This window comes from Cervus canadensis, chromosome 15 (assembly GCF_019320065.1).
Source record: "Cervus canadensis isolate Bull #8, Minnesota chromosome 15, ASM1932006v1, whole genome shotgun sequence".
NCBI lineage: Eukaryota > Metazoa > Chordata > Mammalia > Artiodactyla > Cervidae > Cervus > Cervus canadensis.
In genome coordinates this window covers 16,775,145-16,847,233 of record NC_057400.1, presented here as the reverse complement: position 1 = coordinate 16,847,233, position 72,089 = coordinate 16,775,145, and the positions used below count along the sequence as shown (strand labels likewise).

Sequence of the window (72,089 nt, the reverse complement as noted above, 5' to 3'; positions counted from 1 at the left end):
CAAACAGTGGACCCACTAGGAGGCCTGGTGACATACAGTCTTCTGTCACCCCACAGCATTGAGCACCGTGCAGAGCTCCTGGAAGGCATTGACTATTCACCTGGTGAATCATTGAGGTGGGGAAACGAGGGCTCAAGAAGGAGAAAAGGCATGAAGATGTCCAAGAAAGGAGAAGAGATCCAGAAGGCCACCATGTTTGTCAGTTCCTGAACACCAATGACAATGATGACAAGGATTCTAACAACGACCATTCACTAGCTTGCTTTGCCTCCCAGGTACTGGCTGAGCTCTGAGGATGCCATACTTTATTCACTCTTCACAAGAAGCTGGTGGAATGCTACTACCCAGGACCTGTGAAGGTTGAGGAACTCAGCCAAGGTCATTCAGCTAGCCAGCATTCAAACCCAAGCAATCAGGCTTTAGACTCCCTGCTCTTAACCACTCTAGTCCACTCCTCCTCTTGAGAAAGGGAATAGAAAGTCCTCAGAATGTTAGCTTTCTGACTCTGCAGTAATGAGTAGGTGTTTAATCAATTTGTTGAAAGACTGAATGAGAGGGTAATGGAGGATCACTCTAGTTTGCCCAGAGGCTGAAGACTGAAGCAGAAATTTACTGAAGCAGAGCAGGTCTGGTCCAGAGAAACATGCTGGCACAAGATAAACCTTCTTTCAAAGGGGGAGCTGATGCCCCTGGAATGCAATTGTCAGAACTTCTCAGCCGTCCTTCCACCCCCAAGTTGTCATCCATCATGCCCGCCACTGCCGACAGAACTGAAGGGAGTAACCACGCCCTCAGTCTAGTGATACAGTTTATAACGCTAGGGTATGGGTTTATAACCCAGAGGAGAAGTCTGTTAGGTCTAATCCCTAAATCAACACTCCTCCAAAATTCCTGTTTAAGAAAAAAAAAATTAAAGTGAGTTTGAGCTGTGGAAGAGAAAATTAACTCAGCTTTTCATCAGCTTGGACTCCTGGGGTTGTCAAAGGCAGAGTGTCAAGTTAAAACATACAACTAAAATAAAGAAGAAAAAGGAAAGAAAAGCCTGTCTTTGGAAGAGAGCCTTTTCTTTCTATTCTTCACTGTCAAGGAGGCAAAGCTGGTTTGGTTATGCTGCTTTGCTCCCCTGGAGAAATTCTCAATATGATTGGCAAGAAGTCAGGAATAACAAGATAGAGTGGTGATGTAAATGCCTGTGGAAACAGTAGATCCTTTGTGCTGACTTTGTCTAAGTCTCAAAGTGGGAAGAAAAGCTGGGATTTAGACTTTGATGCAGAGCCTTTGCATGTAAAATTTACAGTATCCTTCCTATCGGAAATGCTTAAATACTTTCAGGTATTTACAATCTGTCTCAACATTTGGCTGACTCCTGGCAATTTTCTGCTTTCATTCACATTAACTACTTAGAGGAAAACTCCAGGGCAGCATTTTGAGTAGCACATTGAATTAAAACAAAGGATAAATCACCAAAGAAACATTGGAGGGTCTGGAATACAGTCATCACCTAAGAAAAAAAAAATCATTATTCTTCACAAATACAAAACAATGGCAAGACATTGACAAGGACCCAGAAAGCTGAGAAAACAAGTCCAGACAAAACCTCGTTTGAAACCACAATGTTCTCCTCAAGAAAACATCCAAAGCTCTGACATTCCATTGTCCTGTTGTGTTTCCAATTTAGAATCTTTTTCATGATCACAATAGACACAGTCCTTCCTTGTGTCTAACTTAATCCCTCCAACTGCCGTTTAAATTGAGTTGTCTTATGTCTTGCATCCAACAGAGAGAGAAACTGTATACTTTCGTCACAAAATATCTCAAGCTCCTAGGATCTTTGCCTGGAAAAAGTCTCAAGACTCCTGTTTATTTATGAATTTTATACCCTATAACAATATTATCCATGTTTGTCTTCATATGAAAATGCTATCTAAGCTGTTATCAAGTTAACAAACCCACTAGGAAAATGCACTGTGTTTTCCAGTTTCTAGGCATATTCCCAGCTCACTGGCATAAACCCCCTTTAAAAAGCCCAGCTTCTGGCCTATATAACCCATTAAAAAGTCCATTCTCTATCCAGTAGAATGCTTTTGGCTGCAAGTAAAAACATATCCAATTAAAAGTAGCCTAGGCACTTCTCTGATGGTGCAGTGACTAAGACTCCATGCTCCCAATGCAGGGAGTCTGAGCTCAATCCCTGGTCAGGGAACTAGATCCCACAAAACTGCAACTAAGAGTTTGCATGCTACAACGAAAGATCTCACATGCCACAACAAAGACCCACCACAGTCAAATAAATAATTTTTTTTAATGGTGACCAAAAAATGTATTACTGCGTATAGAAAATTCCAAAGATAAATGGTACAAGATTGCTTAAGTGCTTCAAAAATGTCATCAAGGACCCAGGCTCCTGGCAACCTTCCACTTTACAAGAACTTTCAGTTTGTCCTCTCAGACACAAGATGAGTGTCATGGTTCAGGCATTCAGACAGAATACATTAACATCTAATTGAAGAAAATGAATGCTTTCTCTCATGAACCATGCTTTATTAAGGAAGAAAATCTTTTCCCAAAGCCACCCCGCCCAAGGAAACTTTCCCTCAAGCTCCACTGGCCATGATTGAACCATATGCCTGCTATAGATTGAATGTCTGTATTTTCCCCAAATTCTAACCCCCATATCATGGTACTAGGAGGTGGAGCCCTTCAGAAGATGATTAAGTCATGCAGGCAGAACCCTCGTGTTTGGGATCATTACTCTTATGAAAGAGGCCTGAGAAAGTCCCCTAGCCCCATCCACCATAGGAGGACATAGCGAGAGGGTGCTGTCCGTGAGGAAGGAGGTCCTTGTTACCAGATCTGTGCCCCCAGCGCAGAAAGCCAAACTCTGATAGTGGGTGCTGGCAGCAAAGTAAGGATTTATCTTCAGGGCACCAAATAAGGAGAATGGGCAGCTCATGCACAAAAAGACCTGAACTCTTGATGGATTTCAGGCAAGGGTTTTTAAATACCATCATAGGAGAGAGGGTCATAGGATGCCAGATCAGTTCCTGAGCCTTCTTCTGATTGGTTGGTGGTGAGGTAACAGGGTAATATTTCAGAAATCTCAACTTTCTGGTTCCAGCTAGTCTGGGGTGTACGTGCTTGTGGTCATAACACAGTCACTAACCTCCACTTGAATGGGGGTCTCACATTTTACAGAAAAACTCAAAGATGTGCATCAGATTGTTACCTACAGCCTTCAGGAGGAACTAGGAATCCTGTAACTCTATTGCCGTAATCGTTAACTGCTTGAGACTGCTTTTTGGAACACGAGGAAGGTCTAGGAGACCAAAGCCTGTCTTCTTATAAACAAGAAATGAGGAACAGAGAAAGCCTATTGTACCTGAAAGGCCCCACAGAATCCTGCTCAGTTTCAATCCCCCCTTTTCTTTACTACTCCTCAATCCTGAGGGGAATGAGGGTGGGACAAGAAAGGAAATGGAGTTTTGAATAGAGAGCCTAAACATAAAGTAAGTAAGGGAACGCGGTTTTAGGGGGACTTGGTTTCACAATCACCAAACATCAAATCTACCAGTACCATGATCATGGACTTCCCAGCCTTCAGAACTGTGAGAAATAAGTGTTTGGTTTTATATGCCACATAGTTTCTGGCATTCTGTTATAGTAGCCCAAACAAGCTATTAATAATACAGTGCCCAAGCCTTAGTTGTAGCGAAGACTGGAAAATGGAAAATCTGACATTTTCAGCTTCTGTAGTAGAAGGTAAGTTCTTCAAAGAAGGAAGTAGATAAGTGGGGGTCTCATAGCCCTCCCACCGGACAGGTACGGGAAGGATCTGCCACAAAGCCATCAGTCTCATTGGCTCAGCCCTCAGGGCAAAGCTAGATACAACACTTTGAATGAACAAGATTCTCAAAGGATTTGAGCAAGTAGCCCTAGGAACAGTGGTTTCTTCATTTTGCAACATTTCTTCACCCTCTTTCAGAGGCTTCCCTGATAGCTCAATTGGGAAAGAATCTGCCTGTAATATAGGAGACCCTGGTTAATTTCCTGGGTTGAGAATATCTGCTGGGTAGGGATAGGCTACCCACTCCAGTATTCTTGGGCTTCCCTTGTGGCTCAGCTGGTAAAGAATCCACCTGCAATGCAGGAGACTTGGGTTTGATTCCTGGGTTGGGAAGATCCCCTGGAGAAGGAAAAGGCTACCCACTCCAGTATTCTGGCCTGGAGAATTCCATGGACTGTATAGTCCATGGGCTTGCAAAGAGTCAGACATGACTGAGCAACTTTTACTACACTCTCTTTTAGTCCCTTCTGACCCATGACTTCTGTCTCCCTGTGTCCCTTCTCTACCTGCCACCATGGTCACGGCTCATGGCACAATTAGGGTCCCTCTTCTGCCAAGGGACCAAGACTTAGCTTCATTGGTTCAGCCCTTGTTTCAAACCAAGTTCACAAATTCAATACCTCCGGGTGCCTATTTCTATATGCATATAATAAACTTCCCTACCAGAGAGAAACCAAAGAACAGTTCAAGAACAAATAACAAATGACACTTAATCTGTTGGGGATTAACAAGAAATGGTGAGGAATATAGCAAACTGAAAAATCACCCCTGCTTCTAATGGGAAGAGTGAAGTATTAACATATCATAATACACACACAGGACTGTCTGATAATCCTACTTTTCTACAAAAGTCAGAAATCAAGGTGGTGGTGTTTTTTTTTAAGAAACTTTGTAAATGTTGTCTCAGCCTTTTTAAAAAAGAATATGCAAGCCAAACACAAGATGCATATCTCAGCTCAAGAGCTTGCCCTCCAAGCCCCCATCAAAGCACATCCCTCTTGCTGTGGACTTGCAGGTCTAGCAAGGCCATGTCCTCACTTCATGGCTTTTCTTGACTACTGACCCTCCTCATGGCACAGTTCTTCATTCTTGGACAAATGCAGTCCACATTGTTTCTGGGCGCCCAAGGATTCTCCAGACTGTAACACCCCTATTGACAACACATCAGACCTCTTGACCCTGCTGTCCCTGCATCAGGGCCTTATTTCACATTAGTATTTCTGGGCTGCTTCCCTGATGAGTGCCCAGCTGAGGCCTCTCCCTCTTGACAGCATCCTTCCACTCCAGCATGGTGTCAGCTCTGCACCATCACCGAGACCTCTCTGGACTCAACCCTTCTGCCTTCCCCTTGTGCAGCTGTCGACAGTACAGACCAGGGGAGCAAACTGTTCCCTGTCTCCCTAATCATCTACTAGGTCTGAAGGCCAGGAATTAGGCCAGACCCCGCCCCAGATCCCCCTCACCTTGTTCTGGTTCTCTACTTCTGGTCCCAGGGCTGGGGACATTACTGGACATCACCGGGCTTCATGAGCTTGGTCCACTCTTGGTCCATTCTGTTTCACTTCCACTGAGTCCTTGAGGCCTCTTACTACTACTATCCCACAGTGGCTCCTCCACACACTGGTCCCTCTCCTCAAGTACTAGGCCACCCGAAGTCCCCACTGTCAGCAGACAATGAGGATGAAGATGGCAATGATATGCAGTGGGCGGTCTGTTGAGGGCCTACATGTTTTGGGCACTCTGCAGTATTTCATTGAGTCAGCGCTCCCAATTAGATATCATCCCATATAAATATGCGGTAACTGACATATCGTTGGATATACATGGAGTGCTCAAGATCAGATGGCTAGTGTCCCAGACAGGGAATACTTCTATGCCTACTTGGCTCCAAAGCTTCACCTTCTACCCTCTAACCCACTGAACCAGTTCTGCCAGTCTCCTTTCCTTTCCCTGGCTTCTACCTCAGGCCCTCTTGCTTTCTCCCGTCCTCTGTATCTCAAGAGAAACAATCCCTCCTTTCTGGGGCTAACAGCCTAATAACCACACTATGCCTATCATGGCCTCCTCTGTACTCCCTTCCCATCTTCTCGTGGTTCTTGATTCTTTTTCAATTTCTCCCTCCCTACTCAACACTTCCCTGAGTCTCTCCCTACTATCTGCTTCCCCTAACTCCCTGTCCTGAAAAATCCGTCAGTTTATTTCCATAACCCTCTCCCCTGTTGTGTTTCTCCTTCTTTGTCATCATCAATCTAGCTAGTCCCTAAACCAATTCAAGCTAATGTGTTAATGGATGATATGCCCTCTAAAGACTATATTTATTAATGCAAGCCCTGGAAGTTTACCCACAGAAAGAACAATGTTAAGAAAGTTTCAGGGACATGAATTTGAACTGAGAGATGCTAGATTAAATGAGCGGGGCCTTGATGCTTCTTGTAATTATGGAAGAAAGAGGGAAACTCTCTGCTGGACTACTCATGATCCCTGGTTCATCCAGATCTTGATCTCACAACAGCCCATTGAAGGGAAGTATTAAGGGATCTGCTTTTCTGCTTGGGAACCTAAGGCTCAGAGAGGTTAAGAGATTGCCCAAAGACACACAGCTAGATAGTAATATAGCTTCAATTTAAAGCTGAATCACCTGACCCAACAGCCCCTGAACTTTTCATAAAGCAAAACAGTTTCATTGAGAAGGTTAAGGTTGTACTACTGCAAAAGCTAAAACAGGCACATAGCACAGAGCACACCCACCCCCTTCTCTCTCTTCTGCATTCCTCCTCCCCAGACCACCTCAGAGGACAAATGATTGCCATTTAAGCACAAGACTGGAGTTTGTATTCTTCTTCAGATTTCTATCTCCTCCTTTCCAGATACAAACTCTTCCAAGAGGTACACAGTTCTTCAAATACCCGAAACTGGAAAGATTCCAGGGCAGGGGCCTTAGAAAATGTGGCTGGTACGACTCAATCTGAGAGGAGACAGAGGCCTTATGGAGTGAGTGAACTCTAAAGGCCCAGGTGAAATATTCATTCAGAGGCAGTATTTAGACACATTTTAACTAGGCCTAACTCTTAAACTCCTACTTACTAAAAGGCTGACCAATGACCCCAGGGTTCATTTAGCCCATGTGATAGCTAAAACTACCAGGCCTAGTCAAGGATACTCTGAGAGCTTTTTTAATGCCCAGGTAGGAATTTAGCAGAATCTGTTTCCACACAGCCTGAAAAACAGAAAGTCAAAAATGTTCCGAGCTGTCAGTACATGTGTTTCAATACTAGAAGCAGAAGCAGATCAGACAAGGAGCTGGAGCAATGTTCCTATTTCAAATTCATCTGATAACATCTTCAGATAAGACTGAGGTAAGAAACCCAGGATGCAATCACTGAAATAATTGCTGCTGAGAACCCTGGGGCTACTAAAAGAAGAAGAAGAACGAAGACTTGCAATTGTACCAGCAGACTTTCAGGGCTGCTGCTGCCTGGTCTTGCAGCTCAGCTCCGGAGCCTTTGTATGAAGCTCATTGTTAAACAGGGTAAACACCCCAGCAAAGGATTCACTGTCCAGAATTCCAGGTTCCACTGAAAGATTATCAGCAGCTAGTGTGTTTCTCCATGTGCAGTGTGTGGGGGAGCAAACAGTCCTCACCTTTATGGCATCAATTCATTATAAGGCAGGGCCTCTTTCCCCGGGCTCCGGAATGATTTGCCATTTATGATATGTCCTCTCTTCAAACTGCACAATGACCAAATTAAGCATTTGAAGTTCCTGACCCCTTTTTCCTCTCCATGTTCCCAGCTATCCCTCTCTCACAATCTACTTAACTGCCCGGCTGGAAAAACCCCTGTGAACCAAGCAGCAGAAGCCTCAGGCTTCCCAATCTCCCTCTTCCTCCCCCACCAACTCAGCCTGTTAGAAACAACCCAAAGCTCTTCTCTTGGCTCCCCACCCCCCACCCCTCCCTGCCCACTCCTGTCCCATTCCCTTATTAAGGAAACAATGAAGCGAACACACCAGGATCTTCTGGTACAGACAGTGATCTCCAGCAATAAATTACTTCCTCACTTGGTGACTTTTATGGGTCAGAGAAACCATATGGCCCATGCAGCCAGCTCTAGGTCAACTCTAGCAAATTCGATGCTCATACTTCCCTTCCTGATCATATTAAAAGACTGTGGGATGCCCAATTCTAAAGTGTTTCATCACCCCAATTTCCCAGATGCATGCAATTCACTCTCAGTAATCATGCTGCCTTCCTCCTCGGCTCTCTGGTCCCCTCTCCTCCATCCATTGACTCCTGTGCCTGGTTTGTGGTGTCTGGGTTTCTCTTTGCTAGCAACTTTCTGGGACAGTCTAGTGGGGGAGGGACATTCCTTAGGAATGTATTGCCCAAGTGATGTACTTTTCTACATCTTTATCCTGACTTTTATCTTGGTGATCAAATTCCACGGTAAAGGCTGTTTCTAGCACAAATGAACCAAATTAGGCAGGGAAAGGCTGACCTGAGTCCGCTCACCCCTGTTTCCACCCACTGCTGTGGGTGTCTTGGGGGAGCGCTCCTCTGTGACACAGCATCGAGAAGGACATCACTTCCATGCCCACTGGCACTCAGAGTGCTCTCTGCGGTTGTGCTTCTCAAACTGGGGGCACAGATCCCCGCCCTGGGTGGTAGTGACTGGTGTATAGGAATGGGATAAGGGGTGCATATGAAGCCACAAGATAAACCAGTTGTTTTCTACTGACATATCAGGAAGCAACTTAACTAGTAGGTAAGTCAAAACATCTTCATGTTAAAATAGGCCTGAATTGATCACACACTGCAATGCAAAAAAACTTTATAAATTTAGACAAACTGATTTCTCATTTGCAGGAGGCCATATTGGGTCATGACCCTCCCAGACTCCCACCCTCAGGATCATTTTCCTCCCTCTGTTCCCAGAAGAATTTTGGTGAAAAGTATGAGAAGTGTACTAGGTAGTGATTCTGAATGTTATTTATAAAAATAATAATAGTTATTATTATTATTTTCCCTGAGATAATTTTTCTAAGCAATGTTTTCATTATATTTCTGTGGATGGATTAATAATGATAATAATTAACTATCCACTATGTGGCTTCTCAAGGAAGGTATTATTCCACTTTATATTTTACAGATGAGTAAATCAAAACTCTAAGAAATTTGCCCAAAGTCTTTTGGCTAGTTACTGGTAAAAGCAGGATATGAACCATTTCTTTCCCTTCAATCTTTCCTAGCATCAGTGTTTTTTCCAATGAGTCAGTTCTTTGCATTAGGTGCCCAAAATATTGGAGCTTCAGCTTTAACACTGAAGCTGAAGGCAGGAGGAGAAGGGGACGACAGAGGATGAGATGGTTGGATGGCATCACCGACTCAATGGACATGAGTTTGAGTAGGCTCTAGGAGTTGGTGATGGACAGAGAAGCCTGGTGTGCTGCAGTCCACAGGGTCACAGAGTCATACATGACTGAGCGACTGAACTGAACTGAAACATTTCTATCTGACCCCCAAAACTACTTCTCATTGCAGTAGAAAATAAAACAAACTTAAGAGAGAGAAAAGGACCCTTGAATATTCAAAAAGTTTGGTACTAGAAACTACAACCTAGAGACTTCCCTGGTGGTCCAGTAGCTAAAACTCCATGCTTCCAATGAAAGGGATCTAGGGTTCTATCCCCAAATAAGGAACTAGATCCCACAGGCCACAACTAACAGTTGGCATGCTGCAACTAAAGATCCCACACACCGCAAGGAAGATGGAAGATCCCGTGTGCTGCAACCAAGACCTGGTGCTGCCAAGCAAATAAATAAACTTAAAAAAAATTACAGTCTACCATTCATTGGGCATTGGCCTTGCCAATTCTAATGATATTATAATGATATCAATTCAAATAATATTCTAAGCATTTTACATATCTCATCACAAGAACCTTGGGAAGTATGGACAAGCATTATATCCATAGTACAGATGAGGAAACTGAAGCAGAGTGTTACGTTTCATGAGGAAAAGAACTGTATCTGTCTTGGTCCCTCTTTTATCATAGCATTATCCTAGCATATATTAGGCACTAGTTGGATGAATTATTTGAATGTTTAGTCACAAAATACCTAACACATACTATCTGTCTTGTTCATAATAAGATCCCTACCTAGTATCTAGCATAGTTTTGGCATATAGTATACATTCATTGATTAAATAAACTAAATCTTATATTCATATACTATTTAATTTTCTATTAATATATTCAATATGTGGTGTCAATCTGTTTTGCATCCTGTGCATATATAAGGAGATATAGTAATCAGGACTTTGGGTTGCAAATGACAGAAACTGAGCACAAACTAGCTCAAGATAAGAAGAAAAAGAAGGGTAAAGTCAGGACAGAAGGAAGAAAGCAATGCATGTAACTATAAAGTTCTAATGTGGACTTCAGGTAGGGCTACATCCAGGACCTCAGTCAATAGCATCAAGACCATTTAAATGCATTTATCATTTAAATTCTCCTTTCATAGACTCTTCCACATGGTTACAAGATGCTCTAGGTTATACCATTCTTACAACTAATACTCACAGAGAAAAGTCTCTCTTTCTGTTTAGTTATAGTAGAAGGACCAGGAAGAACTCAGACTATACCAGCTGGAATCACAAGTCCATCCCTGAACTAATAATGAAGCTAAGGGAATCAGTGCTCTGATTAGAGGAATCTGGTTATATGCCCTTCTCTGAAAGTAAGATCACTTTTCTTCCCAGATAACATGAAATAAGTTCTCTCCGAAAAACAAGTTTTGATTGTTTGATGAAGCAGAGAGGGGAAGCCATGTTAGGCAAAATCTCTGGCTGCCACATTCACTAGCAAGAAAAGGTCCAATTCCTTTCATGGGATCTGAGGCCTCAGGAGTCAGACTCCTATATCTACAGATTTCTTCCTATCACCCTCCTTCAGTCGGGGTCCTGGGGATGCAACCCTGAGAACCAAAATACCTTCAGGCAAGCCCCTTTCCAGGCCCTTTCCAGTCCTAGCCCTGCCTCCACAGACTTCCAAATGGGGCTCTTCTCTTGGTGTGCAATGCAGCTGTATAACACAGTTGTACAGTGGGAGAGAGATACCATTCTTCCAGCCCCTGGAGACAAGGCCCTCCAACTCCTGAGCTCATCGGCCCTACTCAGTATGTCTGCACTCCATTTCCCTGGCTTCCTGCTCTAGGTACATATTGTCCCCTACCCCAGTGCCATTTTCCAGCCCTCTATCATGGACATTCCCATACTACATGACCGGGATAACCCAAAGAGTGCAAGCACATCAATCATGGTCTGGCAATGGGGATGAAAGATGAACTCAGCTCTCACTCATCATCACAAAATCAGTAATGTGTGCAGAGAAGTCAGGTCCATTTATGGGGGGCTATGAACCGAGAACTTCCAGATGTTCAAGTGGTTTTAGAAAAGGCAGAGGAACCAGAGATCAAATTGCCAATATCCGCTGGATCATCGAAAAAGCAAGAGAGTTCCAGAAAAACATCTATTTCTGCTTTATCGACTACGTTAAAGCCTTCGACTGTGTGGATCACAATAAACTGTGGAAAATTCTGAAAGAGATGGGAATATAAGACCACCTGACCTGCCTCTTGAAAAACCTGTATGCAGGTCAGGAAGCAACAGTTAGAACTGGACATGGAACAACAGACTGGTGCCAAATAGGAAAAGGAGTACATCAAGGCTGTATATTGTCACCCTGTTTATTTAACTTATATGCAGAGTACATCATGAGAAACGCTGGGCTGGAAGAAGCACAAGCTGGAATCAAGATTGCTGGGAGAAATATCAATAACCTCAGATATGCAGATGACACCACCCTTATGGCAGAAAGTGAAGAGGAACTAAAAAGCCTCTTGATGAGAGTGAAAGAGGAGAGTGAAAAAGTTGGCTTAAAGCTCAACATTCAGAAAAGTAAGATCATGGCATCTGATCCCATCACCTCATGGGAAATAGATGGGAGACAGTGGAAACAGTGTCAGACTTTATTTTTTTGGGCTCCAAAATCACTGCAGATGGTGACTGCAGCCATGAAATTAAAAGACACTTACTCCTTGGAAGGAAAGTTATGACCAACCTAGATAGCATCTTAAAAAGCAGAGACATTACTTTGTCAACAAAGGTCCATCTAGTCAAAGCTATGGTTTTTCCAGTGGTCATGTATGGATGTGAGAGTTGGACTGTGAAGAAAGCTGAGTGCCGAAAAATTGATGCTTTTGAACTATAGTGCTGGAGAAGACTCTTGAGAGTTCCTTGGACTGCAAGGAGATGCAACCAGTCCATCCTAAAGGAGATCAGTCCTGGGTGTTCATTGGAAGGACTGATGCTGAAGCTGAAACTTCAATACTTTGGCCACCTCATGCGAAGAGTTGACTCTTTGGAAAAGACCCTGATGCTGGGAGGGATTGGGGCCAGGAGAAGGGGACGACAGAGGATGAGATGGCTGGATGGCATCACCAACTTGATGGCCATGAGTTTGAGCAAACTCCAGGAGTTTGTGATGGACAGGGAGGCCTGGCGTGCTGCGATCCATGGGATCGCAAAGAGTCGGACACGACTGAGCAACTGAACTGACTGACTGACTGATGCTCTGTAACAGACTAAATGACACATTTGCAATCACTCCCACATGGCTGCCAAGAGGATAGCAGAGCCATTTGAGTCCCCATCAGGACTAGATTTTCTTCCCCATGCATGGATTCTGACAACCACACTAACACTTAGTACCTCAATTGCACAACTTCTAAATGAGGCAAAGTAGAGCTTAATTTTACATTCAGTGGTGCAAGAAACTTCAAAGTTACTTCAAATCTCTGATGCAATCTCTTGACAAAGAAACTGCTTATCAGGGTGTACAGTCCTGGCCCAGAGTGTTCAAAAGGATGGTAGAAAGCATTCTATCCAGTAGCTGTAAACTGGCAGCCTCTCAGCTGATTATGATTCACAAACATGTTCTGTTGGGTTCTGGTAATGCTTACAAATAAGGAAATTTCAGCTTTTAAAAATCCAGAGTCCTCACTTATCTTGAAATTCAAAAGATCAGACAAATTAAGTGCATAATCCATCATGGTAGCTGTCAGCTGAGACAGAAGTTGGAGCTCCTCCATTCAGGTGGGTGGAAACTCACTAGTTCTCCACACTCCCCACCACTCCCTATTTGTATCCATTTACATTATCCATCCTCCCCCTCATAGGAATTGGCACCTGCAGCTCCTGTCTAGGCCTTTCATTTCGCATCAGAGTCTAAGGAGGCTCAAAATTGTAGAATGACTGGATCAATTCAGACTGGAACTCTGCTTTTGTTATTGTTTTTCAACAATATGTTAACTTTTCTTTCTTATTTTAAATTATCATACAGCAAAATTGACTTTTTTGTACAGTTCCATAAATTTTAATGCATATATATATCATGTGGTAGTGAGTTTCTCAGTCATGTCTGACTCTTTGCAACCCCATGGACTGTAGCCTGCCAGACTCCTCTGTCCATGGAATTCACAAGACAAGAATACTGGAGTGGGTTGCCATTTCCTCCTCTAGAGGAAACTTCCAGACCCAGGGATCGAACCCGGGTCTGCTACATTGCAGAGATTCTTTACCATCTGAGCCACTAACGAAGCACATATATAGATTCATGTAACCTTTACCACATCAGGACATAGAATGGTTCCATCATCCCCCAAATCTGGCTCAAGTCACCCCTTTACTGTCACTCCCTCCTGCCACCCCTAACCCTGGAAACCACTGATCTATTCTCCATCACGACAGTTTTATCTTTCAAGTCTATAAGAAAAGTGGAGTCACACATGATGTAACCTTTAAAACAGGCTTCTTAGAAGTAGCATAGAGGCTGAAACAATCACTTGAGACTTTGGTGTATTGGTAGTTCATTCCTATTTATTCCTGAATGGTTTTCCTCTCTGTGGGTGTACTACAGTTTGTTTGTAGACTGAAGTTTTTTACTCAAAGTTCGGAGGGGTTTTTGAGACGTCAGGCGGTGGGGTGCTGGCTCAAACTGGATCATGAAAGTTGAGTGCTAATGTTTCAGAAATGATGCCAGCCAATTGTTGAACAAGCTATTTAAAAAGTTAAATCAAAAGTAAAGGTAATAAATACTCAAAGCTTGTCACATTCTAATTAAGCTAGTTCAGTTTACTATCCTCTAAGCTGTGAAATTGCTGTGTCTATCATATCTATGTGGTGGGAAAACTGCACAATGATGTACAATGTCCCTACTTAGTGTTCAGTGACATCATATTGATGTCATTAAATCCATTTACTAGGACACCATGGCTCTAATCTCTAAGAACCATGACTCCCCTACAGAAAATCCTCACCCATTTCCTCACCCACTTTTCTTAGCTGCCCCAGACCCCCACCCTAGCCTTTTTTATGGAATCAATTTGGGTAAAGAAAGTCCCCCTGGGGAAAAGACGGGGGGTGCAGAGCTAGACAGCAGAATCCTGACATACTACACTTGGCCTGAAAGCAGCACCAAGACAGTGCATCGGGAAGTGCCTCGAGCTGGAGGGAAGATGCCCGGGGATTGCTCTCCCCAGACAGGGGTATGGTGCAGTTCTTTGTTTCCTGTCTCCCCGCCTTTTCCTGCAGCACAAATCCCAGTTGGGAAGATCTTCTGCCCAACCTCACTCCTCGTCCAACTCCTCCCTGTACTGGATCTCTTCAGTAAAAGGAAGCAGCTGGTGAGTCAGAGCTTTCAAATGGCCACCTGCAGGTCCCCTGCTTCAAAGGCGCACCTCCCAGGGATCACCAGGATGAGCAGGCAAAGATGAAGTGATGGGACGGGGAGCCCTGGACCCCCCACTTCCTACTTCAACTGAAGCCCCTTCGCTTTAATACTACACTTTAATGTTTTATAAATGAAAGACCAACACAAGATTTCCTTTGAAAATGGTTTCTGCTGATAAAAGGAAACCAAAATTTTTTGAACATTAACCCTGAAGCATCTTTAATCTGAGCTATAGCAAAAGTCTCCTAAGTGGTCTCCCATTTTCTACTCTTGCCACCTCCCTTCCCCCCACTCCCCCTTCCCGTTCCCCTCCTCTCCCAACACACACACACACACACATACACACACACACACACACACAGCAGAAGAAACAGCAGCCACAGTGATCCTGTTAAAATGCAAATCAAATCATGCTGCTTTTCTCCTCAAAACTCTGACAGCTTCCCTTAGTGGTCAGGATGAAGTCTGAAGTTTTTAACAAGCTCCACAAGATTCCACAGGTTCTGGCCCCAAGCTCTTACTCTGAAGTCATTGTCTCTCACCCTCTACACTTATCACACACCTGGCCTCCATCCTGCTCCTCAGAGGCACCAAGCATGTTCAAGCACATGGACCTTTGCACATCTTTCTGGAATGCTCTTCCTCTGAGTATCCACATTGTTACCCCCTCAAACATATGGCCAATGTCACCATCAGTGAAGCTGTCTCAAGTCCTCCTATCAAAACTGGTTCTTTTCACTATAATTTTCTCTCTCCTCAACCTAAAATATATGTTTCATAATTTAAAAACTAAGCCATGTTCATTTCAGAGACTGCAGAAAATATGAAAAAGTACAAATAAGACAATAAAAAAATCCATTACTATAAACCCAGAGATAGTTAACTTTCTGCTGTATTTCTTTCTAGTATTCTTCTTTTCCTTTTTTTTGGTCTTATTCTTTTTCACTGTTAATTGTGCACAGAATGAAATAATCAACAAGATCTACAAAGCTTACTGTGAAGAGCAAGTTTCCTACCCTTCCACAGTCCCTACCCAAGCCCACCACCGCCAACAACTTTAACAACTGCCTACAAATCTATTTTTAAAAATTAACAAATTGGACTTAATTAAACTTATTAATAAAAATCTTTTCACAGTAAAGGAAAATAACAACAAAATGAAAAGGCAACCTACAGAATGGGAGAAAATATTTGCAAACAATGCATATATTAACTGACACAGGGTTAATATCCAAAAATACATAAACAGCTTATACAACTCAATATTTAAAAAATTCAATCAAAAAATGGGCAGAAGATCCAAACAGACAGTTTTCCAAAGAAGACATACAGATGACTAAAAGGAACCTGAAAAGATGTTCAACGTTATTAGTCATAATTAGAAAAATGCAAATCAAAACCACAATGAAGTACCTCACACTGGTCAATGACTGTCCTCAAAAAGTATATAAACAATAAATGTCGGAAAGGACATAGAGAAAAAGGAACCCTTGTACACTGTTGGTAGGAATGAAAATTGGTACAGACATTATAGAAAACAGCATGAAAATGCCTTAAAAAACTAAAGGTACGGTCTAGCAGTTTCACTCCCAGGTACATATCTGGAAAAAAATGAAAACTCTAATTCAAAAAGATACATACATCCAATGTTCAATGTTCATTGCAGCACTGTTTACAATAGACTAGACATGGAAGCAACCTAATCTCCATCAACAGATGAATGGATTAAAAAGATATAGTCCATATATACAATGGAATACTACTCAGTCAAAAAAAAGAATGAAGTATTGCCATTTGCAACAATGTGGATGGCTCTAAGAGAATATTATACTTAGTTAAATGTCAGAAAAAGGTAAATACTATATGATATTGCTTACATGTAGAATCTAAAAAATTATATAAATGAATGTCTATAGCAAAACAGAAACAGACTCACAGACATAGAAAACAAATTTATGGATACCAAAGGGGAGAGGCAGAAGGGGAAGGACAAATTAGTAGTACAAGATTAACATACACAAACTACTGCACATAAAATAGATTAGCAACAAGGATCTACTGTACAGCACAGGGAATTGTACCCAGTGTCTTGTAAAATCTATAATGGAATATATCTATAAAAAAACTGAATCACTGTGTTGTACACCTGAAACTAAAAAAAATATTCAGTTCAGTTCAGTTCAGTTGCTCAATCGTGTCTGACTCTTTGAGACCCCATGGACCACAGCACGCCAGGCTTCCCTGTCCATCATCAACTCCCAGAGTCTACTCAAACTCATCTCCATTGAGTCAGTGATGCCATCCAACCATCTCATCCTCTATCGTCCCCTTCTCCTCCCACCTTCAATCTTTCCCAGCATCAGGGTCTTTTCCAATGAGTCAGGTCTTCGCATCAGGTGGCCAAAGTATTGGAGTTTCAGTTTCAACATCAGTCCTTCCAATGAACACTCAGGACTGATTTTCTTTAGGATGGACTGGTTGGATCTCCTTGCAGTCCGAGGGACTCTCAAGAGTCTTCTCCAACACCACAGTTCAAAAGCATCAATTATTCAGTGCTCAGCATTCTTTGTAGTCCAACTCTCACATCCATACAGGACTACTGGAAAAACCATAGCCTTAACTAGATACACCTTTGTTGGCAAAGCAATGTCTCTGCTTTTTAATATGCTGTCTAGATTGGTCATAACTTTCCTTCCAAGGAGCAAGCGTCTTTTAGTTTCATGGCTGCAGTCACCATCTGCAGTGATTTTGGAGCCCAAAAAGATAAAGTCTGACACTGTTTCCACTGTCTCCCCATCTATTTCCCATGAGGTAATGGGACCAGATGCCATGATCTTACTTTTCTGAATGTTAAGCTTTAAGCCAACTTTTTCACTCTCCTCTTTCACTTTGATCAAGAGGCTCTTTAGTTCCTCTTCACTTTCTGCCATAAGGGTGGTGTCATCTGCATATCTGAGGTTATTGATATTTCTCCCAGCAATCTTGATTCCAGCTTGTGCTTCTTCCAGCCCAGCGTTTCTCATGATGTACTTTGCATATAAGTTAAATAAGCAGGGGGACAATATACAGCCTTGACGTACTCCTTTTCCTATTTGGAACCAGTCTGTTGTTCCATGTCCAGTTCTAACTGTTGCTTCCTGACCTGCATACAGGTTTCTCAAGAGGCAGGTCAGGTGGTCTGGTATTCCCATCTCTTTCAGAAAACATTACAAATCAATTAAACATCAATGTTTAAAAGTAATACAAAAAATAAATTAATTAGAAAACACGTTTCAGCTTGTCTATTGATTTCCACTATGGAAGGCGAGGGCTTCTCTGGTGGCTCAGCTGGTAAAGAATCCACCTACAATGCGGGAGATCTGAGTTCGATCCCTGGGTTGGGAAGATCTCCTGGAGAAAGGAACAACTACCCACTCCAGTATTCTGGCCTGGAGAATTTCATCGACTGTATAGTCCATGGGGTCACAAAGAGCCAGACACGACTGAGCAACTTTCACTTCACTTCACTTCACTTCATGGAAGGTGAGGAATTAGCTTCTCTCTTTCCACTTCCCTTACCACACAGCCACATACTTTCTGTCTCTTTCCCCCTAATATATACTACTTTGGGATAGGTCAACAGTGAGTTATATAATTATAACTATGCAAATGCTTGAATCATATGTGAGTACGCTCCAGTTATGTCCAACTCTGTGCGACCCTGTGGACTATGGACCACCAGGCTCCTCTATCCATGGGGATTCTCCAGACAAGAATACTGGAGTGGGTTGCCATTTCCTCCTCCTCTGGGGGATCTTCCCGACCCATGGATCAAACTCACTTCTCTTGCATATCCAGCACTGGCAGGTGGATTCTTTACCACTAGCACCACTAGGAAGCCTTGAACCATACACTGTTATAGTATTACTTTTTCTTTCCAATTATCTCTGTTTTTCCTGGAGATACTACCTGTATAGTTTCCTGTTTTATTGTTTCTTTTGTTCTGTTTGCATCAACAATCAAACATCAAACATTGCATAACAGTCAAACATCACGAATTGCCTATTTCTTGAAGTACTTTCCTCCCTTCGTCTTGTGACATGGTCTAGTCTAAATGGTTTCCCTGTGTATCTGCAACACAGCTGACTTCTTGGAATTTCTCTTCACCATCATTCTAGTCATATTCTCTTTCCTGACCCTGATATCTTTATTTTTCTTGGTTTATTCTGTTGTTTTGGTAGAGAACATGCTGCAAATGCTTCCTAAGAAAGGCTGCATGAAAGACACATTATTTTTAAGAATCTGTAATCTGAAAATGCTTCTGTTCTAGCCTCACAACTCAGATAATTTGTCTGGAAGTAGAATTTTAGCTCAGAAATCATTTTTCTTCAGAATTCTGAAGGCATTGCACCACTGTCTTTCAGTTCCCAAAGTTTTCTCAATAGAAACCACACTGATTAATGATCCTTTGTAAGTGATGTATTTTTGCTGTCTGGGAGCTTCAAGCTCCTTCTCTGGCTTAGTGTTCTGAAAGTTCATGACAATATAAGTGTAGGACTTTTTTCATCCATTTTATAATTGTGATGGGCACTTGGTGGCCTTTTCAATCTGGAAACTCGTATTTTTTTAATTCTAGCAATGTCTATTGAATTCTTTCTTTGACAATCCCCCTCTCTCTTGTGTCTTTTTTTCTCTCTTTCTGAAATCCCTATTATATGGACCTCCTAGGCTACTTTTCTAATTTTTTTCATCTTTTCTATCCTATATATCCACCTCTTTGTCTTTTTACTCTAGTTCCTAAGAGGTTTCTTCAAGTCTCCTATTATTCTACTGTGGTTTTCATTTTTGCCATCACATTTTCAATTTCCAACAGCTCTTTTTTTCTCTGAATATTACTTTTTATACAGCATTCTGTTCTTTTCTCAGGGTTGCAGTATCTTTTATCTCTCTGAATATTCATTGAGAATTTTCTCCCTCTCTCTGCCCCTGTCTTACAGATTTTCTTCTCCCTGAACAGTCTGTTTCCTCCAAGTTGTTTTTTTTTCTGCACATTTGGCTTTTGTTTGGTCTTTCTTATTAGAACCTTTCCTCAGATGTCTGGTAATCCTTGGCCATCTGCTCCTCTGAGGATCAGGGAACTAAAGTGCTGATTGGAAGCTCTGTGTGCACAGGTGGGACTTGCTGACTATAAAGAGTTTCACTACATACTGCGATCAGACTGCACACTTTGATTGGAAAACTCCAATACCACTGTCTTCAGGTCTTTCTTGAGATAGTCAGACTCTCCAGAGAAAACTTCTCCAAACCCCTGCTGGAGCACATAGGCCTAGCTGCCCTACTCACAAGGAGAGAGGGCCTCAGCGTGCAGTACATATGTACTCACTTAATCCCCTATTTGAGTCCGGTCAGCTTGCCATCCTCTGCTGGTCAGGCAGTCTGCTCCAGGGACTAGAGCCCCAGTCTTCTGCCAGAGGTACCCGGCTCTCCTCTGTGGAGAAAAGGAGATGCTCTGAACTGATCCTCTTTATTTGATCTTCTGTCTTCTACATACACACACACCATTCCAGATTCCCCAACACACCCATTACCCACACTTTGGGAGGTGACTAGTGTAAACCAAGTTGGTTCTCAGCTTTCTCCTCTACCCACTGAGGACGCGACTTTCTCAGGTTTGCCTCCCAGCTCCCATGCTTAGTCCTATAACCTCCTCTCCTTATTTCCTCATCCATGAATATCTAAGCCTTTAAAAAATGCCTTGCACTTCCGGGCCACTCAGTGGTTAAGACTCCGTGCTTCTACCGCAGGGGGCACAGGTTCAATCACTTCATTGGGAAACTAACATCCCACGTGCCACATGGCATGGCCTCAAAAATAAATAAATAAAAAGGGGATTTATTTCATTCTGTGACGTCTCAGAAAGGAGTAAAAGGAGATATGTGTTTTCAATCTGACATTTGTGTTTATCTGCTTATTTGCTTACTGTCTATTTGCTCTCACTAGAATATACGCTCCGTGATGGCAAAGACTGGAATGCTTTGGTCACCCCTCTATCTTCAGACACTCCCAGAAGAGTGTCTGGCACATACTAAATAAGTGTTGACCAATAAATGAATAAATGTAAGAAGGAAGGAATATTCCTCTGGCTCTATTTCTATTTTGTAAGTTTTTACTCCTTTTCCCAAGTTTATTCTAACTTTCCTTCTCTTCAACTACGTCCCTTTTCCCCAAAAGTCTTCCCACTTCACTGCTTACCAAACTTTATTCTTCCCTTGCAATTTTTCCTCTTTCCTGACTCACTCCCAACTTTCCTTTCTACTACCTGGCATTGACTTCAGTCTCAATTTCCATGAAAGTGAAAAAAGTGAAAGTGTTAGTACTCAGCTGCATCTGACTCTTTGTAACCCCATGAACTGTAGCCTGCCAGCCTCCTCTATCCATGGAATTCACCAGGCAAGAATACTTGAGTGGGTAGCCATTCCCTTTTTTCTAGGTGATCTTCCCAACCCAGTGATCAAACCCAGGTCTCCTGCATTGCAGGCAGATTCTTTACATTCTGAACCACCATGAAGGAGATAGAATTTTCACTCAGTAAAACACGCCCATTACATTTGTAGGAGCTGGGAAAACACAAAGAGAGAATACTTGGTTCCTGCCTTCTCTGGAAAAACATAATTTAACTAACTCTTTTTTAAAATCAAGACTTCTATTAAGACACTAATTAAAGCTAGGTTTCAAAAAAAAGAAACATCAAATTACCAGAGTGCCAGGAGCAGGTAGGTTAATAAGAAAAGGCCTGGGGATGCAGAATTTGAGGGATTATTGGAAGGGACAGGGGACTAAGCTTCTAGACAAAGAAAGGCCAAATTAACACTCACAGTGCTCACAGCCACTCTTATCCTTCCAACCCCACCTCTCCTGTATCTCCTGGTTAAAAAACAGGGCTAAATTGAAAAAGAAAAAATTGTTCATTTTCCTCGCATTAATAAGATGTTTCTTGAATTTTCTAGTATATTCTAGCCCTAGGTAAGCAATTCAGACATGGCATCTGCTCTTATGAAGTTAGAGCCTACTGTGAGATTCAGATTATAAACAAGTAAAAAACAAAATAAATAGTACAAACAGTAACAGGTGCTCTGAGGGAAGTACATAGTGTTCGGTAATAGAAGATAACAAAGCGGACTTCCTTAGATGGGGGTGGGCAGTGAAGGCTCCTCTGAGAAAGTGTAATGGACTTGTTGTTGATGCTGTGGTATTCTGAAGTTAATTTCCTACTTTTCCCAGCAAAAGTACTCTGTATCATTTTTGAAATTTCAGCTCTCTCCCATATGCAGCCATGCTTTTAGATCATGTGGGGTCCCACCCTCAGTTCCAGATAAAGGTCCTGACTGGCTTAAGCAAGTCTAATCCTTTCCCTACCTTCATGTCCCTCCCAAGGTGATTGATTTAGACATGGGTTTGTGACACAGTTTAGTCCAATGAGAGAAACTGAATCCTTCGACTTGAGCAGGAACCACCAGAAGAGACCCTCTCTCTACTCCTGGAGATTGTGGTATGAGGATGTAAGTTTGAAATAGTGACAGCCATTTTGTGATTGTGAGAGAGAGAAACAGTCTTCAGTGACAGAAGTTAAGCCTTTCTTGAAGCCAGAACTATCTCTGGACTTATTAGATATAGGAGACTTCCCAAGTGGTGCTAGTGGTAAAGAACCCGACTGCCAATGCAGGAAACATAAGAGACGTGGGTTGGATCCCTGGGTCAGGAAGATCCCCTGGAGGAGAACATGGCAACTCACTCCAGTATTCTTGCCCGGAGAATCCCATGGACACATGTAGCCTGGTGGGCTACAGCCCATAGGGTCACAAAGAATCGGACATGACTAAAGCGACTTGGCACACACATACACAAATTCTTTTTATTATAGGTAGTCTGAGTGGGATTTTCTCACTTGCAATCAAAACAATTGTTACTGCTAGACAAGTGATATTTAAGCTAAAAACTGAGAAAGAACTAACCAAGAGAGAAGAGGATGTAGGAGCATTCCAGGCACAGGAGCCAGCCCTAAGAAAGCACTGGAGAAGGAAAAATCTTAGTGTGTTCAGGGAATAAGTGGAGACCAGTGTGGGAGTCACAGGATAATAGAGTGAACTGGAGCCAGACTGGCAAGCAGAGGGTCATGGGAAGGAATCTGCATGCTTAGATTTTATTCTAAGGAATAGGAAATCCCACTCTGATTTGTGTTTCATGATAATGGGGTTGCTGAGTAGAGAATGGATTGGATGACTGGATAGGGGCATAAATGGGAGAGGAATATTAGAAAGAGCCTATGTGATTGTCTGGGTAAAAGAAGGTGGTTTCTTAGGCTAGGTAGTGGTGGTAGGGATGGAACATAACAAAAAACTAGATAGTTTTTTAGTCATTTCTTTAATTTACTTGTACATTTAAATATTCAACCACGGAAATGAAGAGTCTCTGTGTACCACTGTGTTAAAGTTCAAGACCTTGAGATGAAAATATACTTTTGCTATCCAAAAGAGACTTCTATCTAAAGGGAAAAAAACAGGAAAATGATTATAACAATATAAAAAGAACTGTGATGGAAGTAACTACAAGATGCACTGGGGGCACTGGAAAAGAAACCACTAATTTGGCCTGGGAAATTCAGGTACAGATTCTTTGATGAAATAGAGACATGGGTTTAAGGAGTTTGTCAGAACAGCAAGGAGGATATTCTAGGCTGAATGCCTCAGAAAGACATGGAGGCTTTAAAATAGTTTGATGTTGTTGTTGCTCAGTCACTAAGTCATGTCCAAATCTCTGCGACCCCATGACCTGCAGCACACCAGGCTTCCCTGTCCTTCACTATCTCCCAGTGTTTGCTCAAACTCATAATCACTGAAGGTGGTGACTGCAGCCATGCAATTAAAAGATGCTTGCTCCTTGGGGAAAAAAGCTACAGCAGAGACATCTCTTTGCCAACAAAGATCTGTCTGGTCAAAGCTATGGTTTTTCCAGTAGTCATCTATGGATGTGAGAGTTGGACTGTAAAGAAAGCTGAATGCTGAAGAACTGATGCTTTTGAACTGTGGTGTTGGAGAAGACTCTTGAAAGTCTATTGGACTGCAAGGAAATCAAACTAGTCAATACTAAAGGAAATCAATCCTGAATATTCATTGGAAGGACGGAAACTGAAGCTTAGGTTCCAATACTTTGGCCACCTGATGCAAAGACCCAACTCACTGGAAAAGAATTTGTAGTCAGGGGAGAAGAAGTCAGGTCCCAGAGTTCCAATTGCAAATGATCAAGACCATCCCCCCCAAGGAAAAGAAAGAAATGCAAAAAGGCAAAATGGTTGTCTGAGGCCTTACAAATAGCTGAGAAAAGAAGAGGAGTGGAAAGCAAAGGAGAAACGGAAAGATACACCCATTTGAATGCAGAGTTCCAAAGAATAGCAAGGAGAGATAAGAAAGCCTTCCTCAGCGATCAATGCAAAGAAATAGAGCAAAACAATAGAATGGGAAAGACTAGAGATCTCTTAAAGAAAATTAGAGATACCAAGGGACAGAAATGGTATGGACCAAACAGAAGCAGAAGATATTAAGAAGAGGTGGCAACAATACACAGAAGAACTATACAAAAAAGATCTTCATGACCCAGATAACCATGATGGTGTGATCACTCATCTAGAGCCAGACACTCTGGAAAGTGAAGTCAAGTGGGCCTTAGGAAGCATCACTACTAACAAAGCCAGTGGAGGTGATGGACTTCCAGTTGAGTTATTTCAAATCCTAAAAGATGATGCAGTTAAGGTGCTGCACTCAATATGCCAGCAAATTTGGAAAACTCAGCAGTGGCCACAGGACTGAAAAGGTCAGTTTTCATTCCAATCCCAAACAAAGGCAATGCCAAAGGATGTTCAAACTACTGCACAAGTGCACTCATCTCACATGCTAGTAAAGTAATGCTCAAAATTCTCCAAGCCAGGCTTCAACATTATGTGAACCATAAACTTCCAGATGTTCAAGCTGGATTTAGAAAAGGCAAAGGAACCAGAGATCAAATTGCCAGCATCCATTGGATCATAGAAAAAGCAAGAGAGTTCCCAAAAAACATCTACTTCTGCTTTATTGACTACACCAAAGCCTTTGACTGTGTGGATCACCACAAACTGTGGAAAATTCTTGAAGAGATAGAAATACCAGACCACCTTACCTGACTCCTGAGAAATCTGTATGCAGGTCAAGAAGCAACAGTTAGAATTGGACATGGAACAACAGACTGGCTCTAAATAAGGAAAGGAATATGTCAAGGTTGTATATTTTCACCCTGCTTATTTAACTTATATGCGGAGTACATCATGCAAAATGCCAAGCTGGATGAAGCACAGGCTGAAATCAAGATTGCCAGGAGAAATATCAATAACCTCAGATATGTAGAAGACACCACTCTTATGGCAGAAAATGCAAAGGAACTAAAGAGCCTCTTGATCAAAGTGAAAGAGGAGAGTGGAAAAAGCTGGCTTAAAACTCAGCATTCAGAAAATGAAGATCATGGCATCTGGTCCCATCACTCCATGGCAAATAGATGGGGAAACAATGGAAATAGTGACAGACTTAATTTTGGGGGGCTCCAAAATCACTGCAGATGGTTGGTGCAGCCATGAAACTAAAAGACGCTTGATCCTTAGAAGAAAAGCTATGACCAACCTAGACAGCATATTAAAAAAGCAGAGACATTACTTTGCCAACGTCTAGTCAAAGCTATGGTTTAAAAAAAAAAAAGCTATGGTTTTTCCAGCAGTGTCATGTATGGATGTGAGAGTTGGACCATAAAGAAAGCTGAGTGCCGAAGAATTGATGCTTTTGAACTGTGGTGTTGGAGAAGACTCTTGAGAGTCCTTTGGACTGCAAGGAGGTCAAACCAGTCAATCATAAAGGAAATCAGTCTTGAATATTCATTGGAAGGACTGATGCTGAAGCTGAAACTCCAATACTTTGGCCACTTGATGCAAAGAACTGACTCACTGGAAAAGACCCTGATGCTGGGAAAGATTGAAGGCAGGAGGAGAAGGATACAACAGAGGATGAGATGTTTGGATGGCATCACTGACTCGACAGACATCAGCCTAAGCAAGCTTCACGAGTTGGTGATGGACAGGGAAGCCTGACATGCTGCAGTCCATGGGGTCGTGTCGCAAAGTCAGACATGACTGAGCAACTGAAATGAACTGAACTGAATTGCAAAGAGGGACCATGATAGGAACAGCAGTGATCACCAAACATTCCCTGCATTTCCCAGGCCCTTTGCAGCTAAGTGACAAACTCGGGCCAATGGACTTTCAAGATGAATCTCAGAAGAGTTCATGGCCACCTTCCAGGTCTCTCTTTCTCCTCCATGGCAATCATGGAGGAAATGTGGTGAAATGGAAACATCACATGTCAAAGCAGCCTGGATCTCTGAGTTACTGCACGGAGAATAGTTCCTCTGGAGAATCACCCAAACTTGCAACAGACCTTGTATAAATAAGAAATAAATCTTTGTTGTGTTAAGCCACTGAGAATTTGAAGTTGTTTGTTAATATGTCATAACTTTGCACGACTAATACTTAGAGTAATGGGGATAAGACGACAGAAGGGCAGGGGCCAGACCACAGAGAGACTTGTCTGCCAAGTGCCCCAAACAAAGATTGAACTTTATCTTGTGGGGATTTAAGAATCACCAAAGAATACAGATGAATATGAGACCATTCTGGCAGCAGTGGGATGGATGAATGGATGAATACTTGGGTTTGGGCCTGGAAGGGGAGAAGTAATTCTTAAAGGCAGAGAAATTAGAAAAGAGGTGTTGGAACAGTACAGGAGAAAGACGATGACAGCATGAACGAAGGCAGTGGTATGGCACAGAAAGGAGAGTGTGACTTTGGTGGATACTTTAGGAAGGAAAATGCAGAGACTGAATTGGTGACTATTCACTGGGCACAGAGTTAGAGGAAACAAAAGAGGAAAGCTTTGACTCCATTAAGCCTTTATTTCCTTAGCCCTGATAACAAACCACCTCAATCACTATGAGTCCAACCACTGTCAGCACCAAGTTCAGTTCAGTTCAGTCTCTCAGTCGTGTCCAACTCTTTACAGTCCCCTGGACTGCAGCACCCCAGGCTTCCCTGTCCATCACCAACTCCCAGAGCTTACTCAAACTCATGTCTATTGAGTCGGTGATGCCATCCAACCATCTCATTCTGTGTCCAAGAGAGGACCAGAAAGAAGAACTTAAGGAGAAAGAAGCTCTTCTCCTTAAGTGGTTCCAAGGCAAATGAAAACACATGGCCTTGAGGCAGAGGAGCAGGGGACTAGGTCTGGTCCCTTTGACTGGTTGATTCATTGTATTTCTCTAGACTTCAGTTTCCTGGAATCATCAGACTTAAATATTTCCAATGTATCTTTCCATTTTAATGCCATACCTCTCAAAAAGGAAACAGAGGAGCAAGGGAAAGGATAGAAGAGGAAGAAGCCAAGTAAGGAGTTCAGCCATGACTAGCAAGGAACGAAAGGAAGAAAAGAGAAAAAAAACAGGTGTGGTTGCTCAAAATGGGATTCGAAGAGCCTGGGTTACCCCAGCAACCCATCTGTTCATCTCCGCCAATATTCAGTTGCATGGTGTGGATTTTGTCTCAGCTAACATGTCACTGTTTTTGCTTACTGCATTTGTATTTTTAGTTGCAACTATTATGATTATCCATAATTGACCAAAAAATGGATCAATGGCTAAAAAGTGGTAGTAATGAAAATCGTCATGCAAATACCATGACTCACGATAACATCTTAAATGTAAAGAACAGATTTAAGGACAAACGAAAGGAGGTGATGCAGTACGTGCTAGGAGAAGTGAAAATATGATTGTGATGATCAAGTTAAGAGAAATCTAAGTCTGTAAGTCAAGAATAGGAAGTTTGACCAAAAAAAAAAAAAACCTGAAAATTGAATTGTATTCAACTGGTGATATATGTTCCTCTAGACCTCCAGGGTGGCCTCTTTTATAAAAAATGTTTTCCAGTAACAGTAGGAAGCCATGAAAGCTTCAGTGCTATTTTCCAACAAATTACAATGACTTCTCTGATAGAACAATAAGGTTTTTCCAGAACAAGTGCAAACACTGTAAGTGTTTCCCAATACACACCTGATGAATTGTATTGCTCAAAGTGATGGAGTAGCCAAAACTACCAAAGGCATCATAAAGGATTCACTCCTTATAGAAGAGGAGGTATATGCTGCACTACTGCCAAAAGTTTGTTAAAACCAACTACAAAAAAAAAAAAAAAAAACAACTACAAAGGGAATGATAAATATTATGCTTGGAAAGAAAGCAGAACTATCAGGAAACTTTCTTTATCAAAGAACATCAGTAAATGTTGCAAAATGTCAACCGTATACAATGTGTGAGAAAGGTGGTATCATCTCTGTGCAGACATATCACTTTATATATGGACAAAATTCAGTTCTGTTGTGGGGCACATGTATGCAAAGAGATGTGCTTTATGACTTCCTCCCTGCAAAATCTTTTTTAAAAAAATAGCTTTATTGAGATATGATTCATATTCCATATAATTCACCCACTTATAGTATACAAAGTCATTGGGTTTTGATATATTACATTATGGGTCTTTTAAAAATAGTGATTAAAAAGTATATATAATATAAAACTTGCCATTTTAACCATTTTAGGCATATAATGCAATGGCATTGGATGCATTTACAATGTTGTGTAACATCACCACTATCTACAGGACTCTTTTTTTACTGAGATACAGTCAACTTGCTGACTGTCTTTCTGCTAGAATCCACAAGCTGTTTTTCAGAAGATATATAAATCTCACTGCAGACAGCATTGCCTTGTTACAGAAATCTAAGGGTTGATACTGTAACTCTCCTACCGCCATAAACTCCACAAGGAATCTTTTCCCACCATTGGTACCACAAGTACCATGGGCCTTACGGTCATATAGCCCAAGCCTCTAACGGCCGCAGAACTCTTTTCTGCTCCGGGCACCAGTCAGAGCTGACAGCCTTGACTATAGTTCACTATATGATATAGTTCACTATATGAACTAGAGCAGTACCCCCAGGTTTGGAATAAGCAGTCTCCAGAATCAGAAGAAGCCTACCAAGAGTCATGCATTAGTTTCCTTCTTGGTGCCTGGAGGCTCATGATGTAATCAGTTGTCCTTTACTTTTGAGGAGATATCCTGACCCACCCCAAGGGAGTAGAAGCCTCTAAATATATTACTGATGTGGTGGGTCCCTGAATCTTTGTAGTGTTTATCTCCTACCTTGGAAGTGTATATGCTTTACCAAGGTGAGTTTTACCTGATCTGATTAGCATATGTGATATTCCATGGGATGTCCAGACAAACTAGACTATTTTATGATAGAAGACAGGAGAATTAACTGGGACAAAACCACGAATGAATGTTCTTGTCTTTTCCAAGTCAAGGCAAGCTATATCTGATCCTCTTTCCTCCCATCGAAGTACTAACCAGGCCCGACCCTGCTTAGCTCCCAAGATCAGACGAGATTGGGCGAGTTCAGGGTGCTATGGCCGTAGATTGATCCTCTTTCCTAATAGGGTTGAAAAAGAAATCCTTAGCCAGAGCAATGACCACATATCATATACCCTTAGCCAGAGCAATGAGCACATATCATATACCCGAGGCCATGCTAATCTGTTTGATAAAGAAATTGCATTCGGGATTACTAATTGGTTAAGTTTACAGGGGTCCACTGTCATTTTTCAGGATCCATCTGTGGGGTTCAGGTGCCAGACTGGTGTAGTATATGTGATATGATGGGGACTTCCACCTGGAGTCTTTAAGGGTGGTAGTAATATCTGCTGTTACCCCCCAGAATGTAGTATTTTTAATTTTCTGTCTTGTTGGTGGGCAGGGTGAAAAGAGGTCATTTTAGGACCTGCCATTTGATCTTCCCACAACCACATCTCTCCCCCACAAACCAAGAATCCAGTGTGGGGATTGTGCCAATGACCAAGTATATCTGTTCCAGTTACATATTCAGGGACTGGGAAATGATCACCGAGTGTGTCTACAGATCAAGGGAAGTCACCGTGAGCCAGACAGGGACCAGGACCCCATTTATCACCTAGCTCTCATACACCTAGCTTTCATGGCAACTCTGACTCTGTGTTCAACAGTCCTTGAAAATGTTTGGATATTTCCCTTTTCCCAGTGTAAAGCTACCAGAGTAAGTGACCATGGGCCCCTCTGAGGCAGGACTGGGACAAATCATTCCTGAATACATGGAGAGAGGATCTGAACTCTCCCTCCACTAGATGTGTGTGTGCCTGGTTTAAAAATTGACTCACATTCAAAACTGGGCAAGGGATCATGAATTTTTATTGGAACAATGACTCTCAGCCTCCTAATCATCCACCCATGATTTCTTTAAAACAGTACACTTATGAGCTGCCCATCTATTTTGCCCCTAAGAAAATCGAGCTTGGTTAACTATCTTTAGAGCAATCTGTAGGTGAGGCCCCCTTAGATGCCATTCAATCTTGATGCTCACTGTAATTGTCCCCACCTGGCTGCTAACAGTAACACAGTGCCAATGGGCTCTAATGTTTGGGGTTCCTTTGACCCTTGTAGCATCTGTGAAACCAGTTCTGTAACAGCATCTCCTCTGTCAGGCCTAGAATACAGAACACAAGAACCACTGAACTTCTAAGTAACACTGGTACAACACATTCCTTATTGCTTTGGTCAATGGTGTGTCCTCTGGGCTCCTCCAAAGAACATAACCGACTTGTGGAGTTTTTACCCTTAGGCAGTATATCTACTATCATGTGACCACTTCTCAGCCTTTTCTTCTTCTACCATCTGGAATTTCTGTAATTTCTGCTTCAGTTAGTGTAGATCACCACTTTCCTCATGTGTCTAAGAGCCATCTTAGTAGCATGTTTGTACCATTTCCTAGGTATCTTTACCAGGGTATTAAATCCTGTATCTCAGAAGAGTGCTCTCATATCAATAAACTCTCATTTATTGAATGTATGTTCTGCCCCTTCCCCAGCACTGTACCCTCAGAATCCCATTCTCTCCTGGGTTCTGCTGGTTACAAGTTGACTAGGTCCTGCAGCTCCCTCCCTGGGCAGGCCCCTAATGTCCTCAGCTGGGTTACTTTGTGAATGAGCCCTAGACATTGGCTTAATGGACACAAAGAAGAAGAAAAAGACACATGTTGTCTTACAGGGAAGGTCTCTGCATCTCTTCAGGCAAGTGGGAAGCATCAGTGCTTGCAAGGAGATATGCCACCTGTGCAGCTTCAGAGGGTCTGAATCCCAGAGCCAAGATATTTGGAAGTAGGAACCCAGATGCTCCCAGCTCCTATCGTATTCTTTCCCAACCAAGGCCTTAACCTTGTAACCTTGGGAAGTTTAACTTCCTGTTTGTTGTCATTCAGTAACAAAGTCATGTCTGACTCTTCGAGGCCCCATGGACTGCAGCACACCAGGCTTCCCTGTCCTGCACTATCTCCTGGAGTTTGCTCAAACTCATGTCCATCGAGTCAGTGATGTCATCCAACCATCTTATCCTCTGTCATCCCCTTCTCCTCCTGCCCTCAATCTTTTATCCCAGCATCAGGGTCTTATCCAGTGAGTCAGCTCTTTGCATCAGGTGGCCAAAGTATTGGAGCTTCAGCTTCAGCATCAGTCCTTCCAAAGAATATTCAGGGTTGATTTCCTTTAGGATTTACTGGTTTGTCCTCCTTGCTAACCAAGGGACTCTCAAGAGACTCTCATTTAGAGCTCAGTTACTCTTACAATTAAATCCTGGGCCCGAACCTCAGCTTTCTCTCGTGCTAAAGATGATGAAGGCCTTTCATAAGCTACCAAGGAGGCCCTCTGGATTCACACTTATATTTTTAATAACTGCTATTTAATCACTCTCAGCCTTAAGTTCTTTTTCCCAAATGGAGTTACTTGTAGCCACCAAACTTCACTGTCCTTAAAGTCACCATTTCCCACATATTGCTCTAAAGCCTAATACACTGCACGAGCTATCACACTGTCTCCCACCCACGTATCATGGCAGTTAACCATGGTAAGAGTTGCCACCCTGAGCCAGGGCCTATCTATGCTCCCCCTGCCACCAGTGATGAGGTCCTCACTGCCATCAGGCAGCACGTGCTCCATCCCCTCACTGATCGGTCAGCTCCTGGAAGGAGACAGGACCTTGGATTGGGCCTTTCACTTTAGCAGAAGCATCCTCAAAGAGGGCTGCTGGCTGACAGCACTCTTCCAGTCATACTCCCAGGAACTGGGAGGGGTGGGGGATGGGGAACAAGTCTGTCATTCCTGGAGGGGGACCTGGGTGGTGGACATTATAGAGCCCACAACAAAGGAAATGGTGAAAACTGGAAACATGATGAAATTGTGGTCACTGATAGATAATAACACTGACAGATACTGATAGACACTGATAGTCACTGATAGATACTAGTCACTGATAGGTAATGTTGATTATTCATGAGGAAGATTTTGAAATGAGAGATGCGATAAAAGTAATTTCTTGGTGGATGGACCTTGAGGACATTATGCTAAGTGAAATAAGTCAGAGAGAGAGAGAGACAAATACTATATGATTTCTCTTATAGGTGGAATCTAAAAAAAAAAAAAAAATTTTTTTAAATTTTAAGCCAAGCTCATAGATAGAGAGGACAGATTGATTGTTGCCAGAGGCAGGGGGTGGGGAAGGGTGGGGGGAAATAACTTAAATAAAGTAAAAGTAAAACAAATAAAATTGTTGTTTTGTAAAAGTAAAATAAATATATAAAAATAAGCAGTAATTTCTTCATGACCATTTCTATGATTTCAAATGACTTGCTACAGAACATATCTCATTGATACAGTCCTTATTTTAGACAGCCTGACCCTGCATGGTCATGTGAAGGATAAGGCATCCAGATATTTTTAAGACTGAACCATGGCATAAAGTGTTCAAAAATGAAAAAAAAAAAAAGCTGATTTGTTGCCAGCATTTAATGGCTTTCCTCACTCACTGGAAAACAAAAGCTATTATGCATTATTTTATATATTTAAAAACACACCTGAATATGGCAATAAGACATAAATAGTTTTCAGAGCCAAATGAAACCCAAGAATAGACTAGCGATCTGTTCGCTGTTATCTCCTGATTTGCAACCTCCAACTGTCTCACATTTGAGTGTGGTAAGCTCATGCACTGAGCATCTGACAAACATCAGATGCAGTCTTCAGAGAGAGCCTGCATCATAATTACTGGGTCTGTGTATGACTGAAATGTCCAGAGGCAAATACATGTGCCTTTCCCCAAACTTTCATAATTGTAAGACAGGGTTTTCTTGTTTAATAAATTAGGAAACAAAATTAAAATATAAGAAAAGATGAAAAAAGCAGAGTAAGTAAAGAAAGTGACTTGGTGCAGCTCAAATCAATGACTCAAGAGGTTGATACAAACAAATTATAGATGTCTTAAGGGGAGGTTGCCAGCAACATCATCCATCTCAACCCAATAAGACAATTATCATTTGATTTTTAACATATTGTTTTATTCTTTTATTCTATAATGAAGACAATTTGTAGTCTATATATTGTAATTTACCTATGTTGGCAGATAGGGGTCTGACAGTTCCATAAATGCAAGCATGTGCATGTGCACACACGTGCGCACACAAACACACAAACAGCCTTCAGCTACAGCAGATACGCTTTTACCTCTATTTAATATGGAGGTTACCCCATAGGACATGCATTTTCAATTGAAAAGATACAGATCCTAGTGTTAAAATCAAGTCTGAACCACAACACTAAGTTATCTGAACCCCTGGTGGTGGGGGGGAGGGGGTTGCTGTAAGTTTATCTAATTATTCTGTTCATTTGTATTATATTATCCTGTTTTATTATCTTCATAATTCCTCATTGTCATTATCATGTTATGTATCTATTTGTTTGCAGCATGTTGTCTTGACTAAAATTTAAGTTCACTGAGTACGAGGACCTTGTCTTCTCACCCCTGCCCCCTTATTACCTAGAATGATGATGCCAGGCACATTGTACAGACTTACTAAATATTTGCTGAGTAAGTGAATGAATGAATTTCTCACTTATCTATCCATTCATTCATCTATCCATCTATTTATCCATCATGTACCTATATATCCATCCATAAGAGAAAGCCATGCCTACTAGTGAGTTTGTTTTGTTATCTATTTGAAAGTTAAAGTAAGATATATATATATATATACAGATGTTTATATTATATATATATATATATATATACAGATGTTTATATTTTGTGAAACAGCATTCTGGAGAACAAGCCCTAAGGTTAAAATCCACAGGCCCAACAAACTGGTGGTTGAAAGTCATCTTCTAACATCACGTCCTTGGCTATTCCAGATGGGAATGACAGGATGACAGCCAGCAAAGAAGAGGACCTGGAGCAGGCCCTGCTGAGAACATGTTTCATCCGTCTTATTGTGCTTTGTATTGACTCCATATTTCAGTAACCTCCTCCCAAATACCTTATGAAACCAAGCTAAATCGCCCCTTTGTACAAGAGAGTATATATCTGATGCCCAATAATAACCTCTTTGTTCTTCCTTCCCCCTGCCCAGTACAATTCCATTTATTATCTAACCTTACTTAGGCATTTTCAGCAATCTTTTCATGTTCCTCCACACACATTTTCTAAAAAGCCAGCTGTGCAATTTAGACCATCCCTGGAGATTATTGACCAGTTGGGTTTGCATTTATGAGCACATAACTGAAGCTGACATGGCCTTTACCAGAATTAATAGCTCTTGGAGCAATTTGCTTTCACAGCATTTTACAAACAGCTTCATAATACATCTAAGGGAAAGGCAGGTTTTAATTAGTGTCACTAATAGCTAAGTATTCAGAGGTGAAGTAATTAAGCAGCTAGACCGATAGGAGCCAGAGGTGGAAGGTGAACTTGGAGTCTGTGCAGGTTCAAGGTGATAGAAGTTTCCACCTGTCATTGGAGTGGTATTGGGGAGCTGTTTTCTACTGAAATGAGTCTTCTTTTAGAGCTGACCGGGAATTGCAGCTGACACACTCAGTTTGTATGTGTGCAATATCATTTTGAAATACCCGGTGCTTCCTTCTACCCACTTTCTTTCTCTCTTTAGTTTCTCCTCTTATTTAATTTTGGTTACTCTGTTTTACAAGCAAAGCAGCTGTCTGCACGGGGACAAGGTGCACCATTCAGATTCATGGTTTACAGTTCACTAAATGTAAGCCTGCCTAATCCTTTCATATCATTGGATTACTCTCCCCAAGCAACTTTTCCCAGCTTTCATCATGAGAAATGGGCTCCCTGCCAAGAAACCACTCATCCCAGCTCAGGTCCACCTGGCTTTTCCTGATTGTCAACTCCTCCATCTTGGGCCATTAAAAGGGCTTTCAGACTGAATATTTGCACAACCACTTCTGAAAGCCAAACACAAAATCTTTGTCACAGAGTCACTAACTTCTATGCAGAATTGTGGTACAAATTATTATCAGACAAAGAAAGAAAACCTTTGATCACTGGGTCCGTTTTCTCTTAATAACATCTAATTAGATACAAATACATTTATTTAAAGTTTAAATAATAACCAAGTTCAGATCAGAGGATTTAGAGAAGAAAATGTGACTTCTTAGCATTAGGTGGCTGTATTTGGAAGATAGGTTAAGGTTAAGAAAGTCATCCTAAAGTTCCTAAGTGCTCCATAAATGCTTCATCAATTAAACTTTCAGTGGATTTTTAGAAAATATTCATGGTTATTTGCTACCTAATTCCTTCCACAGGTCCGAAGAAGAGACCTTCTTGGATTTCAAAGGGAAAGGATTCTTTGTGCAAAACAGAACAAGGGGTTTGATTCACACACACTCCTCTGTCAATCACATCTGAAATTCTGAGCATGTGTAAACTCTCTCAGGGAGATAGCACAATAGCACCTTGCCATCCGATCACTGATTCTGATCCCTCCTAGGCTAAACTTTAACAACTGTAAGCAAGCAACTGGGGTGAGGGGGAGAGTTGATAGAGCCCCTTTCCAACTCAGGTATTCTGCGGGATTTTAGGACCTAAAAGCCACCTTTCATTTCACAGGCAAACACTCAGACATCTACCTTGAACACAAAATCCGGTTAAACTATTATGAGAAAAGTTCCTCTGTACCTGTACATTCTCCACTTTTTATACAAAACTTTCAGGAGTCTGAGTGTATTTAGCATTCGAGACACTGAACGTACACTCAACAGCAATCTGCTGGGTGGGCTTCCATTACACTATTTTATTGATTTCCTTGAGCCCAAGCACTCAAAAGTGGGAAGACAGAAAAATGCATTTGCAGTGTCTCAGGGTCTCCCTTCCGCATTCTCTGTCCTTTTCATTACTTTCCAGAGCCGCCACAGCCTAAGGAGGTTGGGAAACAGTAAAGGGAGGTGGGCAGGGGGACACTTTATCCAAACATGGTAATAAAGCTAGGCAGAGCACTAGCCTTTCACAATCTCCTTCTTCCAACCTTCCAGATGACGGGGCAGGAAGCTCTAAGGTCTTGCAACCCACTCTCCAAAGATGGCAACTCTGATTTTCTGTTTTTGCCTTTTTTCATTTTTGGCTGCACTGGGTCTTCTTTGAAGCACTCAGGCTCTTCTTGGTTGTGGTTGCGCGGGCTTTCTCTAGTTGCAACACTTGGGCTTAGTTGCCCCGTGGCCTGTGGTATCCCCAACCAGGGATAGAAGTCGTGTCCTCTGCATTGGAAGGCAGATTCTTAACCTCTGGACCAACAGGGAAGTCTCAGCACCTCTGGTTTAAATGAAATAGTCCATATGTGTGGTGAAGAATCCCCCTGCCAATGAAGAAGACATGGGTTTGATCCCTGGGTCAGGAAGATCCCTAGGAGAAGGGAATGGCAACCCACTGCAATATTTTTGCTTGGGAAAGCCCATGGGCAGAGGAGCCTGGCAGGCTACAGTCCATGGGCTTGCAAAGAATTGGACACGACTGAGCCACTAAACAACAATGAACACAGAACTTTAAAGAAAAGAACTAGAAAATACCTTGTTAAATGGTTGGTTGACGATACATTTAATTTTTAAGTAAGTTCCTTTCAAGGTAAGGGACCGTGTTTTCTATGAAGAGTAGAAGGTGACATCTCACAAACGGTAAACGCTGATAAGAAACTCTACGGGAACTCAGCTCCCATTCATAGAAGTCTGCGTGCTGTGATACGCACTCACACTCCCAAGTTTCACTTTGCATTTCTGGTTCATCAAACTATCAGATTCAAGGCTGAAAGTCAAAGTGAAACCCTCACGAAAAAAACCACACTGATTTTTACCTGCTTTAATCTCAATGTTTTGAGAAACTAACATGAAATCAGTCCAGTTCACTCCATACTTACTTTTTGGGGCATATAAAATACCTCCAGTGAAGTGTCAGAAAATTTGACTTGTCTCAAAAATGTTCACCAATGAGAGGGGTTTTGATTAAATCCAAAACTTTCACAATGATTTTTAAAAGTTTTTAAAGACTCCTGCTGAGTGTTTCAATTAAGTCAAATATTTAAAAATTAAAAGAGGAAAAACAAGGCACATCTAAATTTCAACCAGTGATAAGTGCTTTGTGAAAACCTGAATCCCTCAAAATAAATGCCAAAAGTAACTGTGCAACTTTCTCCATTAATATGCATACAATAACACTGCCAAACCAAAGAGAGAGAAAGAGAAAGGGTTTAAAAGCGTGAGAGCAGACGGGAAGGAAAGAGGAAGAAAGTTGGGGTGGGGGGGAACCAAAGATGAATTTCTTTTTCACCCATTTCTGGAAAAGGTAGAGTTTTCACCTATGATTACTAGAAGAGGTCTGGTCTGAAATGCTTGAGTCAGACCGAGTCAAATTGGTCTGTCCCATTTACCTGGGGCAATCTTCATCATATGTGGATAGCATCTCGGGCACTTTTCTGCCTGTGTCTCTGAAAGCATATCACAGGGGCCAGCCCAGTTTCTGTAAGGCCTCAGGGAAGCCAAGAGTCAAATGGAAGAAACAGAAAGAAAGCCAAGAGTCTAACCGCTGGGAATGTGCAAACAGCAGAGCCAGAGTGGCCGAGTCAAGGACCAGTCGAGGTCACAGAGCCGGAGTTGGTCAGGTGGGAACAGGTCGGCAGCACAGAGAAGGGAAGAGTTGGAGGCAGTTCCTAGAAGACTGACTAATGCGAGCATTTGGAGGCTTAATTATCCCCTTAAGGAAAAAAAAGAGAGAGAGAGAGAACCCTAGGCCTGAGTTTGCTGTCTGTACTGATAAAATTCAAAGGGCCCCAAGTGGGAATTCCTCAGAGGTTATGATGAGAAGAGGGCTTCCCCAGTGGCTGAGCAGTAAAGAATCTGCCTGCAATGCAGGAGCCTCAGAAGACTGGGGTTCAGTCCATGGGTCGGGGAGATCCGCTGAAGGAGCGTATGGCAACCCACTCTAGTATTCTTGCCTGGAGAATCCCATGGACAGAGGAGCCTAGCGGGCTACAGTCCATGGGACCACAAAGAGTCGGACAGGACTGAAGCAACACAGCATGCATGCACGAAGATGAGAAGAGACAGAACTCACCCGCCCTCCTGGGCTGCATGCCCAGTTACACTGCGCACCCCAGCTGGTGGTGACATCCTTATGGGCAGTGGCTCCTATCTCTGGGTCCTTAGGGCCTAATCCAGTGGCTACTGTTTGCTAGACAGTCAATGCAAGTGCTCAACTCAGTGACTAAGTGGACAAATGGTTATGAGAAACTACTTGATACTTTCTATCTTAACTGTCTTAGGATGCTTTAAGATATTTGTCCCCAAGGTCAATTGAATGTCATCAATCTCTAGAAAACCCTGTAACTGCTACACACTCAGTTTGCCTTCTCTAGAATGACGGAGGCTGCTAGTTTTCTGGAAACCCACAAGGAAGTATCTTACAGGCAGCCCATCTTCCCGCCTTTTTGCCTGTAAACAAAGTCTCTCTTTGCCTCAAAAATATAGTATGTGTGTTGCCAAGCTGCAAATAAACCGTTGAAAATTAAACCACAGAGCAGCATTTTAATGAGAACATGATTACCTAACACCCCAGTGTGGTTTCAGATGGCCTTGTGCCAACCTTCCAAAACGCTACCAGAAGTTCAAAGTAAAGAGGAAAAAAAAAAAAAACATGTGATTACCATCCCCTTAGTGAAGGTAGCTCTCTTGGATGGCTTCCAGAAAGATTTCTCTAGAAGGACATATGTTATTGGTGTCTGCAGTTAACAAAACTTTTTCTTCCTGTTTTGAAAAGTTTGAGAGAGAGAGAGAAGGGGGGCCAGCCCTTGAATTAGTACATGATGTCCTGAACTAGGTGTTTTTAGCACCAAAGCTCTGCTGCCAGCGTCAGTACCCAGTACCATCTATCTCATCAACTCACCTTTGTGCACGCACTTGCTATTTCTGTAGCCTAGGTTACAAGACCGCAGGTGTTGATGCTCCACTGGCCCCACAGAACAAAACCCATGCAAACACGGTTCCTCCCTGGTGGGCAGCTCATGCTGAGCATGTCCAGCACCAGGCACAGAGGAGGGGAGGGAGGCGCTGACCCCATGTCGGGGTCATTTCTCAGGGGCATCCTTTCCTGGGTGCTTCAGTGCTAAGGAAGCACTGAAGCACCCGGGGTTGTGGTTTCATTTCCACATTGGGTTTCCTGAACTGTCTTTTGCAGTTGTCTTTGCACTGATGTAACGACAACAAGATTGCCCCAAGAGGCCACAGGCAAAAGCAGGTCACAGAGCTGGAAGACACAGGAGTGCAATCTCATGATTCCACAGATGAAGAAATCCAGGCCCATAGGAAATTCAGAGATTCAACCAAACACACACAACTACTCAGCATCCTGATTTCCAAGCTGCAGGTGTTGCGCTAGACACACTATCTCTGATTCCTTTGCATAACACAGTAACTTAAACAACCACCTGCACACAACTTGGTGGGCACAGAGTAGGCATAATAGACACTACTTTCCACCCTTGCCAAGCATTCAGCATTGTGCTAAACCCCAAAAAGGATAAGTGAAAACATACCATAGACTTCTTTTTTTTCAAAACTGGGGTATAGTTCCTTCGGGCCTTCTCTGGGAGCTCAGCTGGTAAAGAATCCACCTGCAATGAAAGAGACCCCGGGTTGATTCCTGGGTCAGGAATATCTGTCGGAGAAGGGATAGGCTACCCACTCCAGTATTCTTGGGCTTCCCTGGTGGCTCAGCTGGTAAAGAATCTGCCTGCAATGCAGGAGACCTGGTTTGATCCCTCCATTGGAAAGATCCCCTGGAGAAGGGAAAGGCTACCCACTCCAGTATTCTGGCCTGGAGAATTCCATGGACTGTACAGTCCATGGGGTCACAAAAGAGTCGGATATGACTGAACAACTTTCACTTTCACTATAGTTGCTTTAAACATTGTGTTAGTTTCTGCTATACGACAATGTGAATCTATTATATGTATACACATATCCCCTCCCTCTTGGACTTCCCTCTCATCATCCCCCCATCCCACTCCTCTAGGTCATCACAGAGCACTGTACAGCAGGTATTGGATACATGTCAATCCCAGTCTTCTAATTCATCCCACTCCACATCCCACCCCAACTCCACACATCTATTTTCGATGCATTTCTATTCCTCTCCTACAAATAGGTTCATCCATCCCATCTTTCATACCATAGACTCTTGCCCTCAAGAAATCATAAAATCTTAAAGGTAGCAACCTATACACATTAGGCATAGAAACAATACAGATGAAAGCAAAGTAGGGTGGGAGGTGCTCAATAGCATCTCATACAATGAAAAGCGAAATGCTTTCTTCTTTACTCTCTTCACTTTGTTGACATACTGGTTTTGTATTCATTTGTATATATTCCTTTATTAACATTCTTTTCCATTATGGTTTATCACAGGAAATTGAATATAGTTCCCTGTGCTATATATTAGGACTTTATTATTCATTCATTCTAAATGTGATTTTTGTCTTCATTTTGATATTGCCTCTTTCAGGAAGCCTTCCTGGGTTTGGTTCAGGTTGGATTCTAAGTTCCTGTGCACTTGTCTGGGTCCCTGTGAGCCCTTTGAGAACAAATTCCTGATCAGACTTGGGTATTCCCATGTCGGGTGCCTGGAACATAGATGGTACTCAGTAAATGTCTGGGGGAAAAAAAAAACTGAATGTCAACTGAAAACCTTTTAGTCATCAAACGGGATTGGAAATAGGCTCTAAAACAGGAAGGATGTGAATAAATGCAGAAGGGGGCCCAGAAATGGATGGATAACAGCTTCCCCATAGAAAAACCACCCCAGTCTATGCTGGTGAGAAGTCAGTGAGGACACGCTCAGTAATGGAGTAGTCATCCTGGATGAAGAGGACCAGGAAGGTGCTGTTGGGTAAGTCAGATAAGGCCAGACTCTGGGTGGTCAGGGAGGTTAAATGCATGATGGTGACTGGCCAGAAGTAAGGTGTGTTGCTCTTTAAAAATAAGAGAATTAGGGAAAACTCAAACCGGGAGAAAGCTGTGCACGGCAAACTACTTAGCTCAGTTTTAGAATCTGATTTTGAGAAGCATTTTTCCTACACTTGCAAAGAAAGCTTTCAGGCTTCCCAGTGGTAGCTGGGGTTCTCCTCCCTTCTCAATTTTGAAGCGTTGAACACCTGAAAAGACAGGCTGAGTTTCACCTTAGGAAAATGCAAAATAGTCAGCTGCAGTGACAAAAAACAATGAATTGCAATCTCAATCACAGACTTCTTTGAAACACTGTGCTAAAGGGAATTCTGAAATTCTGAAAGGACCACTGACTCATTCAGCTAGTGGGCCAGGGTGAACATTTTAATGTGGTAACCGGGACTGAGGAAACCACTTCTCTGTGGGGAGCTGATGGTTCTGAGTCCTCATATCTGGATGCCTTTACCAAACAAACAGAGTATCTTTCACTTGGGGGCACCTGGTAGGCATTTACGAAAAGAAAGGAGTTCCGAGAAGAAGAACTATAATTATCAACGGCAGAGAGGGCTCGGTTTCTGCTGTCTTCGTGGCTCATCCACAGAATGATCAAAATCAAAGAGCAAAATAGTTTGTCTGGGAGAGGGGAGGTGTGAAGGAGGAACAAAGAATCCTAAAACAGTGGGATTAGGGATATTAAATATGCTCCCCCCCCAACATCCAAGGCTGAAGCATTACCTTGTGGGCAGCCATATACTAAGTAAAACCCCGCAGATATTCTATGCCAACTCATGCCATTCTAGCAAGACATTAACTTAGAGGAAATGCCAGGACAATGAGAGGCTGGAGGAGAGAGAAAGCATATTGCTATGGACGCCTAGCTGTTAGGCAGTCCTGGACTGTTGCTGGTGATATCAATTCCAACCTAGAGTAGACTCATAGTAGAAAAGTCTGACTCATCTCTAAGGAAGAGCCTTGAACAGGTTCATAATTGTTCTGCCTCTCCCCAAGGTAAGGTCACCTGGAGGTTCTTGATTTAGAGACCTAAACATCCTGTGGTCTGAGATGTCATTGCACGGAAGGCAACGACAACCCCACATGGATGCAGAGAGTTAACGTGATTAGCCTCACTAGAGACAGCATCCCATTCTTGAGGTCCATCTGCAAGCAGATTTGAATTTCTAAGTGGCATTTCAACCCAAGTTCTGTGTTCCTTGGGATCCATGTGACCAACCTCCCAGGTGGTACTAGTGGTAAAGAGCCCGCCTACCAATGCAGGAGACATAAGAGACACAGGTTCAGTCCATGGGGTCAGGAAGATCCCCTGGAGGAAGACATGGCAACCCACTCCAGTATTCTTGCCTGGAGAATCCCATGGATAGGGGAGCCTGGCAGACTACAGTCCATGAGGTCACAAAGAGTTGGACATGACTGGAGCAACTTAACACACACACACTTCTAACGAGAGAGTCACCCCTCAAGGACCAGGTAGGAGATGTTGGGGTGAACTGCTGCCTTAGAAGCAGCATGTTGTCACCCACACACTGGAGCAGCCATAAGAAATGGTGGTTGCCATCTTCCTGCTCCCCATCAGCCTCTGGAGGCATCCAGTGAGGTGCCCCCTGCTATGGGGTACAAGAGAGAACATGCAAACATCTGCTTCCCTGGTCCTACACTCCTTCACATAAAGAATGATGTGAGCTTCTGATGCCCTTCTCTTCCTTCTCCCGCGTCCTCAACACGGGCTTCTATTGGCTGCTAGAGAATGGTATCCTCAGCCCAGGTCCAGCACAGGGCAGGTGTGTCGCAGGTTGATGTTGATGGCTGGACTCATGAGCAAGAGGTAGGCACCACTTTGCATTATCATCATTTTGATGAGGAAACCAAGGTCCCAAAACATCAGGTAATTTGCCCAGAATTGCTTGGTTAGTAAATTCACATCATTTAACTCCAGAGCCCAAGCACGAAAGCTGATTCATCTCGTTTGCTCAAGGTAGTCTGGATGGATGGAGGAACTGGGTGTGTCAGAACCTTCTTAAAGAACACTTCCCCTCCCCTGATTCCAGCAGCATCAGTTTCCTACTTTGGGGCAAGCGCCTGCTTTATGCTTGCCAGTCGCAGTGGTGGGCTCAAGGTCACAACTGTTTATACCTCCTCAGGAGCTTGTCACACCCAGTGTTCCCCAGTTTCATTTGTACATTGAGGTTCCAACTGCCAGTCCCCAGCCGGCACACTGGTTTCACTTCCCTGGGCCCTAATTCATCCGTTTTTTGAAATAGGGATCTATCTACCAGGGTGGGTGTGAGAAGAAAGAAGAGGGGCATGAAAATATAACCGCAGAAGCCTCACCATGACGCTGTTCATGCATTAGTGAGCACTTCACAAACAAAAAACCTTATAATAGGGTATTTGTGTCCTTTCTTAGTAGTCTTCTGTCTTGACTCTGGCCGACATCAGAATCACCTAGAGCATTTTTTAAAAATACAAACACCAAAGACCTCATTTCAGTCTTACCAAATCAGAAACACCAAAGTTGAGGCCCAGGGATCTGAATTTTACATACCAGTGATTCTAATTAACTTACCTAGTGATTCTAATCAACTTATCTAGTGGTCGAATTAGTACCTAGTAGTAGTAGTACCTGGTATGTAGGGGCCTGGGCAGAATTCAATATACACCCTTCCAGGAGTTTCCGTAAGGTATTCCCACCCAGGATGGGGGATAGATTTCCAGGACCTGGAAGCTGCTTCCCAAATAACAGCCTTCTTACTTGGCTGGTTCTTAGTTGGTAGCTCCCTGCCGCAAGCCAAGTGGTACTAGCATATGGAGAAATATTCCTTTCATCCCATTGCACTCTGCTTATCTCCCAAGCTCTCTCCCTGGCAGTTCAAGCAGGGGTAAGCTCCAGGTACAGACAAAAACTCTGCTCCCTCCAAGCTGCCTTTTCTCTGCCAAACCAGAAAATCACTTTTAACAACCACAAAGTTTCATGAGCCACCAGATGAAAGCTGGTCATGCCCTTAGTGTCTGTTGATGGAGAACATGCTTAAACACACACATACACCCATAAACCCCAAAACAAATTATGGATTCAAGAAAACTTTCAAATAAATTTTGTATTTCATTCACCACAGGCCTGTCCATCTGTACTCACTTGCATCCTACCAGTAAATGTCCACCAAAGGATCTAGTCATGGAATAGCAGTATTTGAAAGGAGCCACCAGTGTATAACTAAAAAGCCAGAAAAGTGACCTGAGGTCAAGAAAAAAAAGAGAAAATGGATCTGAAGATAAACTTTGCCCGTAGTGAAGTGTACCAGGGGCCAGCCTTGAGCCTCACTCAGGAACCAAAGTTGAACACTCAAAGGCAGACCAGGGAACTTCCATGGTGGTCCAGTGGTTAAGACTCCATGTTCCCAATGCAGGAGTTGCTATTCAATCTCTGGCCAGGGAACTAGATCCCACATGCTGCAACTAAGAGTTCGCATGCCGCAACTAAAGATCCCATGTGCTGTAACTAAGACCTGGCACAGCCAAATAAATAGATAAAAATTTAAATAAACAAACAAAGGAAGACCAGAACACTCAGCAAAATAACTCTTATAATATTGTAGGAGTAAAGGTCTGGATGCAAGAGTGCCTGTTTCCTCAAAAACGACTGCAGCACAATTTACAAATAAAGGCACAAGTTTAGAGCAAGTTATTTTCAGTGGTCTGCTAAAGATTGTTTGCAGTTAAAGGGCCCTGAAATTATTTCAACTTCAGGCATTTGGGTAGGACTTCCCAAAAGTGTGTCCATCCAGGAGGTGAACGATGTGGCACTGTAGCCCCTCTGCAAACAGGATTCCATCTCTTCTGCAAAGCTTTCCTGGGGCACACTGGTTTGAAATGACTCCCTCCTCTGTCCTTTGGGCCTCAAACCTGGTGATTCTGATTCTGCGGGTCTAAGGAAGGGCAGATGCCATCAACTCCTTGTTTTTTGTAAATTCATCTGTGACCATAAAAGTTATAGACTATTAAACTGTTACTACACTAGAGATGTGGATTGAAGTTATTTAAGTTTCCTAAGACAGCCTCTTCTTTCCTTCTGCCTTTTCTCCCGTAACTCTTAGCACAGTACCTGCCTCTAATTGGTGTCCAATATCCACATATTGATTAGCTTTGACCTGGCAGTGTCCTACCCCAGAAACTGACCTCCAAATCAGACCCAGTCAGAGGCCTCAGAAATATAAGGATATAAGAAGCATCTTGAGATCTACATTTCTTTTTCTGGTCCGCCAGGTTTTGCCACCTCTGATACTTATCTTCTAACCATGTGTATGTTAAAAAAAAAAAATAGATGTGCATGTAGATGGAGTCACCCGGTGACATCAGTAATGGGATATCATCAGACACCCTGTTCCACACAAAAGCCCACAAGGCAGGTGCAACCAACACACAAACTTTGAAAACATAAAAGGATAAGCCTTCAGACTTTCTCTAAAGAGCATCACTCCCCCCCCAAATAACATCCTCTCTCCCGACCTCTATTCATCACACCCTAGCTGGAATTCCAATCACCCTGAGCTCCTCTGTCTTCCTCAACCCCACCTCGATGAGTCACCAGATGCCAGTTCCCCAAGATCTCTTTTATTCACTGGCCTCCTTCCAATTCCCACCACTGTCCACTGTCCAGACATCTACAACCTCCCACCTGAGCCATCCACCTCTGTTTCCTCCTTCCAACCCACTCTACACTCCACCTACAGATTAATTGTTCCAAAGCATGGTTCTGACCATACTATCCACCAACTCAAAATCTATACAGTTTCCCTGTTGTTTTTTAAAGTCCAGACCTCTCAGCCTTGCCTATAAAACCATCTATGATCTAGCCTCAGTGTGCCTCTCCAGAGATAATTCCAACCTACATTCCAGTCAGACGGGCTGATCCTTGTTCCTGGCTCCAACATTTTGTTTAAGCTTTCTCATTTCAACCTGAATGTCTTCCTTCCTGCCCAACTCTGTCCAAGTTAAAATCCTACCCACTCTAGTTACATCTCCTGGGTTAAAGATATCCTCCTTCTCTACTGGACCTTGTTTCTACTTCACTTACACTGTCCATTCTGCTCTGGCTTGTGTCACATTTATCTGTGTCTATATTATCTCACATGCTGGACTGTAGAGTCTTGAGACCAAGGATTATATGCTATTTGTGCTGTATGTTTAGTTGCTCAGCTGTGTCCGACTCTTTGCAACCCCATGGACTGTAGCCCACCAGCCTGCTCTGTTGGTGGAGATTCTTCAGGTAAGAATACTAGAGTGGGTTGCCATGCACTCCTCCAGGGGATCTTCCCAACCCAGGGATCGAATCCACATCTCCCGCATTGCAGGTAGATTCTTTACTGTCTGAGCCACCAGGGAAGCCCTAGATAAATATGCTATTTATCTAGTTTCTATCCCATTGCCTAGAAGGGCTGTGCACATCACAGGCACTCACAGCAGTTTGTGACAAGAAGGAAAGAAGAAAGAAGGGAAGGAAACAGGCACTGAAGAGGCCTCGGCAATATAAGAAAGGAGCTCAGAAGGGGCCAGAGAGAACAGGAGGAGAATCCACTAAGCATGTGGGGGGGTGGGGGGGTGGCGCAAATCATAAAAATGAGAATATACTGAAGAGCACAGGGACCCTACTTAATGCACTGCGATGACCTGAACGGGCAGGAAGTCCCAAACGGAGGGGATATGTATATGTATGGATGATGCATTTTGCTGTATCGTAGAAACTATCACAACATTGCAGAGCAGCTATACTCCAATAAAAATTAATTTGAGAAAAATAAAGACATGGAAAAATTTTAAATGCTATGGAACAGATTCTGGCAGCGTGAGAGTGTGTGTTCCAGATCTGAAAGGGGAGAAGAACCAAAGAAACTTGCTTGCACCATGAGAGGACTTACAGCAACCTTGATTTGATCCCAGGGGCAGACTCTATCATCCTGTTCTCTCCCCTATCCCTCACAGCAGGGCTGGGGTCTCCAGGTGGAAACTTGGTTCCTATGATTTATGAAACCTGAACGGGGAGAAACTGGCCTTCCTCATACATTCCACCTAGACTTAACTAAAATATCTTGTCTCTACAATAATTAACTTCTAATTAGTATCACTGCAGTTTACAAAGTATCTTCATCCATGACCCAGTACCATCCTTGTAGCAGTGGTGCAGGGTAAGTGGATAACATGATAGCTACACCCTGAGAGTCGTCTGGCACTTTAGAGTCCACAAAGCATTTTGTCTGTCAGGGACATTCCGTGTGGTCTCCACTCACCTTTCCATTAGTTCCTTAAACCCCTGTCACACCTAGGGAGACCCATCCCCTCCGGTTTCCAGGACACAGCCTGCTATTTGATACTTCATCATCTTCATAAATGTGAGACAAATAGGTGGGATGAATGGACAAATGGGTCAAATTCCTTTTAGCTCTTCACAATCTTCCCCTCCAGAAGCCAGCTCTTCTCAGAGAGGACTGGAGTAGCAGCACCCCAGGGACCCTCTGAAGTCCTCTCATGGCGGCGAAAGGGGGTGTTCATCACCAGACGGACACACCTGGCATTCTTCTGTTGCCTCAGCTTCTGTGGAAACTCTGGAAGGGGACTCAGGACCAGGGAGATGATGGGACCCACAGCACTGCCTCTGGCCAGCGAAGAAACACAGACACGTGTGTAAACTACCCCTGCCCCGAGCAACAGATGGAAGGGAGAGCTCATGCAGTAAAACCCACTTCCTCTGCTGCTGAGACAAAAGAGGAGAGCTCTATACTCACTACAAAGTGGGACGGGGAGCAGGGGAGAGAAATTCTGACTGTATTGGTTTATTTTTGTCAATTTCTGACTCTTATGGATGCCTCACACACCCCCATTTTCAGCTCTTCTGTAGAATTCATTCGAGACAGCTCATTCTGTTCACGGAGGACTCAAAAGACATGGGGCCAGAGACTACGGACTATGTGCGGTCTCCTGCAGGTCAGGAGAGCAGGGCATTCTAAATGATTTTTTTTTATTTAAGGTGGGGGTAAAGCAGGTATTTTTGAGGAGAAAATAAAGCGTAAAAATGGAAAAATATATATTAATACTTAATCGTGTATTTTTTTCATATTTGGAAAACAACTTGTTTCACAGGACAAACTTTAGAAAGCTAGCACAGTTCAACAAAACCCTCTAGGCTGGTGGAGAATGGGCAGGAAAAATATCTTCTCTACAGTCAAGGCTTTCAAGGACAAGGCCAGAGATTTCTCATGGGATGTACCTGGAAGGAGGGCCAATCAAATGTCAATGTTTAGCATAAAAGGGCAGAGACGGTCTTTACCTACCTGGAACCAGGCAGCCTGTCTAGTGACCCTCAGCACTTGAACTTTTAAGCAGAAGCTCAATTCATGGTAGTGCCCGAAGCAAGCCTGTCCGTTTCTAGAACTGATGCTGGGGCACAGGGCAGACACAACAGAGAGGAGGGAAAGGAGTTGCTTCTGAGGCATCAAAAAATTCAGAAATGCTGGATAACACAGGTTTCTGAGGTGCTTGGTTATGATGGTGTGATTCGGTGTATGTCAGTGTAGGCGTAAGAGAGAAGTTAGGGGAGGGTCTTTGGTTGAAGGTGTGAAGGTGGCTCTTTTTTTAGCCTGGCCAATTGCCAAATTATGACCAAAAAAACCTCAGCACACCCCATATGGGGTGGCAAGAAAAGGAATCAGGAAAAAATCTTCCCCTCCAAAAAGTAACCAGCTGCCAGGACCCTAACCCTGAAGTGAAAATTTACTTGGCAGAGAAGAAAAGTCCTACCCAGTCCTGAGGAGCCTAATTGAAATCACTTAAGCGGGAAGCTTGAAGATGGGGCTGGAATGCCCTCTCATTTATCATCAAAGATAAAGTTCTCAGCAACCTGGATGTGCAAATGGGGAGCTATTTGTGGAAAGGATTCATCCAAGTTGTTCACAGTTAGTTGTTCAGCATGTCACCAAAGAGGTCATTCTCCTCTGCCCCCAAACAACCAATAAACTATCTGCATGTGAGCTGATTTCCGAACCACAAAGGGATCACGGGGCAGACTCGGGATGTTTGGTGGCTGCTCCCTCTGAGGAGCTACCCCTTCGCAGCTATCAGAGACAAGAAGGGCTGCACTTGGCAATGTGGCCTGAGGAACCACAGCCCGGAGGATAATGCCCAAACTGGTTAACCACAGGGATCAATGAGTGGAAAAACATGAAAGAATATCTGAAGCATAAGACCCTGATATTTTTAAATAACTCTGAAAATGATTTCGTTCCCTCCATTTAAAAAGAAATTGCTCCACCACAGAGCCATCCTCAGTTGACAGAGATTCCAGGAAATGCCCTGAGATTTTCGATTGAAAGACAGGGGGTCTGAGGGTCAGCTAGAGGAGAAAGCAAGGTTTTCTCCAGGCAGCCATCAGCACCTGCTAAAAAGAAACCCATTTAGGCATGGATCTTCAGACAATCTTTTAAGTATTCATTTTCACCTGGCTTTCCCCTAATGTAATACCAAGCAAAGATGGGGTTAATCTCACCCTTGATGAACTGCTTTCCCACTGTTTTCTTTTGTTGAGTACATCAGAAAGTCTCAGGAGGCCTTAAAAAGTCTAGCACTAAATCTTTTGAGTCACTTAATCCCCAAATCTTCAACGTTTGGAGATAATTTCCTTTATGAAAAGAAACCCTAACTTGGCCCTGTTCCGCTCTCAAACTTGCTAATGGAACAAAGAGGCCTCTCATTAGACTCATCCCTGCGGCTGCAGAAATACATGTCTCAGGAAGGGCAGGCAGGTTTCACTTAACCCTAGGATAGTTTTGGCTGCTGCTCTCTTTGGCTTCCTCCTGTGGCATCTCATCCAGCTGAGCTCTGGCTAAATTAGACCCAGTAGATGGAAAACTGGGCAAGTGGGTGCCTAGGAAAAAGGGCTGTCCTGTGGTCAGGCTCACCCATCAGTGAATGGGCTCCCTTTCTGAATAATGGGCTGTCCATTCCCAGGAGTGTTCAGAATGAGACTACCCTATATGGTTATAGAAGGAGCTCCTTGGAAAGAAGACCAAATGGGTTCCCAACCCCGGATCTGAGTCTCTGTAACTCAGGAGCGGGCTTTCAAGGCACATATGAGAAACTTTATGACTTCTCTTTCCTCCCTCCATCACATGTCTCTCTTCTGCCCCACAATTAGAAGTAAGAACTTTTCACACTTTATTGAAGGCTCTATTTCCCTTTACCTCACTTCTGTGGGTAACGGTGGAGAAAGCCATTTGCCCAGTTAATCAAAGGCCTCCAATGACAAGAAAGACATTTCAACAGCTGAGAAATAAGTCTATACAGCAATAATATCAGCTAATGTTTATTGAGGACTTACTAGGTGCCCCACACTGTGAGAAAGACTTTCCATGCATTTGCCAATTTAGCCCAGCCAACAATCCAAAAATGGAAATGCTCTTGTTATCTGCCTATTACAGCTAAGGAAACAGACTTAGAGGTATGCTTGCCCGGCTGTGATGCTCCTGCATGTGGAGCTGGAAAAGATGTGAAGTTAGCACTCAAGAATCCGCATGAGTTGGTTTCAAAGTCCTGTGCTCCGAACCACTAAGCTTCACTGTCCTTCTGGCCATCTTTCCACTGTCAGTCCTCCTGTTTAAAGAGCAGAGAAAGGAAGGCCCATCTTCCAGAAGGAATCTGCCCCCAAAGCTGGAAGGAATAACAGCCCAGCATGCATGCATCAAGGTAGTCAAGAAGCCTGAGAGCCTGGGAGTGGGGAAGGGTTTAGGAGAAAAAACAGAGCCACACAGAAGTTAATTCTCTTCAGGGTCCTAAATATTAACCGGAGTACACTGGGATCCGCAAGGGAAAAACAACTCAGGAAATCCAAAGTAATTGATTTCAGTCTTGGAGAAATGGACAAATTATGACACAGAGGCTACTGCGAAAGGATTCTGAGGCCAGTTCTGACTACTTGGCACTGTTTCTCTTGTGTGTATCCATTCCTTTCCTCCAAGTGTCAGAATCCCCAATTTTTCCTTTGATTCCTACTGCCAATACCTTAGGCCAGTGTAAACTGGAAGTTTATAAAGTTTTCGTTGGTTTGCTGTTTTGAATCAACATTTTAAAGTTGAGAGATTTCACATTTAAAAAATCAGGTCTTTCAGCTTCTCTTTTAAAAAAAATAGAAGATAAGGCTCAAATTCTCTCAGAGGGTAATCAAGGATGATGGCTATGGACAGGATATGTACCCTCTCCTGTTCTTCACAGTCTGCACCTCTCCCTAATGCCTCACTCATTTACAATATCTGCAGGTGTTTAGAATTTGCCTCAGGCCTACAAGTAGCTCTGGATACTTGTAGCCTGGTTGATCATAGCTTTGGATTTAGGAAATTGTTCATGCAAGAACACTGCATGCATTCCTTCTATACACACACACACACACACACACACACACACACACACACACATTTCCTATCCTGTCCTTTTGCTAATATAAAACTCTTGGTAGAATGATCTCAGAGCCCATCTGTATGGGTGATCAGACCACCACATTTCTGGAAGGACCCTGACTCTGCCATGGATGCATAATTCTCTTTAGAAAGCAGACTGTCCACAGGGCTCTGGGTGTCTCCTCTTTTTATATAGCTGCCTGAGGTCACTGCTAATAAATTACTGGTTTAAGGAAAACAATGACAAGCCTTTTCCATGGGGAACAGAGTTTGCTCACTCAATTATTTCCTAAAATCATGCCCTCTTTCCCAACTAGACACTATAATTTTTGAGGTAACAGGACTGAGTCCTGTTTGTTTTATTGTTTGTTCTTCTGATCCAGAAAGTCACACTGCACCTGCTACATGAGCCCAGCAAACTCTGCGAGTAATGCATCCTCCTGGCAGTGAAACTAGTCAAGTAATGATCATTGCACTGTTAATTAAGTGACTGCTTTGTTAAAATTACCTACCAGGGTGACTCTAAATTGGCTGTGTTTGTTTACCAGTCTAGCTTTTCTCTTTCTATTGTTCTTGACTGCTACAGAGAATTGATGGAAATCACGAATAAATCTCATCTTATCAAAATCAGACCTTTTAGAAATTCAAGACATGACTTGAATTTGGGATAAAAATATACCCAGAAAAACAGTAATAACTTTCCTAAATTGGTATGTAGCTGAACGATGAGAGACTTAGGTTTATTTGCCAAAGTCATCTTTTACCTGTAGGTGTTGGAGACATAAGGAGTTGGGGATGGAGAGGGGCTATGTGTGGTTGCAGTGTGATGGCAGACCATTCTCCCACCTAATATCAACTTGGAAGTTGCTGACATTTAATAACAGTCACTTTGAGATTTGTAACCCTCTGCCAGAATTACATGGCCCTTGAGAAATAGCTTCCTTTTTTAAAAATTACTTGGGAAAATATTATCTTGATGGCAGTATCTCCTACTGCCATCAAGGAAGTTTGTATGTTTTTTTCTCTGTCAGAAACAAAAGTGGCAATTTTTCTTTTCAGAGACATGGCAGGAGCCAGCAAGGGTCAGGGGAACCTGGTGCTTTCAGAAACCCTTTAATGATGCTGCCTCCTGCCACCCACCATCAGGAGGAGGTCTGTCCCCCAGCTTTCTGTCCCCAACTGGCTCCAAACCTATTTGGGGACACAGTACAGCTTTCTCTCATGCACACACAGATACGCACACATGTACACACACTCACACACACAAACCAACCAGCTGCAGAGCAACAGGAGGTGGCAGAATGCTTGCCACTGTGTCACCGGATTTATAAGCATCTCCTCCAAAACATGGCCAAGACCAGTTACTCCCTGGGCTAAAGCCAGCCTGAGAACTTGGGGATCCTGCCAAGCCGACAGCCCCTAGGCCTAGCTCTGTTGCCAGAACCACACAGGAAAGTCATTAATTCACTAAACAAAGCTTCAGAAAAAGATTAGGGAGCCCATCATTTGTTTATCAGTGGGCTAGCTGCACAGAAGATATCTGAGCATTCACTTTAAGGAACCTAGAATATTTGGGGCTGAGGAGAAAAGCCATACACTCATTTTAAGATGGAATAACGTCACATAAATACACTCATTTTAAGATGGAATAATGTCACACAAATACACTCATTTTAAGATGGAATAATGTCACACAAGGGGCTCCCCTGGTGCCTCAGATGGTTAAGAATCTGCCTGCAATGCAGGAGACCCAGGTTCAATCCCTGGGTCAGGAAGATTCCTGGAGAAAGGAATGGCAACCACTCCAGTATTCTTTCCTGGAGAATTCTATGGACAGAAGAGCCTGGTGGGCTGCAGTCCATGGGGTCACAAAGAGTTGCAAAGAGATGACTGAGCATCTAAAAATTTCTAACGCTTTCACACAACGTCACAAAAAAAAAAAGATGCCACTCAAAGCTGTATGTAAGTAAATGCTGAATGACTTTCAGAGGAGGGAGCTCCAGAGGGTGAATCTCCGCAGTCAGAAAAGGCACATTGTGATGTTGAGGAGACAGCCTGGGCTTTGCTGCCGCACAGATTGCATGCAGATCCTCACTGTGTGATCACAGCCAATTTCCTCACCCTCTCTGGACTTAAGTTTGCTTACCAGTGGAGAAGAGGTGGTACGTGTTACAGGGTTGCTGAGGGGATTACATGAGGTCAGCTGCATAATCCAAGCCTTCAAAAAATGTTTGAGTTTTATGTATTGCTCTGTTTTGAAGAACATTAAAGAGGTAAAATAAAAATCAGTTCAGGTAGGATTAGCCCAGAAGAAAATGGTGCAAGACCATTCTTTGAAGAGGAAACTCACAGAAAAAGTTATCATATTTAGCAAATACTTTAGGAAGTGGAAAGGTATGAAAAGGGATTGTTTCTTTTTTTAAATCATATTGGCTTTTTCCTGAATATGAAAATATTTCATGTCTATTACAGGAAATTTGGAAAGCATAGTAAAATGCAAGGAATAAAGTTAAAAATCAAATACAATTTTGCACCCAATGAAAACTCCTATAAAACATTTTTGTTTTCTTTCAATCTTCTCCTAGCTTTAAATTAACTGAGATCACATTGTATACACAATTTGGAATCCTGCTTTTTGCACCTAATGTTTCATAAGTATTTGCCCTGTCATTAAAATTTCTTTGCAAACATCATTTGCAATGGCCATATGGAATTTCACATATGGATGTACCAATATTTTCTCAATTATTCCACCAACAGTGGACACTTAGGGCTGTTCAGATATTTCACTATTATAAGTAAAGCCTTGTGAATATATTTTTTGTGGTTGTTGCAAAATCCTCTTTCCTTAGGATAAGTTTCTACAGGTGGAATTACTGTTCTAAGATTCCTGCTGGATATAAAACATTTTCCACAAAGAGGTCCAACCCACATTCCCCCCAGACACAAGCGAGAGACAGTTGGTCTTACCAAATCCTGAGACCCAATATTATCTTTGGAAAGAAATTTTTTTTTTCCTAAGCTGACAGTCATGAAATAGCATTTCATTGTTCTCTTAACTATCTTCTTCCTTCTAGCAATATACCTAAGAGGATCTAAAGGAGTTCTCAGATAAAGGATAGGAGCTTTCTTTTGTCTGCAAACAATCAACAAATATTTAATGTGCAAATCAATTTGCTCTGGATTTATCCTCTCTCCTCTTTTTGAGTGGGTTTGGGAGATTCTGCTTTTCAGGTGTTAGCCATTGTGAAGATAAGAGTTTGAGGTACAACGCAGCTGACATTCTGAGTCAAAACATTGATTCTGCCACCACCAAGCTTCTTGAAAATCAAGCTATGGAACCTGTCTGAAATTCCAGCCCTTCAGCAGATAGAATGCCTGTCCTACCTAGCTTATGAAAATGTGAAGGTACTGATGTTTTATTAATGATTTTAAGTGTTTTTAAGACTTTTTTTTAAATCTGCATAATATTATCATTGACTGCATCCAATCATTATTGTGACCTAAATTGACAGTTTCTGAGAAACTCCAACATCAGCTTTCAGTGGATGAGAACCTTCACTGGCAAATACTAGGGAATGGGTCCAGAAAAAAGATAAAAATTATGCTCTGTGAAGAAAGGATTCCCAGTCTACACATTGTCTCGGGAATATCTCCAGATTGAAAGATTTTCTCAGGAAGAAAAGGAAGTGGTGCTTAGGGTCCCGTCTGGGCAAGCCTTCTGGCGACGGTCCCAGGGTGCGAGGTGTCCGGGGTCCTCCTGGTAACGCAACCACTGCTCCCGCCAGTCGTTAGCCGAAACTCACACCTCGGCCCCGCCTTCACTCACTCCTGCGGTCGCCCTCGCCGGCCTCACTGTTCATCGGCCCCGCCCCTCCCTGGGGCCCCGCCCCAGCCGGGCGCTGTGGGCGGGCGGCCAGCGGCGCGAGACTGGTAAGCACTGTCTGAGCGCCCACTGCAAACCCCAGCCGTCTGAGACACCTTTAAGCGTCCAGCCCCCACCCTTATTCCACCCTGCCTAGCTCTCCATCCGAATTTCTTACTGTTGCCAACGCCTGTTCTCCACATTGGGTCGGACAGCGGATGTAAGGCCCGTAGATCTGGGTTTGAGTTCGGCTTGTAGTCTCCGGGCAACCCTGGAATTTCATCTCTACAGATCTGCTTCTTGGTTTTGCTTTGTTTTTTAGATCTGCTTCTTGTTTCCTCCGCATGGGGGCCTTGTCAGGTTCACCGCTGTATCCCCAGCTCCTAAAACAGTGCGTGGCATGCAGTCAGCCCTCACTAACTATCTGTTGACTAAATGCATCTCTGTAATGATAACACCTACAGGGTGTTGTGAGAATGAATGAATCTGTGCAGCTACCTGGTGACATGTTAGGGAAGTACTGTTCGCTGAGTATCTCTTATAACACAGCACACTTTCTTAAAAGCACTATTCACGAACTGGTTACCTGGGAACACACATCTACTTCTCTATCACAGTCTCCCTCCAGAATTATGCCAAATCATCCGACCTTCTTCTGAAAAGGTTTCCTGATTGTCGACACCTGACTCTGGCACTATTACGGTGGATGTGCATGTCTAGTTATATATGGTGGTGCTCTGAAGAAAGAATCTTTACTTGTTTCATTTTCTGAATGAACCGCATCTGCTCAAAGAGCAGGGAATGGACTCAAGATATTGGACCCACTGCTAGCATTGCCGCCTACTGGTCGGGTTTCTCCGGCAAGTCACTTCCCCTCTCTGGACCTCAGTGTCTTCATCTGTAGCTTTCCCGGGTCAGCAATACCACCCACGTGAGCGAGGATAGACGCGCCACACAGGGCGCGTCAATCGCCCGCGCTTTCCACCTCCTCCAAGCGCATCCTGCTTTCCCAAGTTGGGACACGCCTCCGGGATGCGCGTCTCAGCTTAAGACTCACGAGGTGACGGCGAGGTAGAGCTAAAGGTACCCGCCGAGGGCCTCCCAGGCTTACGCTGCCCGAGCGCCTTCCCCTCCGCCCCCCCCTCGCGTCCCCCGCCCCCGCGTCTGCCCCTCTCCTCCACCCCGCCTTTCTCCCCGCCCTGCCCTCCCGCCCACCCGCGCGGCGCATGCGCCGCCCGCGGAGCGTGTTTTTATAAAAGTCCAGCTTCGGCCAGAAACTTCAGTGTGTTGGCTGTGGCAGCAGGTAGCAAAGTGACCCTGAGGACTTGAGTAGCCGGTAGCCCCCGCGGCTGGAGAGCAAGCGGTTACCATGGAAGGGATCCGTGTAAGTCCAGTTTCAACCTGTTTTTACTTAAACGTGCAAACACCTGAATTTATAGCGCAACCGCTGTCTGAGTGGGCTGGAGCAACCAGAATATTGCAGGTGCCAGTGCCCCGGAGAAGGGGTGTGGAAAGGAGATTTCGTGCGCTTGGCTACAGGAGGGGAGAGGCAGGTTGGACTGAAATCTTTTTCTAAGTAGAAGGAGAAAAGATTGGGACGACCGTTTCAATGGTTGCATTTATCTCCCCACCCTGAGTTCTGCGGCGCGCGCCGGTTTTGCACGCTGTTTGCAAACAGAAGAACTCTCTGTGGAAAAGTGCAGAGATGAGCGCTCTGCCAGAGACCGGGGGTCTCTTCCTCGAGGGAGCGGGGGTTTCTTTCGGAGCAAATTACACGATCTGAATTTCGAGGTGGAGGGAGGTGCTCCCGGGCAGTTACCAGAGGGAGACTGCTCCCCTGGTTAACTTCAGGCAAAGGCGCCTGGGAACCACTCTTGGCGTTGGGCGCGTGTTCACTAAACTCCGCCGCCCGCGGAGTTGTGCCAGTGACTGGGCACTTGCTCAGTTGAGCTGTCTGCGCGTTGGTCGCAGCAGGGAGGAGGTACCGGGAACAGCCCGCGCGCCTTGGGATCGAGGGAGAGAATTCGTGGGCGTCGCCAGCGCCGCGAGTGGGCTCCTGGGTTCTGGAGTTTTGGGGTCGTGCAGAAGCTGAAGGAGTATAAATGGTTACAGAGCAGCAGCACCCCGAGGTGTGTGCGGCGGGGACTGGGGGTGGAATGAAGGCTTGGAGGGGCACCTGGGCTGCCGGTGGTAGAGGTGCAGACAGGCAGGTGCAAGTGGGGAGACGGTTTGCCTCTCACCGCGCCCAGTTGCGCCATTCAACCGTCGGCGGTTTCCTGGAACCTTTTGAAAACCCCGTACTAGGGAGGCTTTTCGTTTCCCCCCGCGGCGCGCGATTCAAAGGCTCCCGCGGCGGAGCCGCCCAGCCTCTCCCCAGCACCCAGCAGTACTTGCCCCTGGCGTGCGGCGGGGCCAAACCGCTGGAACCGCAGTGGGCGGGCGGCAGGCGTGGGCTTGGTGGACGGCGGGGGGTGACGGAGCTGGATCACCCTGTCCCCAGCGCGCCCTCCGCCCGGAGGCTTCCCGCTGCAGACCTCCCACCGCATTTACTGGATCCTTGGCGGGATGGGAAGCGACTCGGGAGAGTGAGGAAATGAAACTTGGGGCGAGGACCACGGGTGTAGACCCCGTGACTTTCCCCTCCCATTAAAATTCTGTGCCCGCTAACGTCCCAGACGCGCCAAGTGATAAACAGAGGTTTGGCAAAGAAACGCAAGCCCCTGAAGAGCGCCCATGGGCGGGGGGGAGCGGTTACCCACTTCTGACACCCCTGCCCCCCAAGCACCAAAGCCCTTCATTCAAGGCCGCATTATCCTTCCTCACTACGTGTTGCTTGAAGTGCAGAATGGTAGGTGTTTAGACAGTCGTGGAGAAAACAGTGTTTCATGCCTTAGAATAAGAGTCTTTGGGACACCCCGCCCTTTCACACACACCCCCCAGTGCTTCTTCCTCCCGGCTTCCCGGTCCTGGCGAATCTTCGTAGAGAAAGTTAATCCCAGCTCCTCAGAACACGAGATTCTTCCCCCACTTCCACCCACGCTCCCACGCCGCCTTTGTGTTTTGTTTTGGTTTTTCTCCCCGGAGGTTTTTTTCTTCTCTCCAGTGGGCGGGGCAAAAGAGTTAGCAGAGGTGTGACTTTGGAACCCAAAGAATCTCATCGCCGTTTTGTTTTAAACAAAGAGTTTTGTAATTGGTTCTCCCAAAGAGGGATGTAATAAAGTGACTGTGGGGGGAAGATGGGAGGAGATCCGCAGGAGTCTAGAATTCCCTTGTGTTCTTTTTACCCCGGTGCTTTAGTGGGAGCAGAATTTCCTGAAGAAAGCTGGACTGAGTTGGTTTTTACAAATTGCTTTTTTAAAATACCAGAAACATTGTTTTGAAATTGGAGAATGCCTGCTGAACTTGAAAGTGAATGTCTGTTCCCTTGCCTGTTTTTCAGATATTCACTTCAGATAATTACACCGAGGAAGACATGGGCTCAGGTGACTATGATTCCATGAAGGAACCCTGCTTCCGGGAGGAAAATGCCCATTTCAACCGGATCTTCCTGCCCACTGTCTACTCCATCATCTTCCTGACTGGCATAGTGGGCAACGGATTGGTCATTCTGGTCATGGGTTACCAGAAGAAACTAAGAAGCATGACGGACAAGTACAGACTGCACCTGTCCGTGGCGGACCTCCTCTTTGTCCTCACACTTCCCTTCTGGGCAGTTGATGCTGTGGCAAACTGGTACTTTGGGAAGTTCCTCTGCAAGGCAGTCCATGTCATCTACACGGTCAACCTCTACAGCAGTGTCCTCATCCTGGCCTTTATCAGTCTGGACCGGTACCTGGCTATCGTCCATGCCACCAACAGTCAGAAGCCAAGGAAGCTGCTGGCTGAAAAGGTGGTCTATGTTGGTGTCTGGCTACCCGCTGTCCTGTTGACTATTCCTGATCTCATCTTTGCCGACATCAAGGTGGCAGATGAGAGGTATCTCTGTGATCGCTTCTATCCCAGCGACCTGTGGCTAGTGGTGTTTCAGTTTCAGCACATTGTGGTCGGCCTTCTCCTGCCTGGTATCGTCATCCTATCCTGCTACTGTATTATCATTTCCAAGCTGTCCCACTCCAAGGGCTACCAGAAGCGCAAGGCCCTCAAGACCACAGTTATCCTCATCCTGACTTTCTTCGCCTGCTGGCTGCCCTACTACATTGGGATCAGCATCGACTCCTTCATCCTTCTAGAAATCATCCAGCAAGGGTGTGAGTTTGAGAGCACTGTGCATAAGTGGATTTCCATCACCGAGGCCCTAGCTTTTTTTCACTGCTGCCTGAATCCCATCCTCTATGCCTTCCTTGGGGCCAAATTTAAAACCTCTGCCCAGCATGCACTTACCTCTGTGAGCAGAGGGTCCAGCCTGAAGATCCTCTCCAAGGGCAAGCGAGGTGGACATTCTTCTGTCTCAACCGAGTCTGAATCTTCGAGTTTTCACTCCAGCTAACACTGAACTTTTATACATTAAAGAACTTTTTTTTGAAGTTACACATTTTTTCAGATGTAAAAGACTGACCAACACTGTACAGTTTTTATTGACTGTTGGATTTTTTTCTTGTATTTGTTTAGTTTTTGTGAGGATCAATTGACTTATTTATATAAATATTTTTTGTTTCATGTTGATAAGTGTCTAGGCAGGACCTGTGGCCAAGTTCTTAGTTGCTGTATGTCATTGTAGGACCGTAGAAAAGGGAACTGAACATTCCAGTGTGTATAGTGAAATCACTTAAGCTAGAAATGATTCTCAGCTGTTTGTAAATAAACGATCTCTCCATTCCAGTGGAACATTTTCTTTTTCCTGTTCTTAAATTCTTTGGTTATACCATGTGATTTTGCTGTAGAAGATGGCGTTTATAACCAAAGCCTGAAGTGATATGGAAATGCTGGTTTTTCAGTTTTCAGAAGTGGATTGATTTCCACACCTACAATGTACAGCCTTGTATTAATTAAGTTGTTAATAAAACTACATGATAAACCTACTTAATGTTATGTTCTGATTTCTATTGACATTCCTTTGGCTGGCAGAAGTCAAAAATAACAATAATAGATACGTGTATGGCATGTCAGATCCTGTCCTAGGTATTTAGTTGTCATATTTTACTTAATGCTTATCACAGCTCTGCTAGGTTCTAATATTTTGTAGAGCATGAAACCAAGCTATTGAAAGCCTAAGTGATTTGGTCAAAGTATAGTAAGTAAGAACAACAAATATTTCAAACCAGGCAATGTGACTTCAGTAACTCTTAATTCATGCAACTTTAGAAATATCCAACCAGTTCATATTCCTATGAAAGATAATATTCCTGAAGGATAGATGTGCATAAAAAAGGAAAGATATGCAATCCCACATCTTAGATTTTACTAGTATCCTCACCTGTGTACTCCAGATCTGTGCCAGCCAGGCATTGTATGCTCTTCTCACCTACTCCTCTCAATCTGGATGTCATCACATCCTTTTGACAGGTGAGGGAACTGAGGTTTAGAGACTTGCCATAACATGTACTTTCAAGGGGACATATCAGGAGCTTACTCCATTCATCCTTCCAGCCCTTGCTCTTAACCATTACCCACTGTTGTCCCCCAGAACACCTGGTAACAAGTCAACTGAACTGTTATTGAAAATAAAGCCAAAAGTGAATGTTTTCTTCATAAAATTAACTGTGCCCAAAATATCCCTCTTGCAATATCTTCTATGCAAATCTCAACACTTATTCTTAATCTATTGCAACATCTAGCACCTCAAGGGTTCAGCCAAGCAGATAAAAGTTAAATTGGTGCTTTCAGAGCTCAGAAGAAAGGTCCACTGAAGCAAGCTCCCCGTTGCCCACATTTTGCACAAGATTCTGGAGTCTTATGTAACATCAACCAAAGCTATTTACACTACCGTTGTGCAAGCCCCAGCCTCTTGAGTAAATTTCAACTCTGGTCTCCATTTACAGATAATTTCTAAACTATAGCAGCCTTACCTGTCTTACTCTGTGACACAGACAGGGCACTCCAGACATGCGCTCTAAAGATAATAACCAGGATATAATTAAGGAAATATTTGGTCTACTTTTCATAATTGTTTCTGGCACAGAAGATCCATTTTGGAGGAAAATTGCAATGTCTTATCTTTCTGAGGCAAATCACATTTGTTGAAGGCAAATTATAGACCCTGTGAAGGAAATAACTTAATTACTTAGAATAGAATCCAATTTGGCTGTACATTTTTGCTGCAGTCTATGGAGCTGGTATAATTCAGAGTGGTATTCCTATTCCACTTGAGAAGACAATTAGATTTTACATAGGAAATTATCTTGAGGTTTCTTGGTTTTCCCTGGGAAGCCTAATTGGATCACCCTTCATTTAAGCATAGTTTTACATGTTCTCTCTCAAAGGCTTAGTCTTAAAGCCGTGACCATTGTAAAAGACTTCACTTGAACTTTCTCTATAAATATTTATTCTTGAGGAGACAATAGAAGAAATCCTTGGAAAGAATTCTTTTTCTTTCTCATCTTGGCTTGAAACCTGTCACCCCAGATTCCTTGCCTCTGCCCTGGAGTCACAACAAAAGGCGCTGAGCTGAAACAAAATTCCCAGTGTCACCAGTCTTAATGGATATTTCATTCTCCCTTGGAACAAAGGTGGGATATCTCTTTTTCAAAAGGAAAAATAGCCTTGGCTCGTTCCCTGCCCTGAAAGCTCCCGCAGCCCCATCATTCTCTGTCTCGACCCTGCCATGTTCTGAACGGCTCCAAAGCACTCCCTGTGTCCTGGTTTGTCTGACAATGCTGGGAAAGCCAGTCTGCTGGCCAGCCCTTGCATGAAGTAGTTGATTGTTCCCTTTCCTCATCCCCTTATGAATGGGGCCCTGGAAGGTCAGTAATGTAGATCCAGTTGTATAATGGAAGCTAAAATATTTAAATTGTATGCATGCTGCCAATAATGGCATGAATATGACATCTGAGTTATTAATAACATGAAGCCTGTAACTGGGGAGGCTTTATCTTGCAAAGCCTTTGTTTTCCTAAAACACCACTTGGCAATTCACCTCTCCCTACTCTGGGCTTCTCCGCCTCCTTTTGTGGTTAGGCCCATATTAAAGCAATAATTCTGGGCTACTCTGCTAAGAGGATAACCTACAGGCTTTCTTTTAATAATTCAGCTAAGTCTCTGTGACTTTCTCCAAGTTCACCGTCAGTAAACAAGGCACCACAAACAGAATTGAGTTGTCATTATTTCCATCAGCTTCCCAGGTGGCTCAGTGGTAAAGAATTCCCCTGCCAATGTAGGAGACGCAGGTTGGATCCCTGGGTTGGGAAGATTCTCTGGAGTAGGAAATGGCCACCCACTCCAGTATTCTTGCCTGGAAAATCCCATGGACAGAGGAGCCTGGCAGGCTACATACATAACATGGAGCCACAAAGACACACACACACACACATTCCCAGGTAACACTTAAGAAGGACAACGTCCACTGGAGACAAGATTCACATTACCTTAGAAATTAATCTAGGCAGCCCCAGCACTTGGAAATGTGGCACTGAGCCTAGCATTGTAGGGATTAACCCAGGCCTCTTTGAGGAGGTCTCCACCTGGCTGCCAATGTGACTTAGCCAGGCAGTGCTGGAGAGATCCCAAAGGTTAGCCAAAAGAATGGCCTGAGAGGAAAGTTGGAGCCTCAAGGACCCATAAAGTAGTGGAAACAAATCCTTTCAAAGAATGGTTCCTAACTGGGGGTGATGTTTGCTCAGAGTGGAACATTTAGTAAGGTCTGAAAACATTTGTGGTTATCATACTGGGGGGTTAGTGGGTGGGTGGAAGAGTAGGTGAAGTGCTACTGGCGTCGTCCAAGGATGCCACTAAACATCCAGTGTTGTACAGGACAGGCCCCCACGACAGTTAGCCAGCCCGAAGTGTCAATAGTGTTCAAGACTGAGAACACATTTTTAAGGTGAGGGCCATGGTATGAAAATAATTGTCAGAATAAAGATACATCCAGGGACTTCCCAGTGATTGGGACTTCACTTTCCAAATGCACGAGGTGCAGGCTGGATCCCTGGTCGGGGAGCTAGGATCCCACATGCCTCAGAGCCAAAATACCAAGATATAATTAACAGAAGAAATATCGTAACAAACTCCATAAAGACGTTTAAAAAAATAAGGATGACTCCAACCCGCATGGTCTCATGAAATTATTGTTTTGACAGAGTCCCAAAGTTTCCCTTGAGCCTCTTTTACGCTGTCTCATGGCAATGCATTTTTTTACTCCCGCCTTACTCGACTTACAATTCTCTTTCACCCTTATTTCAATGTTACTTTGTCATGAACATGTCTTTCTGTTTTCTTCTCTCATGCCATTCTAGGAAGACATCCCACAAAGGGAAATACATGGTAAAGGGTGACTGCTAATGATCTAGTTAGCAGTTAGATCTCTAGTTAGATCTAGTTAGATCTCTAGTTCCTACCCAGTATCTTTCACTGTAAAGACTATGATGTTTACTCATTTAATTCCTACCACAGCCTGTGACTCAGTTGGGAACACTTCCCATTTTTTTCTCCTTTTATTTGAAAAATAAACAAGGAGTGATGAGGTACCAGCCCATTGTTCCACTGTCTGCAACTGATTCAGATTAATTTAAATCAGTCCTGTTAAGTTCCACGATTAAAATCTTATGAAACCTACTGAAAACCCTCCTTTCAACTGAAAATGTAAAATGCGTGCAGGCTGATATAAAGGATCCACAATGTTAAGAAAGCCACAAAAGGGGAAAGAATTTTTCCAAATCAAACAAATACGGGTGCTCAACCAAACCATACCAGGTGTTGGCTGTTTATCTAGCAGAGTCAGGACACAATTAAGTTGATTTACATATTACAGTTCAATTAACTAGAACCCAACTCATCAACACTCTTAATTAAAGGGAATTACTTCCTGATATTTAACTCTGTCAAAAAGGAAAGTAATACTTATTGCTGCTGCTGCTAAGTCACTTCAGTCGTGTCTGACTCTGTGCGACCCCATAGACGGCAGCCCACCAGGCTCCCCCATCCCTGGGATTCTCCAGGCAAGAACACTGGAGTGGGTTGCCATTTCCTTCTCCAATGCATGAAAGTGAAAAGTGAAAGTGAAGTCACTCAGTCGTGTCTGACTCTTAGCGACCCCATGGACCGCAGCCTACCAGGCTCCTCTGTCCATAGGATTTTCCAGGCAAGAGTACTGGAGTGGGGTGCCATTGCCTTATCCGAATACTTATTGAGATCTCACTAAATTCCAGACACTGTCAAATATGTGGTCCATGCATGAACCCCAGCAGTTAGATAATATTACTTTTCAACTGAGGACGCGAAGAAGTCAAACTACAAATAAAGGGTTATGCTCCTTCCGCTACACATACTAAAAATGGTATTAAAACAGAACCACCAAGTTCTGTGATATGTCCTCAAGTTCTCAATATATTCAGTCCAAACATCTCTATCTATTCTAGACTGAGTACTACATGATAACAAAACAGTTACCATTACCATTTACTTTGAGAGTTTCCTACATTTAAAAATGTATTGCTTATTTCATCACAACAGCCATATATGGTAGGAATCATTATTTGCCTGTTTTAGAGACGGAGAAATTGAGGCAAAATTAACCCAATGCCACACACTTAATGAGTGGTAAAGCTTTGACACCAGGCAGTCTGACATCAGGATGTACATTCTTAAGCACTACAGTAATTTATGTTCTATGATGGTAGCCAGGGTAATCACCATGAGGTCAAAAAGATCCTCCATGCTCCCCAGTTCTCTTTAGGGTTCAATACTAAGACACTCCAATGATTGTACTTTTTAAAGCAACAAAGCAGACACTGACATTTGAGAAAGATTTTCACTATTAGTCATTGAAATAAAATGGGTTTCGGTGCCTGGCACATAGCAGGACCCAATAAATATTTGTTGAATGAGCACCCATAGTTTCTGTTCTGAGAGCACACTATGGTTGAAGCATTCTGATTAATGTTTGTGTGTGACTCGACTTCCTTCTTTACTCTTTCAGCCATTCTTTTTTTTTTTAATTTGAAGCATATTTGATTTATAATATTGTGTTAGTTTTAGGTATACAGCAAAGTGATTCAGTTATATTTTCAGATTATTTCCCATTATAGGTTATTATAAGATATTGACAGTTTCCTGTGTTATACAGTCAATGCTTGTTGCTTATCTATTTTATGTATAGTAGTTTGTATCTGTTAATACCATCCTCCTACTTTATCTCTCTCCCTCAACTCTTCCTACTTTGATAACCATAAATTCATTTTCTGTGTCTTTAAGTCTGTTTCTATTTTGTATATATGTTCATTTGTGCTACTTTTTAGATTACACATATAAATAATATCATGAAATATTTGTCTTTCTCTGTCTGACTTATTTTAGTTAGTATGATCATCTCTAGTTCCATCCATGTTGCTACAAATGTCAATATTTCATTCTTTTTTATCAGCCATTCTTGTATTGAGCCATTTGTTAAACAAAACCCTGGGCCATACGGATATGAATATTGCTCATGATATAGTGGAAGATGTAATTCTTTGGTGTTCTAGACATGCCAGAAAATTAACTAAAGGACTCTGAGACTTTCCAACTTCTTACATTTTAAGAAATCAAAGTTTCCATCCTCCTACTCAATTTTCCTATTATTCAGTACCCGCCTCCAAAGTCTGGCTTCCAGTGATTCCCCATCTAGTGGAGAGCAGCTCCTTGCCCACCTCTCAAGCTGGATGAGAAGCTCTCAATCCTGCTTTTCCTATTTCACCAGCCCAAGGGAAGCTGTCCATTCACATCATGAGGCTAAGAGCAGAAATTCTGTCAAACCATAGGATAAGGGAAAGAACCCTAAAGCCAGTTTCTTGGAATTCTGTCCACAAGAGACAACTTGATAGGCCCCTGGGACTGAAGAAGGAAATCATGACCATCATTGTGGGCCACATCTTTCCTCTGGCAAGCCTACTCCATCTCTATCAGTCCAAAGTAAGCTTTTCCACCCTAAATTCTTAGCTCATGAAGTCTGCAGCTTGTAAGCTAGCATGCATAAAAAGCTTTTGAAAAGTTAAAAGCAGCTACTGAGTGTCATTACCATTATTGTTTTTTTATTTTTAAATAAAATTTGCTTCCCAACTAGTTAAATGTCTTAAGTGCAGAGACATTTGCAGTCTAACATAGTTAATTGATAGATTGGATTGGATTAGATGAAAAACAAGCCAGATTCCATAAGGTTGTGCCAATGTTAGCTAAAATTATATAAGGTTAGCTCAGTCGGTTAGAACCTGATGTTTCTAAGCCAGGACCAAGGGTGAGTCCCACTAGGGCCATCTTTAAAGTGATGTTGCACATGGCTATAAGTTCTATGAATGCAAAGACTATGTCTACGTTGTTTATAGATGTATTTACACTGTCTAGAACAGGAATTGAAGCTTTTTCTATAAAGCACTAAGTAGTAAATGTTTTAGACTTGACAGGCCATGCAGTTTCTGTCACAACTGCTCAACTCTACCATTATAGCAAGAAAGCATCCAGAGAGAATACGTGAATGAATAAGTATTTCTGTGTCCCAAAGCACTTTATTTTGGGGCACTGATGTTTGAATTTCATATAATTTTCACATATCACAAAATATGATTCTTCCTTATGCTTTTTTCAACCATATCATAAAAATGCAAAGAGCATCCTTTGCTCTCAGGCTATGAGAAACAGGGGCAGGTCAAATCTGACTTGCAGGCTGTAGTTTGCTGCCCCCTGACTAAATAATGCTTAAAATACAGTAGAAATTCAATAAATGTGAATGAATATGTGAAACTCTCAATATGAGAAAGTTTACTCTTTAAGCTTTAAAGCACAAGGAGCTGCAGTGAACCAGTGAGTTTTAAGTATTTGCAAAAACACAACACCTACCACTTAAAAAACACTTAAGCAGCCACAAAACACTTTCAGAGATGGAACCTCAGCCTGGGTCTGAGTGCTAGTCAGTGCCCTGTTGGTTGGCCAAATCCTGCTACTTTACCGTGTCTCTTACTTGGGAAGAAAGGTCTGGGATAGCAGAGTTGTCTTTTTCATCCACTTTGGTGTTCTTTCACTCTCATCTCCCAGAGTGCAGATAAAACAGCATCTCCTTTTTTAACTCCCTGTAACTAGAACAGCAATGGCTCACTCATAGAAGATGTTAGGACACACAGACTAACCTTCCTCGCTTCTCCAAAGTGATAATCACCAGTCACAACTTTTGGCAGTAACTCCCCAGTCAGTAAATAAGACAAAAGAAAAAGCCATAATCTGCAGCAATGAATAGTGCTTCACAGCAGCAAGCTGAGCCACAAAAGCCCAAGAAAAATCAACGGTGCAGAAAGCCTTTATGGACCTGACCCCATCTTTGGGGGAATGAGGATAATTCTGCTATTCCCTTTTAGCCTTCAGGTGCCTCATGGAAATCTCAAAATTAAGCTCCAAGGGGCTGCCACTGGTATGTATGGTACTAAAAGAGTTTCCAAGTGAACTTCATTACAGAACGTTCTTCCCAAGGAGAGAGGCCCAGCTTTCATCTCAGATGAGAAGACAATGAGGAAACTGTGAGGTGCTTTCTGTTTAAGATGGGCTTTGTTACAGCAATACAAAAATGACCGCTCAGTCACCACAGGCCTGAGTAAGGAAGACAAGCTATATGGGCGAAAATGGCCCTGGGGATAAAAACCTCACTGACTGAGCCAGAATCCTACCTGTAAGGAGTGGAAAAGAGTGATGTGGGAGAAATAACACATAAAATGAGAAAGGACACAAAGTGCCAGTTCATAAAAGAGGAAATAAAGCTGATCAACAAAGATAGGAGGAAATGTTCAACCCCACTGGCAACCAAATAAATAAAAGTCAAAACAACACCACACTCCCTCTCGTTTATCACACTAGCAAACATTTTCAAAGTAACAATGTCCCAAGTGGAAGGACACAGTGAGCCAGGCATCACTAGGCACTACTGGTCAGGCATAAATTGGTCAGACCGTTCCAAAGCCCTGGCAGATGTCCTGGAAGCTTCAGTGTTCATCCTCTTGTACACAGAAACCATGTCTATATCTTTCTGGATCTTTAACTTCAGAAAACAATCCTAAATATTAAAAATGCTTGTGCACAGAGCTATTTGCATGCGGTATATCAGAAAACAGGAAATCACCTAAATAATCTGGCAGCTGGGACTTCCCTGGTAGTCCTGTGGATAATACTCCACATTTCCAATGCAAGGGGCACAGATTTGACCCCTGGTCAGGGAACTAAGATCCCCCATGCCTTGCAGCATGGCCAAAAATGAATAAATATCTGGCAGCAAAATGAAAATTAAGGAAACTATAGTGAATCTACATAGTAGAATATTATCTAGTTTCTTCAGGGATATTTACAAAGACTACAGGAAAATGTTTATGAGATGTGACATTAAAGAAGCAGGTTTCATACAGCTTCTACTGTGCCATACTACCTGATTATAATTTTTTAAGTCTATGGATATAAAAAAGAAATGAAAACGTTATTAGCAGCAGTTAAGTGATAGGTTTTTTATTGATTTTTAAACATTTTTTTCTTTTGATTTCTCTGTATTTCCCAAACCTACTATAATGAATAACGAAAAAGTAATCAGCTTATTTTAAAAAGGTGTAGGGCAGGGAGAAAAGAAGTATGCAAGCCCCTTCCTAGTCTATAAACCCTCCAGGATAGGTACCCAGTCTTTTCCTTTTTTTTTAAGTCGGCTTATGGCATCAGTTCAGTTCAGTTCAGTCGCTCAGTCGTGTCCGACCCTTTGCGACCCCATGAATCGCAGCACGCCAGGCCTCCCTGTTCATCACCAGCTCCCAGAGTTTACTCAAACTCATGTCTATCAGGTCGGTGGTGCCATCCAGCCATCTCACCCTCTGTCGTCCCCTTCTCCTCCTGCCCCTAATCCCTCCCAGCATCAGGGTCTTTTCCAATGAGTCAACTCTTCGCATCAGGTGGCCAAAGTATTGGAGTTTCAGCTTCAGCATCAGTCCTTCCAATGAACACCCAGGACTGATCTCCTTTCAGTAGGTACTAAATAAATGATTGTTGAACTGAACTGAACTAGGCATTTGCAGTTTTAAATTAATTAAACAGGAGATCATTAGATTGAGGCTCTAATGCCTTGGCAGCCTACTAAGCAAACCAAAATCTAAACTTTTAAATGCCTCAAGGTTATATAATCAAAATGCTAAGGACAATCAATTACAAACGGCCAACTAGGCTTAAAGCTATAGTCAATCAAATAATTTCCTGTCTTTGCTGCTGCACCTCTTCCAGGTAAATCTTTGCCCTGGCTCTTGCAGAGGAGCGCTTGTGTCCTAACCACTTCTGATTTAGTGCTGCCCAATTTCAGTCGATTTTTGCTCAAATAAACTCTTAAAAAATTTTAATATGTGTCAGTTTATCTTTAAGCTGTCTGATATTTTTAAAATATCAGACATTTATATTACCCTGAAGGTATTTAGAATGTAGTAGTATAGATAGAATTTACTAGTAGCAGAAATCTTAACATTGTATTCCAAATTAGAGCCTTTGATAAAATCAAGTGTTTCTGAACTGAAGGTTATGATCTGAAGAAAGCATTCTAGAGAATTCCACAAGTACAAGAGAATGGAATTCAGGACTGTGTGGCAGTAACCGCAAGCTGGACTGAGCTTATGGTGGTGAGTGAAGCTGTTTCACATCAATACACATTCATGGCGCCATCTTTACAAGGCTGGCCGTTTAAGGCTCTGGTAGAGGTGATATGGATCTGGGGTCTCTCAAAGGACTTCTCTCAGAGAGGTCAAGCCTTTCAAAACCTACAGGAAAATAAACACACAAGAAAACCTAAAGGAAATCTCTAAAAGTCAGGCATTCATATATGACGGCAATACTGTGGGGCCTGAAATGGGAACAATGTGTAAGTGGTCAACCCTAAATACTCCACTTTTGTATTGTATTAGAAAGGAAATGTCATGTTAGGGAAGAACTTCCTTCACTCTAATAAGTCTTCAAAATACAGCAGCACACAACAATGGTGGTTTACAAGATGTAACATAATGCAAAAGGTTCTGAGGTGGGGAATGCCAGCTGAAAAAGACCAATGTTCACTTTGTGACAAAGATACCAAACGTTTATTACTTTTACTACTTGAGATATGCTGAGGAACCAAGTAGACAAAAGGACTAGAAAGAAAATAACTGACATTTTTCCTGTAGTTAAAGTAAATTAATATTTTAATAAGAAATTTAATATTTTATTATGTTCTAGTAAATAAATTTTTCTAGTGCAGATATAAATTATCTTAAAAACAATATGTTTTAATTATAAAGATACAATCGGGTCTGATTTGGATTTCAAATCCACATAATAAAGAAATCCCCACTGATAGTTTCAAGCATATGGCCACTTAAGAGTTGTAATTTACTTCTTGTTTAAGATATATGATTTACTTAGTTGAGCACTACAAGCCCACTCAGGAATTACCAAGGCATTTTGGTCTTATATGCTCGTTGTATGTTTTTTAGATACACTTTTATAACTCTTTGGCTATAAATTTGAGAAAGGGTATTAATTCTTTAGGGATCCTAACTCAACATGACTGGTGTCTTTATAAAAAGAGAAAATTAGTACATAGGTACAAACAGAGGGAAGACCACGTAAAGACACAGGGAAAGATGGCTATCTATAAGCCAACAAGAGATCAAAGAAAAAATCAATTAACCCTACTGACACCTCAAATTCAGACTTCAAGCCTCCAGAATTGTAAGAAAAGATATTTCTATTGTTTAAGTCACCCAATCTGTAGTGCTTTGTTTTGGCAACTTTACCAAACTAATACAGACTCTTTTTAAAAATGCTATTATGGTATGTCTTATTCTTGTCTCTTCTATTTAATATAAACCAAAAAAAAAAAAAATACATCCAATCATTCAACAAATATTCATTGAGCACCTCATATGTGTCAAGTGCTGAGATACAACACTAACAGACAAAGTCTCTGATCTATGGACTTTACGGACTAGTAACAAAGGAATTTGGAGAAGGAAATGGCAACCCACTGCAGTTTTCTTGCCTGGAGAATCCCATGGACAGAGGAGCCTGGAGTCTACAGTCCATGGGGTCACAAGAGTTGGACACGACTTAGCGACTAAACCACCAGCAACAGCAGCAAAGGAATTATTCTCCTTCTAGAATTATTCTTCATTGCAGAAATAGGCCTTATATATTGAGCCACTAAAAATCTTCAGAGAGAATTAACCAGTAAAGCAATATTGAAAAATCAAAATAAATAAAACCCTAGCATTTTAATTGCATATCATTATATTACTGGAAGCCCTCTGCATCAGTTATATTTTTCAGTAAGCAGATGGTGGGGTAGAGTTAGGAGTGCTAGAGATTTATTGGAAGGTATAGCCCTTGAACAAGCTAAGAGAAAGGAAGGGGATTTGGAAAAGAAAGCTTTTAAACTATGATCTTGAGGAGAAAGCAGGATTAAGAGAGCCTCAGACCACAGTGGAGACCCAACAAAATCTTGGCCAACCCAACAGGGA

At 42.9% G+C, this 72,089-nt stretch overlaps 1 protein-coding gene and 1 long non-coding RNA gene across 2 annotated transcripts; one reads left to right on the top strand and one right to left on the bottom strand.

Moving 5' to 3' along the window:
• Positions 1-19,993: 19,993 nt before the first annotated feature.
• LOC122453855 lies at positions 19,994-61,002 on the bottom strand. Its single transcript, XR_006273199.1, has 3 exons — positions 60,884-61,002; positions 39,744-39,821; positions 19,994-20,101 (listed from the first exon to the last, which is right to left on the bottom strand). It is a non-coding gene; the product is annotated as an uncharacterized LOC122453855 (long non-coding RNA).
• On the top strand, positions 56,728-60,488 carry CXCR4 (C-X-C motif chemokine receptor 4). Its single transcript, XM_043488145.1, has 2 exons — positions 56,728-56,854; positions 58,910-60,488. The coding sequence occupies exons 1-2, from the start codon at positions 56,840-56,842 to the stop codon at positions 59,954-59,956; spliced, it is 1,062 nt and encodes a 353-aa protein (XP_043344080.1). The 5' UTR covers positions 56,728-56,839; the 3' UTR covers positions 59,957-60,488.
• Positions 61,003-72,089: the final 11,087 nt, after the last annotated feature.